This window comes from Aegilops tauschii, chromosome 6, assembly GCF_002575655.3.
Source record: "Aegilops tauschii subsp. strangulata cultivar AL8/78 chromosome 6, Aet v6.0, whole genome shotgun sequence".
Taxonomy (NCBI): domain Eukaryota; kingdom Viridiplantae; phylum Streptophyta; class Magnoliopsida; order Poales; family Poaceae; genus Aegilops; species Aegilops tauschii.
Window position 1 is genome coordinate 32,890,639 of NC_053040.3, and position 54,144 is coordinate 32,944,782.

General features: G+C 46.3%; 2 protein-coding genes and 1 long non-coding RNA gene across 3 annotated transcripts in view; 1 reads left to right on the forward strand and 2 right to left on the reverse strand.

Annotated features, from left to right (window-relative positions):
• Nucleotides 1–2,616, reverse strand: part of LOC109771075 (putative disease resistance protein RGA4) — a 3,673-nt gene extending 1,057 nt beyond the window's left edge. The window contains exons 1-3 of the mRNA XM_073500910.1: nucleotides 1,897–2,616; nucleotides 1,198–1,860; nucleotides 1–1,115 (exon numbers count right to left, since the gene is read on the reverse strand). The exon at nucleotides 1–1,115 is cut by the window's left edge and continues 1,057 nt beyond it. Of these exons, the coding sequence (XP_073357011.1) occupies nucleotides 1–1,115; nucleotides 1,198–1,860; nucleotides 1,897–2,223 (2,105 nt within the window). The 5' untranslated portion in view covers nucleotides 2,224–2,616. The remainder of the gene's footprint in view (nucleotides 1,116–1,197; nucleotides 1,861–1,896) is intronic.
• A 10,923-nt stretch (nucleotides 2,617–13,539) lies between these two features.
• Nucleotides 13,540–15,158, forward strand: LOC109771066 (uncharacterized). The gene is made up of 2 exons (XR_012186775.1): nucleotides 13,540–14,748; nucleotides 14,884–15,158. It is a non-coding gene; the product is annotated as an uncharacterized lncRNA (long non-coding RNA).
• Nucleotides 15,159–34,275: 19,117 nt separating this feature from the next.
• LOC109770062 (uncharacterized) lies at nucleotides 34,276–37,141 on the reverse strand. Its single transcript, XM_020328770.1, has 3 exons — nucleotides 36,201–37,141; nucleotides 36,040–36,106; nucleotides 34,276–34,323 (listed from the first exon to the last, which is right to left on the reverse strand). The coding sequence occupies exons 1-3, from the start codon at nucleotides 37,139–37,141 to the stop codon at nucleotides 34,276–34,278; spliced, it is 1,056 nt and encodes a 351-aa protein (XP_020184359.1).
• Nucleotides 37,142–54,144: the final 17,003 nt, after the last annotated feature.

The window sequence follows — 54,144 nt, forward strand, 5'->3', positions numbered from 1 at the left end:
CCATGCCTTTCAACATTCTCAAGGTTGCACAGTCGTAGCTTGCAAAGGCTTGTTAAATTCATCAATGAACTTATTCGGTAACCTTCCTGTGACTGAATACTGAAGTTATACAATTCTTGAAGTGAAGTTAATCTGCCAACAGGACACTGACCAAATCCATTAGTACCATAGGACACATACCGCAGGTGAAACAGGTTTTCCATATTCTCCACTTGTTCTGATGCTGTACCTATTCTTTTCGCTGCAATAAGTACTTGTAAATGATAGAGCTTAGAAAGTCCATGTATTTTCTCAATCGTAGAGAAAGAGATATAACGAAGGTGCTTATTAGCAACTTCTTTTGGGAAACAGAACTTGGTTACCCCTTTTAAGCTCAATAACCGTAAGCACTTAAGTTTTTCTATAACTTCCTCCAGTGCATATACATGACCAGTGCTGACATGATAAGAATCTTCCATGACGAGTGTACGCAAACTCTTAAAGCAGGAAATGGCCTTGATCTCCTCACATGATAACTTCCTGAAGTTTGCTATCCATAAGTGTCTAACTGTACACTTATGATGCAGAAAACCACCGGATTCAAGTCTTAGGCATTCACCGGTAGAGACATTACGTGCCAACTCATGCAATAAATCATGCATGACGTAGTACTCTGTGCTGTATGTCTGGTAAGGATTTACTGTTGGCACAAAAGTAAAGAATGACTTTCTTGCCAACTGCACAAAGTATCTTCCTCCCATGTCTTCTGGCCTTTCAGTTCCACCTTCTGTTTGTAGGATCAGTCCTGAACCCATCCACATTTTCACTATGTCTTCCTTCTTAAACTTGTGATTTTTTGGAAATATACTACAGTATCTAAAACAAAGCTGCAAGTGCTCAGGTAGATGATGGTAGCTCGATCGAAGAACAGTTGTGATGATAACATCAGTGCTTCCTTCTAAATGTTCTAATTGTCTGTGCAAGTCTTCCCAATGCTGATCACTTATGTTGTTCTGTAGATGGCCACCTGCAATCTTTGTTACCAAAGGACAGCCATGAAACTTTTTTGCTATTTTTTCAGCAATTGGCAAGAGATGTGCATAATCTTCTGAATTCAAACCATCAAATGCATACTTCTTGAAGAGCATAAAAATTTTCATCTTCATTTAATCCATTTAAATGCAAATAATCCTTTCTACTTCTCATGACACGTGTAACCATATCTGCCACAGATCTCATTCGGGTTGTCAGCAGAATCTTGCTTCCTCTCTGGATACTCCGCAAAGGAGCCATTAATGTTTCCCATTCAATCATTTTGCTATCTTCCCAAACATCATCCAGAATAAGCAGAACTTTATTAAGGCCAAGTTTGTCCTTGAGAATCTGTTGCAATGCTTCCAAAGTATCAGCATTAGGCTTCTCTTTTGTAACTGCCTCCAAGATCTTCTTCATTATCCTTGTTGAACTGAAAACATTATCAGAAACATGTACCCACAAAATACAGTCAAAGTGTGCTGAATCTTTCAACTCTTCGCAGACAATCTGAGCAAGGGTTGTCTTTCCTATACCTCCAATTCCGATTATTGCAAAAACCGGTACCTGAGTAACAGTATCTGGATCATCATGTACATTATCAGTCAACCACCTTATCACCTGGTTCTTCTCACTGTCACGACCAAATATCTCAATAGGCACCAAAGTGGAGCTAGTCTGGTATACACTTCTTTCAGCACGATCTTGCAGGACAAGATTATCAACACGGCATAAAAGCTGAAGGAAACCACCCAAATCTTTAGCAACACTTTCTAACCTCTCTATGGCCTCCCTCAGCTTCTCTACCATGTTTCCCTCAGGAGTCATCCTTGCAGCCTTGCCAACAATCTGTTCTTTGAAAAACTATGTGAACGGATTACGCACCTGTCCTAGGCTGTGGGCTTCTGCCTCTTCTTTAAGCTTGTGGTAGTCCATCTCATCAAGTGCATCCTCAGCCTCCTCGACTGCATCGCGGAATCGCCAGAGCCACTCAGCCAGTCCATTGGTCTGCTCACTGATCTCCTGATGATCAACAACATCGTACACCGCTTGGATGTCCGTGAGCTTTTCTGACAGATTATTCTTGAGCTCCTCTAGATCGTTAGGCTTGTACCACTCACTGAGATAACCGAATGCCTTGTTCACGATGAATGAGATGGCTGGGGTTGCAACCGACTTCCCTGCAAAGACTAGTGCAGCAGTAGCAGCCATTGTTGTGGACAGGAGGTTTGGATCTCGCTCTCTGGACAGGAAGCAGGAAGGACAAGGAGGAGTCAGGACTAACACAACTAAAGAAAGATCTTTGCAGGCGACTTGTAGTCCTTGATACCACAATATAAACCTTCATTGACTTTAAGCATCGATTTTATAAAATGATATAGTTTTAAAATGCTTAATAGAGCATATTATTTTCGGTGGAACATGGAGCTGGAGCGCAATCAAAAGCCATTATTTTGACGTGGAGATTCCTTTACCCAAAAAGGCTTTCGCCCCGCTTTATATATAAAGCACCGACCGAGCACAACTCAGATACAAACGCACGCCAGCACAACACACGCACGCACCCAAGGCAGGAACAAAGGCGCTGAGCGCAGCAACACTACCCCTAGTTGATGTAGGGTGGAACCCTAGATGGCCGATCTTTCACGAAAGGAGCGGATCCCAACTAAGAACACGAAGAACATGAGGGGAAACACGAGGGGAAACACAAGAGAATCACTCAAACCAACAAGATTCGATTACACATGCGCTAGATCCAAGAATACAAAGGGAGATACACGATCCACGATCAACAAAGGACGATACAAAGGGTAACCGGTTCTTCTCCGTGAGGAGGTCTTGATGGGGGCCACCCAAGAGGGGGTCTTGAATCCAACGTGGATCGTCTCCGAAGAGGGGCCGCAGTCTCTCTCAAGGAGGTGATCCGTATGGATGAGCAATGCTCTATCTCACATATGAGCTAAACCAATGCTAACCCTAGAAAGATGGAGGAGAAGGAGTATATATAGTCTAGGGGGTCGAAGGGGTACACGGGCCTCGGCCCTTACTGTGCGCAGACAGGGGTGGCCGGATGTCCGGGCGACGGGCCGGATGTCCGGGCTGGAGGGCAAAACTTCTGGATGTTCTGTAGCGTGGCGTCGGATGTCCGGGCTTTTGGCCGGATTTCCGGGCTGGGGCCGGATGTCCGGGCTGGACGCCGGATGTCCGGGCCCTGTAGGCTTGGGCGTCTGGGCTGCTGCTGCTTTGGTTGCTCCAGGGGCCGGATGTCCGGGGCCTGGAAGGTGAACTTGCCCGTTTCCGTTGGTTCTCTTCATCCGTGAACTTGGCGGCTTGTCCGTCTTCATGTGCATCCTCGGGAGGCTCCTCTTGACACCTAATCATGCATAGCATATCGGACTTAGGTAGTAGCCATGTCTCGAGTGGATCATATGTGATATCACTATGGAATGAAGTCACCTCGTTCTCGAGAGCTCTAGCTCGTGCTCGTGTCATAGGTCCTCTTGGCTCTTGATGAGACGTTGGTAGGTCCATGGGGATGACCGTAGGATGCTCCGCATCATCTCCCCTCCCTTGGGAAAGATCCGACCTCGGATCGAAATCCTCATCATCATGGTACGGGGATAGATCTTTGATGTTAAAGATGTCGCTCACGGAGTACTTGTCGCGTGGGATGTCGATCTTGTATGCGTTGTTGTTGTAGCATGCAAGCACCTTGAAGGGTCCATCCGCTCGGGGTAGTAGCTTAGACTTGTGTTCCTTGGGGAAGCGATCCTTGCGAAGGTGTAGCCACACAAGATCTCCAACATTGAACATCATGGGTTGCTTGTTGACGTTGAGCTTGGTCGCGAGTCGTTGTACTTGGCGCTCGATGGTGTTTCTTGTATCTTCGTGTATCTTCTTGAGGAAGTTGACTCGGGCACTCGCGTCCATGTTTGTGCGCTCTTGTAGCGGTAGAGGTAGAATGTCCAATGGAGACAATGGGTTGAAGCCATAGACGACCTCGAAGGGGGACTTGCCGGTAGTCGAATGTCTTGCACGATTGTAGGCGTACTCGGCGATGGGTAGGCACTCCTCCCACTCCTTGATGTTCTTCTTTATCAACACGCGTAGTAGAGTGGAGAGCGTGCGGTTGGTCACCTCCGTTTGGCCGTCGGTTTGTGGATGGTATGCCGAAGAGAACAAAAGCTTGATTCCAAGCTTGGCGCACAATGTCTTCCAAAAGTAACTCAAGAACTTGACGTCGCGGTCCGAGACAATCGTCTTTGGCACTCCATGAAGGCGCAAGATTTCCCTACAAAACAAATTTGCAACATGTGAAGCATCGTCTATCTTGTTGCAAGGAATGAAATGTGCCATTTTGGAGAATCGGTCCACAACAACAAAAACGGAATCCTTGCCATTTCGAGTTCTAGGCAAACCAAGCACAAAGTCCATGCTAATGTCTTCCCATGGGTGATATGGAATTGGAAGTGGCATATAGAGGCCATGAGATTGAGCTTTGGACTTAGCTTTGCGACATGTAGAGCATCGGTTGGTGAAGCGATTGACGTCGCGGAACATCTTGGGCCAAAAGTAGTTCTTGGAGAGCGTAGCAAATGTCTTGTCGCGTCCAAAGTGTCCCATGAATCCGCCTCCATGAGATTCCTGCAAAAGCAACAAGCGAAGAGAGGACTCGGGGATGCAAAGTTTGTTAGCTCTCATAAGATATCCATCTTTGATGTAGTATCGATCCCAAGAAGTATGCGTCAAACACTTGGCATAAGGAATAGAAAATGTAGGATCATGCTCATACAAGTCTTTTATATGCTCAAAGCCAATGACATTTAACTCAAGTTGATTAACAAGCATGCATATACGGGAAAGTGCATCCGCCACAACATTTTCCTTACCTTTAATATACTTGATGACATAAGGAAACGACTCAATGAACTCACTCCATTTAGCATGACGCTTGTTTAACTTAGTTTGACCCTTAAGGTATTTAAGCGTTTCATGTCGGTATGGATGATGAACTCATGAGGGCGTAGGTAATGTTCCCATTCATGCAAAACTCGCACCAAAGCATATAGCTCTTTGTCATAGATAGGGTAATTGAGTTGCGCTCCGGAGAGTTTCTCACTAAAATAAGCAATTGGGCGCTTCTCTTGCGTTAACACACCTCCTATGCCATTACCACTAGCATCGCAATGAATTTCGAAAGGTTTGTCAAAGTTGGGTAATGCAAGCACGGGAGCATGAGTAAGCAAATTCTTAAGCTCATTGAAAGCGATATCTTGAGATGTTCCCCAAACAAACGGTGCATTTTTCTTACTCAAAGCATGCAAAGGTGAAGCAATGGTGCTAAAATCCTTCACAAATCTGCGATAGAAACCGGCTAAACCAAGAAAACTACGCACTTGTTGCAAATTGGTTGGTTGGGGCCAAGTTTTCATAGCATTGATCTTAGATTCATCAACATGAACACCCTTAGAAGATACTACGAAACCCAAGAAAACAAGCTTATCAACACCAAATAGGCATTTTTCCATATTAGCATAAAGTTGCTCTTTTCACGGTGCGAAGGTGGGTGACATGCTCTTTGAGATATTTGCTAAACACAAGGATATCATCAAAGTAGACAACAACAAATTCACCAATGTAAGGGCGAAACACGTAATGCATAAGACGCATGAAAGTACCGGGTGCTTCCGATAAACCCATAGGCATGACTAACCACTCATATAGACCAAACTTTGTTTTGAAAGCGGTTTTCCATTCATCACCCTCTTGTATGCGGATTTGATAGTAACCACTTTTAAGATCAATTTTAGAAAAGATAGTGGCACCGCAAAGTTCATCAAGCATATCATCAAGGCGTGGAATGGGATACCTATAACGAACGGCGATAGCATTGATAGGTCTACAATCGGAACACATGCGAAAGCTACCGTCTCGTTTTGGCACAAGAATGACCGGTACGGCACAAGGACTCAAACTTTCACGCACATGTCCATGGTCTATGAGATGCTTTACTTGCCTTTGAATTTCTTTGGTTTCTTCGGGGTTGACGCAGTAGGGCGCTTTGTTTGGAAGCGGCGCTCCGGGGATGAGATCAATTCGGTGCTCAATGCCTCGTAGTGGAGGTAGACCCGGAGGTAGCTCATCGGGGAAAACATCTTGGAATTCCTGCAATAAAGAAGATAACACCAAAGGTAGATTGTGAGAGTTGTTAGTTTTTGGTGCCTCATCCTTGCACAATAGGACATAGTGTAGGACACTTGATGGGTTCTCACACACTTCTCTCATCTCACGTTTGGTGGCAAATAGGACTAAGTTTTTCTTGTCGCTCATCGTGGAGGCACTCAATTTGGGCTTGTGGCGCTCACTCTCTTTTTGGTGGTTCACTCTCTCACTATTCTCTCCATGATGGGTGTTTTGCTTGTCGGCGAGCACTTGGCTTGGAGACATAGGACGTAGCACAAACTCTTTCCCTTTCATCTTGAAGCTATAGTGATTTGTACGCCCATTGTGAATGATACCTCGGTCAAATTGCCATGGCCGTCCAAGAAGGAGGTGGCACACGGTCATCGGAAGGACATCACACTCCAAAGTGTCTTCATAGGCGCCGATCTTGAAAGAGACTTGTACTCTCTGCTCGACTTGTATGGTGCCGGTGTCGCTTAGCCATTGAACCTTGTAGGGGTGCGGGTGCTTCATCTTGACCAATTGGAGTTTGGAGCATAGTTCTTCACTTGCCAAGTTATGGCAACTCCCTCCATCGATGATGACCTTGACGGACAGTCAATTGATGCCGACCTTTGTGTGGAAGATATGGCATCTTTGATCTTCGTCTTGTTGATGTTGAAGAGCCAAGACCTTGGAGACAACAAGAGCGGGACTTGAGTCTTCGTCACAAAAGATGTGATCATCTTCTTCTTCATTGTTCACTTGTCGGTGCATGGCCACTTGCTCAAGAGCTTCCATTTCTCCTTCATTCATGGAGTTGTAGGTGCCGTCGTCGTTGAGGATCATGGTGCGCTTGTTTGTGCACTCGAAAGACTTGTGGCCTCGGCCTCCGCATGTGAAACATTTGATGGAACTTGTCTTCATGGTCTCATCGGTTGGAGTAGATGATGATGAAGCTTTCGGCTTGAAGTTGCTTGTAGTAGGAGGACGACTTGAGCTTGTCGAAGCTTTCTTGTAACTTGATTTGTCGCCATTGCTCGTGGTGGGAGTCGTCGAAGCTTGATTGTTGGAGAGGCCATAGGACTTGGATGAGAACTTGGCATACTTGAAGTCGTCTTGTACTTGCCGTTCCGCTTTGGTAGCTTGATGCACTAGCTCGATGAGGTTCGAGTATGGTTGGAAGTCGGCAATCTTCTTGATAGGGTGATTGAGTCCATTCAAGAAACGTGCCATAGTTTGCTCATCATCTTCTTTGACATTGGCTCGTATCATGGCAATCTCCATTTCCTTGTAGTACTCTTCAATGCTCTTGGTTCCTTGCTTGAGTTGCTGGAGTTTCTTGAAGAGGTCGCGGTTGTAGTAGTTTGGCACGAATCGTGCTCTCATGACATCCTTCATTTGTGCCCAAGTGGTGATGGGTGGTTCACCTCTTGCCGCATGGCACTCAATGACTTGTTCCCACCAAATGAGGACGTAGTCTTGGAATTCGAGGGATGCCATTGCGATCTTCTTCTCTTCTTCGTAGTTGTGCAAGCAGAAGATTTTGTCAACCTTCAATGCCCATGATATGTACTCTTCGGGGTCATTGCTTCCGGTAAACTTGGGCATGGTGAACTTTAGCTTGCCATATCGTTGCTCTTCATTGTGTTGGGGTCGGGGATGATGACGCCCATGTCGTTGAGGATTGACAATCTCATGTTGTGCTTGGCGAGGAGGGTTGTCTTCCTCATGTTGCTCTTGGCGAGGAGGGTTGTCGATCTCATGTTGCTCTTGGCGAGGAGGGGGTCCATTGTCTTCTTGCTCTCGATGGACTTGACGTTCTTGTCTCGCTTGAGGAGAAACTTGTCTATCTTGACGAGGAGCTTGTCGATCTTGACGAGGGGCTTGACGATGCACACATGCTTGGTAAATCCTTTCTTGAGCTTCGTCGCGAAGTGCTTCTTGATGTAGTCGAGCTTGTCGGCCTCGATTGGCTACGGCACGACTTGAGTCTTGAAGAGCACGTTGCGCCTCAAGTGCTTGAGCTTCACGTAGTTGTCGTTCTTGACGTTGCGCCTCGGTGTCTTGTGCATCTTGATGTTGTCGCGCTCGCTCCTCTTGTTCTTGTTGTCATTGGCGTTGCCGTTCTTGTGCTTGTGCGAAAGCAGCTTGTTTGTGACGATGTCGATGCTCTTGAGAGTCGGTGTCGTGTAGAGGATTGCGGTTAGCTTGACGGTCTTGACGCGCGGCACGACGAAGAGTGTTCGATGTCGGTGTACTTCAACCGGAGATGGTGTCGTCGTAGTATCGACTTGAGCGGCTCCGTCTTGACGAGGACGAAGTTGTAGAAGAGCGGACCATCATGGTTCGGATATCTTCTTTGAGGGAACTCATGGATGTGTCGAAGTAGTCTCTTGTACGTTGCTCAGATTGTCGTAGATCGGTGGCGAGGTTGTCGATGCGATCGCCCAAAGCAAGTTGTTCTTTATGCAAAGCTCGGTGTGCACCAAATAGTTGAGTCTTGGTGACGTAGGATGACATGTCGTCGTCTTGCTCCAAGAAGAGTGGATTGGTAGAAGTACTTGGCCTATCCATCATTCCAAACAAAGATATGTGAGTGGGAGAAGAGAAGAACCAATACCAAATGTACCTTGACCGATGTTGAAAATGGATCAAAGATCACTCCAATGTGTAGCAAGGAAATAGCACAATTGGTACCAATTCTTGTCGGTTCTCGCACCTACACAAGTAAAAGCTTATGGTGGAGCTTGGTTAGGATGGTGGCATAAAGTTTGATGCAATTGTAAGTGAGACTCAATAATGTTGGAAAAGATTCACAAATTTGCAAATGCGACAAGTAGACCAATAGCAAGATATGGTACACGGAAACACACACGCAAATAGATAAGTGGGGTTGGGCAACCAAAGGTGAGCCAAAATGTGGAATCCACCAAGATGCTCTTGTTGCACAACACTAGAGAGACGCTAGCACGATTGCACAATAGGCGGATACGAACTTGTGCACAACCTACTAAGCAAAAATGCAACGACTTCTATCCCAAGTATGCTATATGTATGATGTTTCTATGCTTTGATCCAAGATGATCGAGTATGACAATCTTAATGTTGTATGATGCTATGGTTCTTGCTTAAGCTCTTTGCTTATCTTTCTCCTTTTTGCTTAAAAGCTTGTTTGGCTCCTTGTTGTTTGAGCTCTTTTCTTATGCAATGCTTCACGAACCAAGATAGCAATTGTGTATGCGAAGACAACTTTGTGACACAAGAGATGATACCAAGATATGCAACACGATGATGGTATGTATGCTATGGGAAGTATGAACACTAATGTGCACAAGTCATGTTGCCGGCAATACTCAAAGGCTAGTCTCGATGGGTAAGCTACGCAAAAGTAAGGCCATGGGTTTATCAATGCAAATGCAAGAGAGTATGATGATATCGCTATACCAAGATGATATGAAGGTGAAGGTGATACCAATGTAGCCGTTCGTAGTAGTCCTTGGCGAAGATGAGCAGTGGTGATGTTGTTGCCGAACTGTACCTAGATAGCCGAAACACAATAGGATACGGAAACCACAACTCAAATTCTCAAAACAAAATGGGTCAAAATTGTCGGAGTTGGTAGCGGGAAAGGCTATGGTGGTGCTATGCGGAAATGGTGGTGGTATGCGGAAATGGTGGTGGTATGCGGAAGTGTATGTGGGCTCCGGAACAAAATTGGACGAAAGTTAGGCGGTAAACAGAGTGGAGGATGGAGTTGATGCTGTCAGGGGCTGGATGTCCGGGCTGATGGCCGGATGTCCGGGCCGGGCCGGATGTCCGGGCTCGGGATCCGTGGATGAACACCGCGTGGAGTGGTCAAATCCGGGGCAAAATTCGGAAAATTTTGTGGATGGAAATTGGGGAAAAGCTAGATCGACCTGCAACACACAAAATCTGCGGATCAAATCCAACAAAACTTCATCACACCAACAAATCACAAAAAAAAATTGGGGCTATTTTTGTGGGGCAATTTTCGGGTTAGGACAAAAACAACCAAAATCAAGCTAGAAAACAAAGAAAGGGGGCTCCGAAATCGTGATCAACGTGGCTCATGATACCAAGATGATGTAGGGTGGAACCCTAGATGGCCGATCTTTCACGAAAGGAGCGGATCCCAACTAAGAACACGAAGAACACGAGGGGAAACACAAGAGAATCACTCAAACCAACAAGATTCGATTACACATGCGCTAGATCCAAGAATACAAAGGGAGATACACGATCCACGATCAACAAAGGACGATACAAAGGGTAACCGGTTCTTCTCCGTGAGGAGGTCTTGATGGGGGCCACCCAAGAGGGGGTCTTGAATCCAACGTGGATCGTCTCCGAAGAGGGGCCGCAGTCTCTCTCAAGGAGGAGACCCGTATGGATGAGCAATGCTCTATCTCACATATGAGCTAAACCAATGCTAACCCTAGAAAGATGGAGGAGAAGGAGTATGTATAGTCTAGGGGGTCGAAGGGGTACACGGGCCTCGGCCCTTACTGTGCGCAGACAGGGGTGGCCGGATGTCCGGGCGACGGGCCGGATGTCCGGGGCTTTAGGAGGGGCCGGATGTCCGGGCTGGGGGGCCGGATGTCCGGGCTAGAGGGCAAAACTTCTGGATGTTCTGTAGCGTGGTGCCGGATGTCCGGGCTTTTGGCCGGATTTCCGGGCTGGGGCCGGATGTCCGGGCCCTGTAGGCTTGGGCGTCTGGGCTGCTGCTACTATGGTTGCTCCAGGGGCCGGATGTCCGGGGCCTGGAAGGTGAACTTGCCCGTTTCCGTTGGTTCTCTTCATCCGTGAACTTGGCGGCTTGTCCGTCTTCACGTGCATCCTCGGGAGGCTCCTCTTGACACCTAATCATGCATAGCATATCGGACTTAGGTAGTAGCCATGTCTCGAGTGGATCATATGTGATATCACTAAGGAAGGAAGTCACCTCGTTCTCGAGAGCTCTAGCTCGTGCACGTGTCATAGGTCCTCTTGGCTCTTGATGAGACGATGGTAGGTCTATGGGGATGACCGTAGAATGCTCCGCATCACTAGTACTACAAGAGAACCCGGAGTCCTCAACCGTGAGCATGCCACCGCGAAGAGATGAAGCCGCCTATGACAAACCATGTGCTCCAAGGCGGCGCCTTCAGAAAGGTTATGACACCAGAGCGCCGCCACCACCCGACCCGAGGATCAGAGTTTCCCCTGGAGCAACACGACGGGCAATGAGAGCCGCGACGACGCCTTCAAGAAGGGAACGAGCTTTGCCGCCGCCGGTCCATCCGCGGATAGATCAGGTTTTCACCTCGGCCAACACTCACCACCACCGGACACCACACCCCAGCGACCACGTCGCCCACACGACCATGGCCACCGGGCAGCACCTAACCACGGGCTCTGCCCATGAGCACCGCGGAACCACCACCAGGGCCGCCACCCCGGCATCCCAGACCTTGACACCACCTCGCTCGAGACCCACCGCAACCCCAACCAAAGATACGGGCGGAAAGGGCCGCCTTTCGCACCCCTGAGCTGCCCCCAACGCCGAAACCCAATAGGTCGGCCAAAACTGGCCTCCATCGACTCGTCCGGGGCATCGGGCGCGAGACGAGCTCGGTCCTGCTGCCGGGCGCGAGACGAGCATAGTTCTGCCGCCGGGCGCGAGACGAGGCCGGTCCTGCTGCCGGGCGCGAGAAGAGGTCGGTCCTGCTGCCGGGCGCGAGACGAGGTCGGTCCTGCTGCCGGGCGCGAGACGAGCGATGGATCATTGTCGGGGGAGGGCCGAACCTTCGACGAAGGTAGCAACTAGACGACGAGGAGAGGACCGAAGGTCGAAACGGGCCGCCTACAAACAAGCCGACGCCGGAAAGCCAGCCGCCGTCCCAGCCGGCCCACCGAGCTGCCATGATGCAGACACGACGAATGGCAGCCTCCACACCAAGAGAGCCGACCCACCACGCCGCCGCCGCCCACAGCCAAAGCAACAACCACGCCGGGCCGCTGCCCCAACCCGCGCCGCCCGCTCAAAAGACGTCGGCAAAGCGGACACGCACCACCACCACCACAGCACCAGCGCCACCGCGCCCTGGCAAGGTCCAGCCGGAGCCCCCCACCCCACCGGAGTAGACGGACCCCAGCTGCAGCGCCACCACCTAAATACGGCCGCCGGCCACCACTGCCACCGCCAACCACCACATCGACCTGATCTGGGCCGGGGGCCAGATCCGCCACCAGCACGATCCAGGGCGCCGGAACCCCACGGGCTGCGCCGGAGAGGAAGGAGGCGGCGCCGCCGGCCACCAGAACGCCAGGGGAGGGGAGGGAGCAGGGGCAGGGCCGGCCCGACGGCCGCCACCACCAAGCAAAGGAGGGACACCCCGCGACGGCCCCCACCTGCGCGCGGGAGGGAGCAGCCCCGCCGCCGCCAGCGCCACGCGGCCTTAGGCCGGCGACGCCCCCGGCGGCGGCGAGGGAGGAGGGCGGGGCGAGGGGGGCGGGGGGAGGCGGCGCTAGGGTTCCTCCCGGGGGCGCCCGCGGGAGCGCCTCGGGGAGGGAGGGAGGGAGGGGGGAGGAGCTCTCCGTCTGTTTGACTTTGGAATCGTTTACCGAAATCATTAATTTCCATGGAGGCACGTATTGTACTTGTTTAAGCCAAACCACAAGTTCCGTGCAAGCACGTCATATATTAATAATAGTGACAAGAAACTTGATAACTTTTATTAGTTTAGTTAAGTGAACATCGTGGATGCGCCTAATGCCAGTGGGAAGTGGACATGTTTAATCGTGCAACTACAGCTATTTACTATTGATCAATCACTCACATGATCTGGTTCCAACGTAGGGTCAACCGGTTCTGGCTACTGGTTTATGGCCCTTCCGCAGTTCTGCATCTAGTGCACATGGAACAACTGAAACCTGAATGCCTGAGTCTTTAGTTGTACCAAATTTCATCTCTTCCTCACCTTGTTTGTTAGTTAAATCTTAGTCTTTTAGAGACATGTGAGTATTAACTGTGTTAGATATTACATTAGGACATAAATGGTTACAACACGTTCTTAATGTCGTCGAGCCGTAGATGCCTCTTTTTTGCCAAAAGATAAACTGTAAAGTCTCCTTTTGGAACACCGAAATAAGGGACGTCGCACAGTATAGAATCTTGCAGAATTTCAAACATAGGAATAGTAGACATTTTGCGTACCTCAAATTAAGAGCCACGCTGTGTCAGGAGTGAATGGTGCACATTTGTTCCTGATGCGAGGCTGTACAAGTTGGAAATTAAAAAAAAACTTGTGTGCTTGCAGCAACGGAAAGGAGGCGAAGAGCCCTGATCAGGTGCGTGTTGAATTGTGGAAATGCAGGGGAGGGGAAGCACAGTCGATTGCTGAAGCAATTTACCCAGGAGAGAAGATGGGGGCATGAATCAAAACAGAAGTACTTTTTGCTCAAGCAAAAAGTGGCGGCACAATAGGAGCACAGAGCACTGGATGTTGATCAGCTAACAGGTGGCGGATGCTTTCGAGGCAGAGGTGTAAGATTCAGTGACAAGTAAGACCTGATTCTAGTGTTCCACTTAAAATACTAAGCTGCATTAGTTTTAATATATAGCCATTTTGTTCTACATAGGTGAAAGTAAATCCTCTTCTTCCTTTCAAGACAAAATTTCATCTAATCTGAAACAAATGTTAACCCTACAATATTTTCATGTTTGGTTGATACAAATTTTAGTTTTGTTGGAATCATCTTTTGGCTGTTGTCGAAAACATTGGACATGAACGATCGAAACAATTTCAGTATGTTGCAATGGAAACATATCTGTCACAAATATGGCCGAACCAATTTCCAGTTGTCATCAATGCAAATTCTTGAATTGGCTGGTTGATCAACTTCTTCTGCGTTAGAAACAAAATAATCGTTTATAGTAATTTCCCATATAAACAGCATTGCATGAAACTGCTTTCAGTTATCTTTCTACATCAGTTCATGGAGCTTGTCTGGGGCAAAAGAAAGATGTGGGCAGCATGCATTCAGTTATCGTTCACAAAATCGGGTACAGGACACTGAACCTGAAATTGTGGCGCATTTAGTTTGCTGTAGAATACTGAAATACTTTGCTCGGCTACAATACAAATTATCCGTGTGAAATGTCGAGATTGCCCCCATTGAGATGAACAGTCACACAGTAGTTCTCCGATATATAAGAGCTCACACTGGCTGAACGAGCAGTCACCACTCAGCAGTCACCACAGTAGTTCTTTTTCTCTTCTCTTCTCACTGCCTGCACGAGGAGGGAGATGGTGGTGAAGAAGAGAGCGGCGGTGATCGCCGCCCTGTGCATGCTCCTGCTCCTCATGCTGCCAAGGCCATCCCGTCAGCAGTTCTTCGATCACTCCTGCGACTGCTACCGAAAGTGCTACTTAGAGTGCAAGAACGCCTTCCCGATGCTCTGCAAGGTCGTGTGCGGCGGCAGCTGCAATGACAACAAGGACCCTGTCGTCACCTGCATGGTCGCCTGCTGCACCGACTCTATCTGCGGCCTGTCACCAGCGCCGTCCGGTAAGAGGAGTAGAGGACCTACCACCCTACTTTGTGGGTCTGTCCGTAGAGGCACATTGATGAAATATGTGTGCTCCTTTTGCTGTTATTTGGTTCTCATGATCTTGTGCTTGCACTGCCATTTTGCATATGCAGCTTGCGCTCCGGATTGTATCCATGCATGCGAGAAGATGTGGGGTGGCCATGGTCCCGCCAAGGAACCTTGAAGATCAGGATCGCTCGATCATCGGATCATATGATGCACCAATGCAATAAAATATATCTCACTTCGGTGCACTACTTGTGAGAAAATTTGTGAATGTTATAATAAAGCCAGTTATAACGCCTTTGGCAAATAGCTGCTAGTTTTGATGTGTCTTTCATTTTATCTTCCCCTGTCCAGATTGCAAGAGCAAAATTGTCTTATCTTCTTTTTGTGAGGTGGAAGTGACATATGAGGTTCACATAACAAGTAAAAGAATTCAAACATGAGCAAAGTCTTCCAAGCCTTGTGTAAATCCCAACAAAGGCAAGATAATTTGAAATTCATCAGTCAGAATAGAACTAGACAAATTCATCGGTCAAACACACAAAATGGGACATAAGCAGATATTCGACACAGGATTTCCCCTCTTCATACAACATGGGACTCAACAACAACAAGTTGGGGTAGCTGCATCTCCATAAGAATGACTGAGTTTTGATGTTGGCTCGCCAAGCCTATCACAGCCCTCCTCCTTTGCCCGCTTGAGACCAGCTATGTTGAGACAACATAGGCAGAGTCCTCATAAACATGGGACTCAATCAAAAGAAATCAGTGAAAATGAGCACACGTGAAATACGAGAAACACAACATGTCGCTGCATTGTACATAGACTTTTAACAAGGACAACAATCACACACACCCAACACACTGAAACACACATGCCCGTATATGAAAGAATTCACGTTCAAACATTAGGCAACTCATCGAAGCCTTCACCATATCCACTATTCAAGAACTTGTCCGATTAATCAGTTAATGGCCCAGTTAATCGCTACTCGTAGGTTGGTTGAATCGAATAGCACTTCATCATTGTGTTAAATTGTGAGGGTGATTAATTGGCCTGTCAGACCGATTAATCCGTTGTTAGGCCGATTAATCGTTGCTGACCCATTAACTTGTGGGCAAACAGATCCCAAAATTTTGCCCGATAACCCCTCCCATCCCCCTCTCGCTCCTCAGTAGCTAGGATTCGACCAAACATTGACACATTTTGGTATATTACATAGCTGAGAACATGAGAGTATTGTATAATAGATAAAAAAACTCGATACATGTTGGCAAGTTCCTATTAATCTACCGATTAATGATGTACCAACTAATCCAGTTAATAGGCTGATTCCTCGATTAACCGTTACTCCCAAGCCGACCGAGCAGCTACCAGTTACCAATTTCCTAAACAATGACCATATCTCAAAAAAAGTAAAACTACCCCAGTAGCATTACTACTGAATATATGCAAATTTTGTTAATAAAAGTGAATAGTTGCAAACAAGACATAAGAATGTCTTTCCATGCAGATACTTCACATCTCCAGGCACTTAAAATTGCAATTTGTCCCTTACTAGTACTAAACAGCAGGTAATTAACCATATACACAATAGTTTTTACTGGTATGCGTGCCATCCCATAAAACAGTATTGTATGAAAGCTGCATTCGGTTTTCTTTCTACATCAGCACAGGCAGCTTCATAAGGGGTTGTCTGGGCAAAAGAAAGATGATGAGCATCATGCAATTGTCTAATCAGGTTATTTTTCTGGCATGAACTATTCCATTGGAGCTACATTCGCAAATACCAAGCTGTATAGAGGTGATTAAATATACCATAACTTGCACACTAGTATGTAAATCAGAACTGCATTCTGTTTTCTTTCTCGATGAGTGCTACAATGTGTGGGGCGCCCCTGGTCCCGATCCAGACAAGGAACATTGAAAAGCTAAGGGCTGGTCGATCATGCTATCATATGATGTCGAGCAGCTGTGATTGCTGCATCAATCAATAAGATGTGTTTTACTTCCTTGCAACGCTTGGGAGAAAATTTGCGAATCTTAATATAAAGACGGTTATCGATTCATGTGGAAAATCCCTGCTAATTTTGATTTTACCTTCCTCTGTACAGATGACAACATCAAAATTCTTTATCTTCTTTTTGCGAGGATTAAGGAACATAAGACTTAACATGCAAAAATAATTCAAATATTAGCAAACTAATCCAAGCATTGCATGAATCTCAACGAAAGCAAAATTATCCAAAATTCACCAGTCAGAACCAGATAAATATTCACCAAAAACAAACACACAAAATGGGACATAAGTAGAAATCTGACACAGAATACTCCCCACATAGTACAACAGGAACACAAAAGAAAACGGTGAAAAGAGGAACACATGCATAATGCAAGCAAGAGATCAATTGAATGGTACTAACTAATTGAAGCAAGCTATCAAGGCACATCTGCATCTCGGGAAACCAGAACGTAACTGTAGATACCTGCAGGGAAATCACATGGCGTCAGTCAAAGCAATTTGTACAAGGCATTCATGGAAAACCGTTGACATTATATCTGAAGACATTGTATGGCTCAAACAGTAAGCACTAAGCACTAGCTAAACCATCTTGTAAATTGTGTGAAAAGCTCCGGCGTGAGATCACCTCAGAATTATATTAGAGAAAACCAACATTAGAAAAAGATTCGTGACCTGTGCTGATGTAGAAAGAAAACAGGTCACTTCACAAGGAAAATAGAAAGATGAGCAGCATGTGCTTGTCTAAGTCGTGTAAGATCCAAGGTTATTTTCAGATATAATGTCAACGGAAATTAATTCGTGTCCTGCTAGTAAGTGGCAGTAGGCACCATCTCGTTCAGGAAATTAATACATTGGAAAATTGGCTACAGGGCACTCCAACCTGAATTTGTGGGTCATTTGATTTGCTGGAAAATACTGGAATACTTTGTTACGTTACACTACAAATTATCCAGGTCAAACGTTGATATTGCCCTCCGAACTCCAATATAAGAGACCACACATCTGACTGACTAAGAGAGCCACCAGTCACCTGAAAACTCCCACATTCCCTTCCTATTCTCTTGTCATAGCTCGTGCGAGGAAGGAGAGGAGATGGAGGTGAAGAAGAGGGCGCCCACCATTGCCACGCTGTGCATCATGCTCCACATCATGTCAGTGCCATCCAAGCAACAGGTGGCCGCCATGTCCTTCTGCAACTGTTACCAGCAGTGCCACGACGGGTGCAGGCACAGCGTCCCTTGGTGGCTTTGCAACGTCGACTGCGCCGGCAACTGTGACGGCGTTGACAAGAAGGACGCCCTCGCCACATGCATCATGGTCTGCAGCACGGACTCCATCTGTGACCAGTCGGTGGCACCAATCTCTAAGACCAACAGAACACCTTACTTGCATTCCATTTGCTCCGTTCCGTTTATAGATGAATTCTCCTGAACATCGATGCAATACATGCTCTCTTTTTTTCTATTGATACAAAGAAGAATCACCATCTGGTCTGAGGATCTTGTGCTCGTCTTGGCCATTTTTGCAGATACACAAGGTGTTGCAGATTGTATAGCTGAGTGCAACAAGAGGTGGGGGAGTGGGGCAGCAATGAATGCCAAGTAACCTTCAAAATAAAGAGTTGAATAGCCTCTGGATCATTGGATCGTGATGTTGAACGGCTGTGATTGGTGAACCAATCAATAATCAATAAAATGTATTCTGCGCGTCCCCACAACAGTTGTGAAATTTTGCAAATCTCAGAGTGTGACATGTTTACATCATACTCCAAACCTTAGCAATCCCATCCACTTAAACATTAGCAATCTCACCGAAGCCCTCCCTGAATCTCAGGGAAAGCAAAACAACTCAACATTCACTAGTCAGAACCAGGTAAATACAAATACGCTAAATGGGCATAAGCAGAAATTCTACACATAATTCGTCCTTGCCTGATACAACATGGAACACAATCAAAAGAAAACAGTGAATATGAACACACACAAAATGCAAGCAAGATCAGCTGAAAGGTTCATACTAATTAATTGTAGCAAGCCAGTTGGTCAATTGACTACAGAAAGTAGATAACAAGCCAGGTTGATCAAAATAAGCAATTAATTCCTATAAGCTGACTTCACGCCTTACTAGTGGATCCTACATAGAGGGTGAATTTTCCTCACGGGTCGCAGCAAACAAGCCCCTTCTGCATCTCAGCCACCAGATTGTAACTCTAGATACCTGCAGGGCAATCACAGCATCTGTCAAACCAAATGTGTGCCATTCATTCATGAAAATGCCATTAAAGTTTTATCAGATGATTTTGTATGACTCAAATAGTAAACATTAGCTTCACCATTGTGGAGATCTCCAAAGACGAATCATCTCAGCATTACAAAACCAACATTAGAAACACAGAATAGGTAATTTATAGTGTAGTGACCCTTGGCTTCTATTATTAATTACTTTATTGGCAATCTTTGGCTGTATCTGGTCCTAATAGAGGATAAAAGATCAGTGGGCATACAAGGGGTTCATGGAGTAGGAAATCAGAAATTTCAAAGTTTTGTTTCTAGCTCATTGTCGTTCTTCTTTTTAAATGCAGAAGCAGCTAGTTAGTCGCTAATGGATGAATTTAATCAAATTCATGATGTAGAAGCCTGAACTAGGGATCATGCATCGCCTTATTAACAGACAGAAGACTTACTTCGGTCAAGAATAGATGTCTTTTTCTCACTCGGCACAACATTTGACCACTACTTCCAATGATAATATTCGTCGTGCCATCTTGATGATATGTTTAATATAAAGTGTTAAACATCAACCCTGATCAATTTTAAGAAATTAAACTACCACAAAGCATATATACATATAGTTTGCAGCAGACAACGGCCAATTGAATATGCAACTAACAATGAGAGGTGCCGAGACAATATTTAAGAAAACTGCCTAAAACTAGAATAACCTTCCAGAAATCTGCAATACTTAACTGCAAGTGGAACGACAAACAGTAGTACGGCATGGCACGATGGCATGCTCTCTTCAGAATTTGTTACAATAATTAGTTCACTGGGTATCAGAATGATCCAAAATAAGCAGCAATGTGAAATGGCATGGGTATAAAGCCCATATAAGTGAAGGAAGTATAGACCAAATGATCAGGTTAATTTTAGTTGTCAGTCCCTTACACAGACAGATATATATAAATCACTAGAACCTGATAGACCCATAACAACAAAAAACTAATTAAAGGCAATGTAGCATGTGTAAAATTAAAATGAAACTATGAACCATAAAAAAGGATGTATTTCATTCTGCTACCACTTAACATGACACCATCATAATCTATGACCGAGTAGGAACAAAATTTTGCACAAAAGGGGGAAGGGTATCAAGTCATCAATAATCCGAGGAGCTAGAAGGGAGAAAAACCAGCACTACTAGAGGGGACTTGGATAGTACTAAGGAGGAGGTAAACTAAAAGCAAGGCAGCCAGAGTGCGCTTTGCTTTCACCGGATCTACCTTCTCCTCCGGAGGTGGATGTTTATTTGCTTTCACCCCTTCAAAGAAGTTTGTCACTTCGGCTCGCACGATCTTCCTGGTTTCCTCCTCGGTCCTCTCGTATGGTAACTTCTCTGGAGTCTTCAGAGAAGGACCGAATCTGTATTGCCTCCCGCCTCTGGCAGCTGTACTGCTAGACGCCGACAGAGCAGACGGAGCGGCTGCGGCTGTCTTCTTTCCTTGCTTACGAGGCGGAGGAGAAGGACTACGACGCGCCGGAGCAGCCGCAGCGGCGGCGGGTCTCTTCCGCCCTTGCTGACGAGGCGGAGAAGGAGGAGGCTGGCTGCTCTGGCGCGCCGGCGCAGGCGGAGAAGGAGGCGGAGTGCCGCCACGCGCCGGAGAAGGAGGCTGAGTGCCCTGATCACTCGCCGGAGGAGGAGGCGGAGGAGGAGGCGGAGTGCCCTTACTCGCCGGAGCCATCCAGTTCGGAAGCTTGATGAGCTCCTTCCGCCATAGGCATGGAGTCTTCAGAGCAGAACCCAGCCGAGTCTCCCCTTCACCGGTAGGGTGGTCAAGCTGGAGCTCCTCAAATCCCTCCGTTATTTCATCCACCATCACCCTAGCATATCCTTCTGGAATCGGCCGGCAGTGGTAGGTTGCGCCGGGTTCAGGAGGTAAAACAGAGCCAACAGCGGCCTTGACTTTGAAGTTCTGCCATTCCGCCATAAGGTGGCAATGTTGAGACTCCGTGATAGCATCCACGGGGTAGCTAGCAGGAGCCGCATGCTCCAGCTGAAGCAGCTCGGTGGAAGCCACGTTGCTTCTCCGCTGAGATGGCGGTGTAGCTTCGGGGGTAGTTTCGGCATGTCGATTGCCGTCTCGTTCCTCTAGCGCTTGAACCCTTTCGTGTAGCTTTTGAATTTGGATCTGCTCCACTTTTTTCCTCCTCTCCTGGCTTTTGTAACCGCCCGCGTCCGGAAAACCAGCCTTCCACGAAACGGAGCCTGGCGTGCCTCGTGTCCGTCCAGGGTGCTCAGGATTCCCGAGGGCCATTGTGAGCTCGTCGTTCTCTCTGTCTGGAACGAACGTCCCTTCCTGCACTGCATCGATATATTGCTGAATCTTCTTGACTGGTATTCTCAAAAGCTCGTTCGTCCAAACGCACCTCCCTGATACAGGGTCCAAGGTTCCGCCAGCCCCGAAGAACCAAGTCCGGCAACGGTCTGTCCAGTTCATTGTCTATGGTTCGATCCCTTTTTCAAGCAGATCATTCTCAGCCTTGGCCCACTTAGGTCGGGCTTTGAGGTAGCCACCTGACCCCGTGCGATGGTGAAGCTTCTTCTTCGCAGCATTCTTCTTGTTTGTCGCTGACATCTTCTTACTCTTTTCCGATGTCTTGTGGGCCACAAATGCGGGCCAGTGATCTCTGATCTTCTCATACCGGCCGATGAATTCTGGCGTCTCTTCTTTGTCGACAAACGTTTTCAGCTCATTCTTCCACCTCCTGAATAGGTCTGCCATCTTCTTAAGAGCATGAGACTTGATTAATTGCTCTTTAACTGGCTTCTCCGGATCCTCCTCTGGCGGTAGGGTGAAATTTGCCTTTAGCTCAGTCCAAAGATCATCTTTCTGCATATCATTGACATAAGACACCTCAGGGTCTTCCTTCTTAGGCTTATACCATTGGTGGATGCTGATCGGGATCTTGTCCCTAACTAGAACCCCGCACTGAGCAGCAAATGCATCCTTTGTCCGGAGGGGTTCAATCGGTTGGCCGTCGCGCGCGATTGCTGTGATCTCAAATCTTTCATCCAAGCGCAACTTTCTCTTCGGGCCTCGTCTCTTTACCGCAGTTGTGCTCGATCCGGAGGGCTAGAAAAAAGAAGAAAGACGAGTGTTAATTAATATGTGTACATACCAAAACAATGAATGCATCAATTAGCTAGTCAGCACAGGCTTAACTAATATATTTACCTGTCCGGACTCTGTTCGGTCACCGGAGCCGTCACCACGGGCTCCTTCTTGCACCAGCATTGGGTCACCGGAGCCATCATAATCATGTCTTTCCTCCTCCACTCTTCGATCACCATAGCCTGCTTCTTCACCCTGTTCTTCCAGACCATCATTGTCGTTAAGATACGACAAGATATCACCTCCGGCTAAGATTATGTCCCCCAACACCTCTTCTGCTTGCTCGTCTCGTCCGTGCTTCATTGTTTCTGCAAATATTACAACATGACAATTATTACACAAACATGACAGCAGGTGGATATATTAGTGCAAACGTAGACCTAGCTTATTCCGGGTTTGGGGTGGCCTCGGCAACGCTTCAAGGGTAGGGGCGCGGCGGGAGGGGGTAGGAGACCGACATCGTTTTTTTCTAGGGTTTGGGTGTCCTCGAGAGTTTTGGTCGAGCGAGAGGGCCGGGGGGGGGGGGGGGTGCTCCCGTGGTATAAGTTATCACGATCGAGAGGGGGTATAAATATCGACCGTCCATCTGTCGAAGTTATCTGGGAGGGAGTTATATATATCGACAACGACGACATACATACATGGGAAAATAATGTTATCGGGGAGGGGGTATATTGACCCCCCCACGTGTTGAAGTTATCGGGAGGGGGTTATATCGACAACGACGACATACGTACATGGGAAAATAATATTATCGGGGAGGGGGTATATCGACCCCCCCTCATGTTGAAGTTATCGGGAGAGGGGTATATCGACGACGACAGACCCGATAAAACATAAGAAAACGAAGAAGAAATAGAAAGAGGAGAAGAAGAAAAGGAATAGAGGAGAAGATCGAAGAAAAAAAAGAGGAGAAGAAGAAAAAATAGTAGAATTTTTTCTATTTTTTCTTCTTCTCTTCTATTCCTTTCTTCTTCTCCTCTTCTTTTTCTTCTTTTTTCCTCTTCTTATTTATTTCTCCTCTTCTTCCTCTCCTCTTCTTCTCCTTTCTTCCTCTTCTTATTTTCCTTTTTCCTCTCATTCATAAAAAAATGTTCAAATAGAAAATTTCGAAAAACAGTAAAGGTTTTGCCTAATGCATTGTTCATATGAATATACAAACATTTGCATATTCTACAATAATTAATATCACCAAAAAAATCTATGAACAGAAAAAATCCTAACTTCTCTATAAATCTATCTTTTGCATATATACATGAACATATATATACATAGAGAACATATATACATACATATACTCATACATGAACATATCATCATATATATGAACATACATTTTCTTTGCATATGCATATGAACATACATTTTCTTTGCATATGCATATGAACATACATACATACATTTTTCTTTCATATGAACATACATACATACATTTTCTTTGCATATGACCATACATACATTTTTCTTTGCATATGACCATTCATACATTTTCTTTGCATATGCTTTGCACATAAACATACATACATATGAACATACATACATACATACATATAAACATAACATACATACACAAAAAATTCTAAAAATCTGCCTAAAAAAATTATATGAAAAAAGCATACATCATCCATCCATCCATATAATGAACATATACATCATCCATCCATCCATATAATCAACATATGCATATGAAAAAAAATTATATGAAAAAAAACCATATGAAAAAATTATATGAAGAGGATCGAGGGGACAGGGAGGAAAGGGGGTCGCCGGAGCCGGACCGAACGGGGAGGAGGGGCGGCGTCGAGGCAGGGGCGGCAGTGGGGGCGGGCGCCGGCGACGACGACAATGGTGGGGGCGGGCCGGGCCGCAGGGGCGCGGCCGTGCGTGCTCGGGGACGGGGCAGGGGCACGGGGCGGCGGCTGGCGTGGGCTCGGGCGCGGGGCAGGGGCATGGGGAGACGGGGATGGTGGCCGGCGGCGGCGACGGCGACGAGGAGCGCGCGAGCGATTTGGGCAGCCTGGCGGCGGGGGCAACTGGCGAGGGAGGCGAGGGTGATGTGAAATTTTCACAAGTCTTGGTTATATAGCAAGGGCATTGGTCCCGGTTCGTGGCACCAACCGGGACCAATGCCACCCTTTAGTCCCGGTTGGTGCCACCAACCGGGACCAAAGGTCCCTTTTCAGCAGCGCAAAGGGCGGGAAGCGGCGGCCTTTGGTCCCGGTTGGTGGCACCAACCGGGACTAAAGGGGGGCCATTGGTCCCGGTTGGTGCCACGAACCGGTACCAATGCACCCCTTTAGTCCCGGTTGGTGCCACCAACCGGGACCAAAGGCTCTTGCTGCCCGCGTCGCGGCCAAAAGTTCAGTCCCACCTCGCTAGCCGAGGGGCGCCCGCACCAGTTTAGAAGCCGCGGCGCGGCTGCTGTTTCGAGCTCCTCTCTATAGCAGGCTTCTGGGCCTAACTTTGGCGCGCTGCCCGTTTAGCCTCCTAGCCCTTCTGGGCCTGTATTTGCAAACCTGAGGGTTGGAAGGCCAAGCGGGCAGCGCCCCAACAATTTTTTTGCTGTATTTAGTTTTTTTGTTTTCTTTTTTGCTTTATTTATTTTGTTTTGTTTCTACTTGCAACAAAAAACTTATTTATTTTATTTTATTTTGTTTCTAATTATTTATTTATTTTACTTTATGATAATTCTTTTTGCTATTAAAGTTTCTATCAAAAAAAGTTCTTTATGAAAATTCTTTTTGCTGTATTTAGTTTTTTGTTTTCTTTTTTGCTTTATTTATTTTGTTTTGTTTCTACTTACAACAAAAAACTTATTTATTTTATTTTATTTTGTTTCTAATTACTTATTTAGTTTACTTTATGATAATTCTTTTTGCTATTAAAGTTTCTATCAAAAAAAGTTCTTTATGAAAATTCTTTTTGCTTTTACTGATTTTGAACAGAAAATACTTCGATAATTTTAGTTGCATCAATTTTATATGATTTTAGTTTCAATAATAATAGAGGTTTCTTATAATGTTTTGAACAGAAAATACTTTGTTAATTTTAGTTTCATAAATTTTATTAAAGTTTATTTTATTTTGTCGGAACACAAGAAGTCCGGAGTTGTAATAAGTTATTAAAAATAAAAAAGAGGCGCAATGCTCGTTGATTTGCTTCAAGCCTTTCGGAATAGTGTAGACTGCACTGCACATAGCTCCATGCAGTCTACCTTATTCCTCAAGGCTTGAAGCTAAGCAACGTGAGCATTGCGCCTCTTCTTCATCATCTCTGCACTGAGTGCTTATAAACCGCTCCTAGTGCCTCTCAGCTAGCGAGGTGGGACTAAAAAACTGCTTAGTAAGAAACTCTAGTACCGGTTCGTGCCACGAACCGGTACTAAAGGTGCTCGTGGGGCCACAGCCTCATTAGTACTGGGCGGCGACCCGTCGAGGCAAGGGCGCGGGGCGACGGCGACGAGTAGCGGGCGGCGACGGCGAGCACGGGCAGCCTGGCGGCGTCGGGGGCAACTGGCGAGGTATCTGAAAATTTCCCAAGTGTTGGCTTATATAGGCACACCTTTGGTCCCGGTTGGTGGCACCAACCGGGACCAATGCCACCCTTTAGTCCCGGTTGGTGGCACCAACCGGGACCAAAGGTCCCTTTTCAGCAGCCCAAAGGGCGGGAAGCGGCGGCCTTTGGTCCCGGTTGGTCGCACCAACCGGGACTAAAGGGGGGGCATTGGTCCCGGTTGGTGCCATCAACCGGGACCAAAGGCCTTGCGCTGCCCGCGGCCAAAAGTTTAGTCCCACCTTGCTAGTTGAGAGGGGCTCGGAGTGGTTTATAAGCCCCACTGCGGCTGCCCTCTCGAGCTCCTCTCAAATGCAGGCTTACGGGCCTAATGTCACACTGTGCTGTCTGTGGGCCTATTGGTCCTTCTGCGGGCCTGAATCCTGGCCCAGGTTGGGTTTCTAGTCGTATTCAGGCCGTGGTGGCCCAATAGGTGGTAGTTTTTTAAAAAAAATTCCAGTTTTTTGGTTCTGTTTTTTGCATTATTTATTTTCTTTTGTTTTTTGCTTTATTTTTTAATTCATTTTGCTTTTAGGTCAGCAAAATTATAAACTGTCTGTTAGTGCCATTAGTTTTAGAAAAAATATAAACTTTCTATTAGTGCCATTAGTTCTTTATGAAAATTCTTTTTGCTGTATTTAGTTTTTTTGTTTTCTTTTTTGCTATATTTATTTTGTTTTGTTTCTACTTACAACAAAAAACTTATTTATTTTATTTCTAATTACTTATTTATTTTACTTTATGATAATTCTTTCTGCTATTAAAGTTTCTATAAAAAAAAAGTTCTTTATGAAAATTCTTTTTGCTTTTAATGATTAAAAATAAAAAAGAGGCGCAATGCGCGTTGATTTGCTTCAAGCCTTTCGGAATAGTGTAGACTGCACTGCACATAGCTCGATGCAGTCTACCTTATTCCTCAAGGCTTGAAGCTAAGCAACGTGAGCATTGCGCCTCTTCTTCATCGTCTCTGCACTCAGGGCTTATAAACCGCTCCTAGTGCCTCTCAGCTAGCGAGGTGGGACTAAAAAACTGCTTAGCTATTAAGAAACTCTAGTACCGGTTCGTGCCACGAACAGGTACTAAAGGTGCTCGTGGGGCCACAGCCTCATTAGTACCGGTTCGTGGCACCAACAGGGACCAAAGGGTGGAATTGGTCCCGGTTCGTGCCACCAACCGGGACCAATGGCCTTGCACAGCGGCGTGGTGGTGAGTTTAGTCCCACCTCGCTAGCTAAGAGAGAGCCGCACCTGTTTATAAGGTGCAGTGCGCCTGAGCTGTCGAGCTCCTCTCTAAAGCAGGCTTACGTGCCTAACCTCTCTGTACATGCCTGTGGGCCTACTGGGCCTTCTGCGGGCCTGAATCCTGGCCCATGAATGGGTTTGTAATCGTATTCAGGCCGTGGTGGCCCAGTAGGTGGCATAATTTTTAATTTTTGGCCTGTTATTTTTCATGCATTTACTAATTATTTTGAGCTATAAGACCCTAAAATTGAAAAGCATTTCAAATGAACTCTAAAAAGGTTGAAAGTTGGCATGGTATCATCATTTCATCCACATAGCATGTGCAAGAAAGTTGAGAGGGTTACGGCAAAAACTAGATGCACTTCTTGTACAAAACGGATAATGGTATCATACTCGTCTATTACAAAGTTGGCATGGTATCATCATAATAGTTGTGGGAGAAAGTCTTCACTTTTTCTTCGCTTGTGTCATTTGCTTATTGCGCCGTAACCATGGATAATCTTCATCGTTTATCAGGATGCTTGGGTCAGCCTTGACTTTGAAGGGAGGAATTTCGTGAAACTTTTCATAATCTTCAGACATGTCTGTCTTGCCCTCCACTCCCACAATGTCCCTTTTTCCTGAAAGAACTATGTGCCGCTTTGGCTCATCGTATGATGTATTCGCTTCCTTATCTTTTCTTTTCCTCGGTCTGGTAGACATGTCCTTCACATAGATAACCTGTGCCACATCATTGGCTAGGACGAACGGTTCGTCAGTGTACCCAAGATTGTTCAGATCCACTGTTGTCATTCCGTACTGTGGGTCTACCTGTACCCCGCCTCCTGACAGATTGACCCATTTGCACTTAAACAAAGGGACCTTAAAATCATGTCTGTAGTCAAGTTCCCATATGTCCATTATGTAACCATAATATGTGTCCTTTCCCCTCTCGGTTGCTGCATCAAAGCGGACACCGCTGTTTTGGTTGGTGCTCTTTTGATCTTGGGCGATCGTGTAAAATGTATTCCCATTTATCTCGTATCCTTTGTAAGTCAATACAGTCGAAGATGGTCCCCTGGACAACGAGTACAACTCATCACAAACAGTGGTGTCACCTCTGAGACGTGTTTCCAACCAACTGCTGAAAGTCCTGATGTGTTCACATGTAATCCAGTCGTCACACTGCTCCGGGTGTTTGGAGCGTAGACTGTTCTTGTGTTCATCGACATACGGGGTCACCAAGGTAGAGTTCTGTAGAACTGTGTAGTGTGCTTGAGACCAAGAATATCCGTCCCTGCATATTATTGAGTCCCCCCCTCCAAGCGTGCCTTTTCCAGTCAGTCTCCCCTCATACCGCGATTTAGGGAGACCTATCTTCTTAAGGCCAGGAATGAAGTCAACACAAAACCCAATGACATCCTCTGTTTGATGGCCCATGGAGATGCTTCCTTCTGGCCTAGCGCGGTTACGACATATTTCTTTAGGACTCCCATGAACCTCTCAAAGGGGAACATATTGTGTAGAAATATGGGCCCCAGAATGACAATCTCATCGACTAGATGAACTAGGACGTGCGTCATGATATTGAAGAAGGATGGTGGGAACACCAGCTCGAAACTGACAAGACATTGCGCCACATCACTCCTTAGCCTTGGTATGATTTCTGGATCGATCACCTTCTGAGAGATTGCATTGAGGAATGCACATAGCTTCACAATGGCTAATCGGACGTTTTCCGGTAGAAGCCCCCTCAATGCAACCGGAAGCAGTTGCGTCATAATCACATGGCAGTCATGAGACTTTAGGTTCTGGAACTTTTTCTCTGGCATATTTATTATTCCCTTTATATTCGACGAGAAGCCAGTCGGGACCTTCATACTGAGCAGGCATTCAAAGAAGATATCTTTCTCTTCTTTCGTAAGAGCGTAGCTAGCAGGACCTTCATACTGCTTCGGAGGCATGCCGTCTTTTTCGTGCAAACATTGCAGGTCCTCCCGTGCCTCAGGTGTATCTTTTGTCTTCCCATACACGCCCATGAAGCCTAGCAGGTTCACGCAAAGGTTCTTCGTCACGTGCATCACGTCGATTGAAGGGCGGACCTCTAGCTCTTTCCAGTAGGGTAGGTCCCAAAATATAGATTTCTTCTTCCACATGGGTGCGTGTCCCTCAGCGTCATTCGGAACAGCTAGCCCGCCGGGACCCTTTCCAAAGATTACGTGTAAATCATTGACCATAGCAAGTACGTGATCACCGGTACGCATGGCGGGCTTCTTCCGGTGATCTGCCTCGCCTTTGAAATGCTTGCCTTTCTTTCGACATTGATGGTTGGTCGGAAGAAATCGACGATGGCCCAGGTACACATTCTTCCTGCTTTTGTCCAGGTATATACTTTCAGTGTCATCTAAACAGTGCGTGCATGCGTGGTATCCCTTGTTTGTCTGTCCTGAAAGGTTACTGAGAGCGGGCCAATCGTTGATGGTTACAAACAGCAATGCGTGCAGGTTAAATTCCTCCTGTTTGTGCTCATCCCACGTACGTACACTGTTTTCATTCCACAGCTGTAAAAGTTCTTCAACTAATGGCCTTAGGTACACATCAATGTCGTTGCCGGGTTGCTTAGGGCCTTGGATGAGAACTGGCATCATAATGAACTTCCGCTTCATGCACATCCAAGGAGGAAGGTTATACATACATAGAGTCACAGGCCAGGTGCTGTGATTGCTGCTCTGCTTCCCGAAAGGATTAATGCCATCCGCGCTTAAACCAAACCATACGTTCCTTGGGTCAGCTGCAAACTCAGCCCAGTACTTTCTCTCGATTTTTCTCCACTGCGACCCGTCAGCGGGTGCTCTCAACTTCCCGTCTTTCTTACGGTCCTCACTGTGCCATCGCATAAACTTGGCATGCTCTTCGTTTCTGAACAGACGTTTCAACCATGGTATTATAGGAGCATACCACATCACCTTCGTAGGAACCCTCTTCCTGGGGGGCTCGCCGTCAACATCACCAGGGTCATCTCGTCTGATCTTATACCGCAATGCACCGCATACCGGGCATGCGTTCAGATCCTTGTACGCACCGCGGTAGAGGATGCAGTCATTAGGGCATGCATGTATCTTCTGCACCTCCAATCCTAGAGGGCATACGACCTTCTTTGCTGCGTATGTACTGTCGGGCAATTCGTTATCCTTTGGAAGCTTCTTCTTCAATATTTTCAATAGCTTCTCAAATCCTTTGTCAGGCACAGCATTCTCTGCCTTCCACTACAGCAATTCCAGTACGGTACCGAGCTTTGTGTTGCCATCTTCGCAATTGGGGTACAACCCTTTTTTGTGATCCTCTAACATGCGATCGAACTTCAGCTTCTCCTTTTGACTTTCGCATTGCGTCCTTGCATCGACTATGACCCGGCGGAGATCATCATCATCGGGCACTGGTTCCTCTTGATCTTCAGCAGCTTCCCCCCTTGCAGCATCATTGGGCACATCGTCTGGTTCCTCTTGATCTTCAGCAGCTTCCCCCGTTGCAGCATCACCGTATTCAGGGGGCACATAGTTGTCATCGTCCTCTTCTTCTTCGCCGTCTTCCATCATAACCCCTATTTCTCTGTGCCTCGTCCAAACATTATAGTGTGGCATGAAACCCTTGTAAAGCAGGTGGGTGTGAAGGATTTTCCGGACAGAGTAAGACTTCGTATTCCCACATATAGGGCATGGACAACACATAAAACCATTCTGCTTTTTTGCCTCAGCCACTTCGAGAAAATCATGCACGCCCTTAATGTACTCGGAGATGTGTCTGTCACCGTACATCCATTGCCGGTTCATCTGCGTGCATTATATATAATTAAGTGTGTCAAAAACCATTACAGAACATCATGAATAGATAATTAAGTGACCAAATTAATAGAAGTTCATCATCACATTAAAACCAAAGTACATACATAGTTCTCATCTAACAACATATATATAGCTCTCCAGAGCATCTAATTAATTAAACCATACATTGAAACTATGTAAAACATTTCAATGCGAAAACAAATGCGATCATAATCGCAACCAAGGTAACAATTGATCCAACGGCATAATGATACCAAGCCTCGGTATGAATGGCATATTTTCTAATCTGTCTAATCTTCAAGCGCATTGCATCCATCTTGATCTTGTGATCATCGACGACATCCGCAACATGCAACTCCAATATCATCTTCTCCTCCTCAATTTTTTTTATTTTTTCCTTCAAGTAATTGTTTTCTTCTTCAACTAAATTTAACCTCTCGACAATAGGGTCGGTTAGAATTTCCGGTTCAACCACCTCCTAGATAAATAAAATCTATGTCACGTTAGTCGGTATATTTGTCATAAACAATAAATGAACCAAATAGTTATAAAAAGATAATATATACCACATCCGAATCATAGACAGGACGAGGGCCGACGGGGGCGGATACCAAAACCATCGCACTATGTAATAAGAAGGAATAATAAAAGTAACAAAATTAGACAAGTAACTATATAAAGTAAGAATTTTTTCCTTTCAGAAAGAAGATAAGAACAAGAGGCTCACCACGGTGGTGCTGGCGACGAGATCGGCGCGGGCGATCGACGGCGGTGAAGACGGGGACGGGACGTGACGGACCGCTAAACCTAGACAAATCTCGCGGAAAATGGAGCTCGGAGGTCGAGTTTCGAGAGGAGGAAGATTAACTAGTGTGGCTCAGACATTTCATCGAACACCTCATGTGCATAGGAGGTGAGCTAGAGCACCCAAATGCCCTCCCCTCGCCGGCCAGAAAAAATAGAGCACTCTGGAGTGCTCTGCTGTGGCGATGGGGTATATATAGGGAACTCATTGGTCCCGGTTCGTGGCACCAACCGGGACTAAAGGCCTTTGGTCCCGGTTGGTGCCACGAACCGGGACCAATGCCCCCTTTAGTCCCGGTTGGTGGCACCAACCGGGACCAAAGGCCTTGTGCTGCCCCGCGTCAAAAGTTTAGTCCCACCTCGCTAGTTGAGAGAGCTCGAGAGTGGTTTATAAGCGCTGCTGCGCCCATCCTCTCGAATTCCTCTCAACTGCAGGCTTTCGGGCCTAACCGTTCTCTTTGCCTGTGGGGCCTACTGGGCCTTCTGCCGGCCTGAATCCTGGCCCATGGATGGGTTTCTAGTCGCATTCGGGCCGTGGTGGCCCAGTAGGTGGCATAATTTTTTTCCTCTGTTTTTTTCTCTTTTGCTTTATTTGTTTTGTTTTGTTTCTACTTACAACAAAAAACTTATTTATTTTATTTCTAATTACTTATGTATTTTACTTTAATTATTTTATTTTTATTTATTTTACTGCTGCTATTTTTATTTATTTTACTGCTGCTATTTTTACTTAATTTATTAAGGTTTATTTATTTTAGTTACTATAGTTTATTTTATTTTATTTTATTAAGGTTTATTTATTTTTATTTATTTTATTAAGGTTTATTTATTTTATAAATATAAAAAAATGAACATAGATGCGCTTATAGAGGAAATTCAACATAAATTCATAATAAATTTCTATGAAATTTACTGTGAATTTAGGTCAAATTTCCTGTATAAGGGCATCTATTTTCACTTTAAGAGGAGGTCAACAATGCAGAGAGGGACGGGCTTATAAACTGGTGTGAGCGCCCTTCGGTTGGCGAAGTGGGACTAAACACTGGGCGCAACTAGGACCAGCCGTTTAGTCCCGGTTTGTGATAGGAACCGGGACTAAAGGGTGGTGGGCCAGGAGCGTGGCCCATTGGTCCCGGTTTGTCCAACCAATTGGGACCAAAGGGTCCGGACGAACCGGGACCAATGCCCCACGAGGCCCGGCAGGCCCCTGGCCGCACGAACCGGGACCAATGCTCACATTAGTCCCGGTTCGTGACTGAACCGGGACTAATGTGAATATTGCCCTGTGACCAAAGCCCAGTTTTCTACTAGTGTTACTTTATTGGCAATCTTTGGCTATATCTGGTCCTAATAGAGGATAAAAGATCAGTGGGCATACAAGGGGTTCATGGAGTAGGAAATCAGAAATTTCAAAGTTTTGTTTCTAGCTCATTGTCGTTGTTCTTTTTAAATGCAGAAGCAGCTAGTTAGTCACTAATGGATGAATTTAATCAAATTCATGATGTAGAAGCCTGAACTAGGGATCATGCATCGCCTTATTAACAGACAGAAGACTTACTTCGGTCAAGAATAGATGTCTTTTTCTCACTCGGCACAACATTTGACCACTACTTCCAATGATAATATTCGTCGTGCCATCTTGATGATATGTTTAATATAAAGTGTTAAACATCAACCCTGATCAATTTTAAGAAATTAAACTACCACAAAGCATATATACATATAGTTTGCAGCAGACAACGGCCAATTGAATATGCAACTAACAATGAGAGGTGTCGAGACAATATTTAAGAAAACTGCCTAAAACTAGAATAACCTTCCAGAAATCTGCAATACTTAACTGCAAGTGGAACGATAAACAGTAGTACGGCATGGCACGATGGCATGCTCTCTTCAGAATTTGTTACAATAATTAGTTCACTGGGTATCAGAATGATCCAAAATAAGCAGCAATGTGAAATGGCATGGGTATAAAGCCCATATAAGTGAAGGAAGTATAGACCAAATGATCAGGTTAATTTTAGTTGTCAGTCCCTTACACAGACAGATATATATAAATCACTAGAACCTGATAGACCCATAACAACAAAAAACTAATTAAAGGCAATGTAGCATGTGTAAAATTAAAACGAAACTATGAACCATAAAAAAGGATGTATTTCATTCTGCTACCACTTAACATCACACCATCATAATCTATGACCGAGTAGGAACAAAATTTTGCACAAAAGGGGGAAGGGTATCAAGTCATCAGTAATCCGAGGAGCTAGAAGGGAGAAAAATCAGCACTACTAGAGGGGACTTGGGTAGTACTAAGGAGGAGGTAAACTGAAAGCAAGGCAGCTGGATGGAAGGGAGAGGCAAGCGAAGAGCATATCTAGTAGAGGAGCTTAAAACATCAGCAAATAAAAGAGAATGTAAGTGGGTGAAGGCATGAGGAAGAGAATGGAGAGCTGCCGAGGAAGGGATGATGAGAAGTGGCCAGGTGGGAAACAGTTAAGCAAAAGATTGTAGAGAAAAACATACAACCCTCCCTTGCAATTTAGTACTTGAGAATGGCAGTAAAAAGGAAAAAAATACATGTTTTTGAAAGAACAGTTCAGAACTTCAGATACCTCAACATACATTCAGAAGATAAGCTTTCCTGCTCAACCAGTATATCATTGATTCAGCATATCTTGATCAGCTCCATCATGTCCACCACCAATGCCTGTTTCTGCAATCATAAGAAGTCAAATAACCTAATGGAAAGCTAAAGAGATACAAGGAGGCATCAACGCAGTATTTACATAACTCACAAATGTAATCTGGAAAAAAATAATAACTGGGATCTGATACAACATTACAAGGATAAACAAAACCATACAGCCTGTCAAATTGAAAGAATATTCCGATGCAGTTGTTTTCAACATGAGAAAGACCTGCGCCACAGAACTAACACTACCAACACACAATTCTTATATATGTCAAAAGGCAAACAGTGAAATTTAGTTCAACTGTTTTTTTGACGGAACCTCATCAGAGGGCGGGGAGCTCCCGCATTACATTAAGAAGAAGAGAATTGGTCCAGTTAATAAGGAAAACCGGACCCAAAAACCATACATGGCACGGTTACGTAAGGGAAACCGGCGAAGACCACATAGCCCGGGCTAGCACTCAAGGGACGTCGTCCGATCCAGATACAAGGATGCCTAAGCCCAAGACCACCAGGAACACAACATACCCAACCAAGTCAACCTCTGCTACCTCAAGAACACACCTACAACTAGCTGTGTACTTGCGCCTAACCTTCTGAAAAAAGAGATCAAACATTGATTTTCACCAAGGCACGAATTGCCTGGACCGCCGTTGGCGTAAGCGGTTTCTGATACATATGTAGATAAGGCTTCATCTTCTCTTGCACATCCTCCCCGGTGGCTTTCTTAGATGTCATTCCCTTCGGTAGTTCCCCATAAGCCTCCGCCAACCGATATTCAGCGCGTTTGGCAGTAGGAATGTTGCAGTTTTTGTTGTTCTTATCCAAACGGTCACTACGCCTTTCGGAACAAGTAGATGCCCCTTCAATCTGCAAATGAATCGGTTCTACGAGCAAGGACCGTGGCGTTGTGCAACTGAAACTGCTTAGGAGCTCATCCAACAAGGTGGTTGAAGGTGCTCCAATGTCACCAAGTAGCTCCTCCGACCCGGAACACATCATACTAGTATTGCCCTCTGAAGCAGTCATCCCTGTAGAGGAGATCAAGGAAGGCACCTCTCCAACCAAACCAACAGGCAAGGCCACCTCAATCCACTCCACATCATCGGTCGCTCTGACTTTCTCAGCAACCTTAGCTTGCGCCTCCTCACCTTGAGTCACCATCTTGTGCAAAGCTAGATCCAAAGGAGGAGGAACATCTGCCACAGTAGCCACTACCTCAGACGAGCAACCGGCCACACCCGCATCACTGATATCCTTACCACATCCCGGTGTTCATTGTTTTATTCAATAGATATTCATATAATAAAATGATAAAGACAGTTTGCTATGTCTGACTTGAAGCACATAGTTCAACGAATAACAGTATGTGATAACGTAAGAAATTCATCCCTACATATTTGTTGGCAAACCAGATAGAATACAACGATGAACTGGTGACATAAAAGGCATAAAGGACACTATCAGACTAGCTACAAGTAACAGATGTGAGTCCAGATCATAACCATCAAATAAAGCTCTCACACAAGCATCAGAACAGAAAGATTACTGAACAAATTCTCTATATATATGTTGAAGAGGTCAATCAAGCAGCAAAAGAAACAGGTAATATGATTATGTGACACTACTTAAAATGGTTAGCTTAACACAAAAGAATGTGAACAGCATATTCCATCAAATAATTATCGAAAATGAACATGGATTTGTTATAACCCGAATCTGATGACATGCTATTACCTGCAGCATAGATGCTTTCAAATGGATAACAGATAAAACAGTTGTTGTTTTCGGGGATTTTACTGAACTGCAATGACTCAAGCTGGATCATGAAGATACTGCCAAATGTCCACAAGAAAGCCACATTATTTTCCTCAGCATAAGCTACTATCGGTGCGTGCCTTATCTTCTCTGGATTCAAGGGAAGTAGGTTGTCCAGTTCAAAAGTTCGTCCCAGCACCCATGAAGCAACACCATCACAGTCGGTATTCCTCTTCCATAACTCGGCGGTGCATCCTGTCAGGGAGAGTACGCCCAGCCCGCCACCCTCCGCTCGCATAACAATCAGGTATTGATCTTTGGCAAAGGTATCCATTGGCAAACCTAACACAGCTAGGCTCTGGCTATCCACATCAACCTCCAGAATTACACTTGGACTATCCCCAGTTGAATCCCCGGGGAGCAAGATGTAAAGAGAATACCCAACCAGCACAGGGGGCATAGCTTCATATTGCATGTTCCCACGTCGAACCGGTATTTGGATGAGATTACTCCATACACCGGTCTCCGACGAGTAAATGGTGGCGATCACTCGTGCATATTTCTTTTTGTAGTTTACCAATACCACCTGGAAGTGCTGGGCGTCGGCAGCAGCGCGAAGCACCTGCGCATCCATCGGGGTAGTGGCCATGTCGATCCCTTGGGGAGCAGCAAGGCGGTGCTGGTCGCCGGTGACGGGGTCCCACACCAGGACATAGTTCCACGTCGAGTAGAAGATGAGCACGAGGCCATGGCGGCAGCTGAGGATACTGTACCTGTCATTGAGATGCAAGGAAAAGCGACTCACGGGGACACGATTGGGGGCCTCCATGGTAGGCGTGTAGGTGATGTTTGGATGGTCGTCGCGGAAGAAACCGAGGAGTGGAGGGCTGCGGCGGTGGTGTTGGCGGTAGCGGCGGAGGAAGCCGCGGTCGGAGACGAGGCGGCGCCAAAGCTTGCACACGGCGGAGGCGCGGGGGAGGGAGGACGGCTGCGGCGGGAGGCGGAGGAGGATCTCGGAGAGAAGATCCTCGTCTTCCAGAGGCGAGCGGGAACGGGGGCGGCGGTGGAGGGCGGCCGCCATGGCGCTCATGGTCACAGGGGAGGCGGCGGCGGCAGGTGCCACAGGTTGGGGGAAAATGACGCTGCGAGTGACGATTGAAGCCCAAAACCACTTTGTTTTTTTAGAAAAACAACAAAAATAAGTTGACGTGCCCTTTTTTAGAAGAAAAAAAAACCATATTTTTTAGAAAAGCAAAAAATAGTTCTAAACATTGGTTATCCTAAAGGAAAACGATCAAAAACAACCGGATGATTTCATCGCAGCGCGAGCCTTCAATGCTTGACACACGTCCCTGTGAGGGACCACCACCACTTGGCTCTTCACACGGGAGAAGCTCGTTTAGTCGTTTTCTCTCTTCTTCCCCGAGCGTTGCCTTATCCTTATCTCTAACGAGAACTCCAGCGACGTTCTCTTCCCCTCCCTCTCCATTCGCTCTTCTACAGCAACCAATTAACCGCAAGGCCGCGCACGATGGCAGCCCCTCCGACCACCGCGTGCATCAGTGCGACTGCTGTTGCAAGATCCGCCGCCACCACCCGCCTGCTGCGTCGTAGCATCTCGGTTGTCATCGCACTGCATCGCAGCCTCCATGGTCGTCGTCGCGCTGCGTCGCAGCCTCTACGGTCGTCATCGTGCTTCATCACAGCACCTCATCACCGTTGTGCTGCGTTGCACTGAAGCTTCGCCGGCGGCCATCAGGTGCTAGGTTGGAGCTTCGATGGGGCACCCGGTGATACAATGGACCACCGTCGGTGGTGGTCGTGGTGCAGTGAAGCTTCACCGGCGGCATCAGGGTGCTGCGGTGGAGCACCGCCGTGCCAGCGTTAGCCCACTAACGGAACATCATTGGGGTTGCAATGAAGCGTTGTCGGAGCTGTAGTGAAGCGTCATAGTGGTCATTGAAGCGCCATCAGGGTTACAATGAAGCACCGCCGGAGCTGCAGTAAAGCGTTGTGGGGGTAGTCGGAGCTCCTGTAGGGGTTGCATGAAGTGCTGTCGGTGTTGCGCGGTGCTACCATGGGAGCTACTGCCATGAGAGTGGTGCTTCCATGGGGGAGCTGCCTGATCCTACGGATGTGAAAAGTCTAATCAGACCGATGTGGAGGCGGCTTAATTTTGGACAAAATCATGGGGATGATTTGTAGCAGCCGCCATCCTAAAATATGCTAAACATAGGTAACTTTCAATTGTATGGGGTCGAGATGGGGTCGAGATGGTGCCCCGTCTAATTTCACGGGTGGGCTCGTCACCTTAATTAAATCCTAGTCAATCATCCTTAATCAGCTCGTAGATCATCTGTACCCCCAACATACTCATCTTCGAGATACCGAGGCAGCGCAATATCTTTGAATACGAGCACTAGTACTAAGTTTAGGACTTGAATCCTGTTTGCTAGTTGTACCACACGAAACCTAACCATCTGAACTACACTCACTTCACGGTTCTATTTCATTCTAAACTATTTTTCTTTATGATTACGATCACAGAGTCAAAACATTGCACTCTTGGTATACTTACAATACTAGTTTCCTAATGCGTTGCCATTGAACAACACTCTAAGATACATAGATATTGACGGAACATCATTGTTATTCACTACATCACACTTAGTTTACCAATGCATTCCGCTAAACGTGTTTTGTAGCCACTCCTCAATGCCTCATTTGCTATGCCTCCACTACTGATGAAGGAGGTCTCATTCTGGTTATCTCCTGTTGTTGATGATCATATTAACACGATAATAGTGACCTCCTGATTTTCCCTCTCCATCAGGCCCTCCTATGCAGTCATGTCTAGTGTCAGGCGATGTTTTTATCGCGTCTCTCGCTCACCCGACCGCAACCATAAGCTCAAACTGCTTGTATTCTCACTTCGCTGCTCTCGCGCTTTTCTGAGGCGCTCTATCGTGCCATGCTTCACGCTCACCGTCGGCACTCGGCAGCCCCTTTTGATAAAATCACGACAGACGTGCGGTGCCTATCGGAGAGGGGGTTTAGTGAAATCGCGCAAGGAAGTGTCAGAATCAACCCTTACTTTTACATGGGGTCCTAACATGGGTGCACAAGGGTGGTACGATGAGGAAAGGTAAATACACAATTTTGAAGGAGCACCACCTTCACAAACTAGAATATCCGGCAGGAAGATCCAGGGCTTCAGTGTGAACCTCCCACTTCCGATGCCATCTACCCAGCTCCTGCTATTAGGTCGCCTCTCTTTGGTTTTGTCATGATCTTGTGACCTGCTCAAAGACAAACAATGAGTAAAACTCACATGGGGTGAACTCTTCCGAAGTAAAGCTAGCTAGGGCTAGACGATGCATGGCTCGCAAGAGAGGGGATCATGCAAAATCACGGAAGAAATGTCATAACCAACCCCCTTTTGAATTTGATCCTAACATGGGTGCACAAGGTGGTGTTATGAGGAAAAGTTCAATACACAACTTTGACGGGGCACCTGCTTCACAAACCGGAACATCCCGCGAGAAGATCTAGGGCATCAGTATGCTCCCCCTTCTAGGGTCGCCGACCCAACTACTGCTAGGATGGGCCTCTCTTTGGGTTTTTTCATGATCCTATGACCTACTCAAACATAAAGACAGAGTGAAACTCACATGGGGGGCCCCTTCCAAAAAAAACTAGGGCTAGACGACTTGGGGCCTACCGGAGAGGGAGTGTCGGAACCAAACCCCTTTTGCATTGGGTACTAAAATGGCTCTACAAGGGTGGTTTCATGAGAAAAAGGTCAATACACAACTTTGAAGTGGCACCTCCTTCACAAACCGGAAAATCCCACAAGAATATCCAGCGCTTCAGTGCGAACCTCCCCCCTTATGGTGTTGCCAACCCAACTATCTTTGGGTTTGTCATGATCCTGTGACCTACACAAACACAAATAAGGAGTAATACTCATAAGGGGTCCCCTTCTGAAGAAAAGTAAGGGCTAGACGACGCGGGCCCTCCGTGTAGGGGATACATCAAATCACACGAGTAAGGATCGAAAACACTTATCCTTTTTCATGAGGTTCTAATATGGGTGCGGTAGCAAGGGGGTTTGAGTAGGGAATGGGTGACGAAGGATAGAAGGTGTGACGAAAAAATGACGGGAGGGAATGGGTGAGAAAGAGATGACCAAGAAATAAAATGTCATAAAGAAACACAAATGAAAATGAAAAGAAAAGAAAGACTATTTTGTGCAATAAGGAATGGATGAGATAAAAAGAATACAAGGCACTCGGCTTACACTTATCAACATTTTAAGGAAAATAAATCCAATATTGTAAGCCAAGATTCACATATCTCATGCTCAGCTTACACATTACCAGATTAAGAAAATAAGAAATGCAATTTTTTTGAGCAAGCTGTGTGTTCTATGAAAATATGGTTACAACCTCACACCTACACATGAACAAGACAAAGCAAGAAAGACATTTATCCCGGTACAAGTAAAGGTAGGACCCCCAAAAAAGAAAATATGCAATCAAGTCCTTGGAGTTCCCTCTGCGCAGAAGGGCAATTCTCCATCGCCAAGACCCAGCACCAATGAAATACCACGAGAAAGGAAGGATATGAAAGTCCATCATACCCAAACCAGAAGGGAGCACCATCGCGACAATAGCCGCACTGTGAGCCGACGCCGCGAATGACAAAACTATTTCCAATGTGTCACGTCGGTTGGGGCACATCCCCGTGCCACTCGCCAGACTTCAGCGTCGCCGTCTTCACTCGAGGAAGTCGAAGAAGACCAGTGAAGCTGCCTGCCGCAATCCGCGAACCCAACACCAGAACATCTATCCTCTCACACAGGGCGCCGTTGTCACCCTCGAAAGGAACTGCAACTGCAGGCCCCGACCTGGAAAACCTAGCCTCGCTGATCCAAATGAGCAATGAGGGACATGAGCAACCAACTCATCGGCACCGCCGTGGACAGCATCACCGAGATGAGGAAAGTCGAGGCAAATTTATTTGCCCGGGCCGCTGCCACTGCTATCAATGCCGCGCCGCCACAAGAAACTAATCCTAACCTATCTACAAGTAGGGGCTGAAGCACCAGGGATCTCCACACCTCCCGCTGCTGGGGCGGCAGACAGAACGAGGGAAATCCCACGGGCTGCCTGTCAGCGGTTGAAGGTGGGAAGTAGTTCTTCGCCCAGCCCGCTGGTATCGGGAGGGGAAGGAGAAACTGCAGTTGTGGTTGAAGCATAAGAAATGTAATATGGTTAGCCAAGTTTGATGTAGTGACCCTTGGCTTGCATGTAAGCGTAAAAAAAAGGAAATTCAGTATTATAAGTCGAGACCCATTTGCTTGACGCTCGATAAACAACTACTGCCGTCACGGGTCCGTTAAGAACGGTCGCAAGGGACACATGACCACGTCTTTGTCGAACACTCTCATTTTGCCAAGTTTTTCATTTAATTTTTGCTTCCTTTCCCGAGACTGTTTTGTATGTCGGGTCTTTGATAGGATGGTGTCGGCTTTGACAATGCGTTGCCAAACGCCCTTCTGTTGCCGAATTTTTTTGTCTTGTATGACGAGTCCTTGATTCTTTACATTCACCATACATTGATATACTAGGCATACAATGTTTTTCCTGTAGTGAATGTTGTTGGCTTGTGGAATTAGATGACGATTTTGTGGGGTTTCAAGGTCCTCTCCCCCACTTTTATGTCCACTGACAATGCCCATGCATTGAAACCGGATATAAATATTCTAGTAAGTTAGCTTATAATTTACCTGCCCATATTAATGTGATTGTGTAAATAAATGTTTATCAAATCCTGTTCGTGATTTACACAAATCCTGTTCATGATTTATCTTATATTTTGATGAGAAATTTGGTAAATAATTTAAAGTGGAATTGGTTTAGAAGGTAGATAAATTAAGGTGATTGATTATGATACAGTGAAGGTTGGGCGAAAGGGTGGTGGGAAGAAAAGTGAAACATGCAATCTTACATTCTTATTTAGTACTAGCTAATTGCCCGTGCGTTGCAACGGGGTCACAAAATTTTAAGAGTTCAATCTTAATAATGTCAACAATACATTTAGTATTACTGGCGACCTTTATTACCATGAAATCCCCACCTCCTCCTCACCCCCCCCCCCCCCCCCCCCCCCTACACAGACACACACATTCCCATATTATTAGCCGCTGGACCATAAGCCATATATGCTATTTCCTACCTTGTGAAACCAATTTCCCAAGACCCTTCAATTCCCTGCATCAATTAATATGATACCCAATTAACAAATACTAATTCCCAATTGTATTTAGGAAAAAATATACATACATGCCCATGCAGAATTTGCTATTTTGTGGATTGACAATGTCTGTTATTTGACATCCACCTTATCCACGCCAGTGTAATACCAATATGGATGATATGTATTATGTTTGCCACCAAAACTGAGGGAATTAATTTCATGTAAATTGGCCAGCAACAACTCTATGACAAACAATATATCTAAATTCTCAGCGTTATTTTTTTCGTAATAGGCATTATTTATACTATTCCTTGAATGTGTTCAAACTATTACTTGAACTTGCTATCATCAAATGATAGCAATTAGCCAATGACCTATATGTTTCGGTGTACCTTTGTAAAATTTAGAAACTGCTCGTGTGACAAAAAGAAGATACTGAGTGAACATATGAAACAAGGCCTTGTGTTGTGTGTAGTATAGAAATGAATTAGCAGAATCAGAAGACTACAATTAGTATATTTAATCTTGACCCCGCAAAACAGTAGTATATTTATTCTTCACATGAGCAAACTATGAAAAGAGATCATGGTTCCATCCAACCCGTTCTACCATGCATGTATGAACAAAATTTATACGAACTGTTTGATATACTCCCTCCATCCCAAAATAAGTGTCTTGATCTTAGTACAACTTTTATGTCCACTGACAATGCCCATGCGATTATTTTGGGACGGAGTGAGTAAAAGTTTCATCTTTATATAAATACAAAGACCTACCAAATATCGCAAGCATGCGACTGGATATTATAGGACCAACTTTTACCAATTACCGTACTATTACTTTTGATGTCCACGAAATGCAGTGAAGCAATTATGAGAAAATAAAAATGCTGAGTTGACCAAAAAAACTAACCACTATACTTGATGTAGAAGATGATGTAAGTATAAGCCTGCTGACGGCAATGCCAATTGAAGCTTAAAGAACACCACTTGTACAAGGATTAAAATCTACAACCATATAAACACAGCTTCAGCATGATGACATGTTGAATGTAGATTGTAGACCTTCACTTGCATGCCTTCTCAATCCTCGTTGTATCCTCTCTTGCCTTAATTTCCATCTCTAATCTACATCTTGCCCATGTGTTGCACCCCGTTCCAGAAAGAAATAAACATGAGCTACTGTGACTTGCAAGGACCATCAAACATGTACAGACAAAATTTCTTACTATTAGTTCATAGCAGAAACCAAAGAGTATCATAACAATGGTTCAATCTCCTTCGAGGCTTCAACAACCGATAAGAATGAGGTGCCTGTGTAGGAGAGACGGAGCCGTAGACGATATGACAGCCTAGCTACTTTGAGAGTGGAGAAAACCATAGACTGAGCCTCATCTTTGCACTCATCTTTCGCATGAGAGTGGACATGTGCGTCCCTCTCCCTCGCTCTGATCTCTACCGATACAAACCACACAAGTTAGTAATAGCCGTTTTCTGATGCACGATGAAGCTGGATGACCTCCCCAGTCTATTGTCGCGTGAGATCCTAGCGAACATACGCATCGCCGGCAACATCGCAGCCTCATGACCTTAGGGCTCAGACACATGCGTCATCTGGCGACCGCCTCCCCACCACCTTGGCACACCGATGTGTGCGCCGTCCCCTACAACATAAAGGCCCCATGACCTCAAGCAAGCGCATCTTTGACCATCACCGCCGCGCCAACTCAGCAAACCGGCGCACGCGCCGTGCTCCCTCGACGAGCCACTCTGCGTTCTTGCGTCGCTGCCTCCACATGCCATTCCAAGCATGGTTTTAGCCCGCTATAGCGTTTAAAAAAGATCTCGCGCGAAGGGTCTTTGGTCCAAACACATGAGCAAACATCTTAAATAGCTCGCTATAGCACCACTATAGCATTTAGAATAGGCCGCTGCTAAGAGGCTTAGCGCGCTATTTAAAACTTTGGTTCCAAGAGAGATGGCCGAGAGGAGAGAGATGACGTAGGCTTAGGAAGAGAGGATGAATGGGTACCTCACATCCGGCTTCTGATCCACCATAAACACGTCGTGGTTGCTACCCTGGCGCCCGTCGACCTGTGACCACCATAGGAGAATACACGAGATGAGGAAGGGAATAGGGTTTCTCTGGTTTGCTCGATGGATTGATTGCATTGAGTGGATCGGGAATTGAATCGGTTGATCATGCAAAATCGGCACTTAGGATGGCATGGTGTTTTGACATGATCCCAACACCACATCATAGGGATCTAGATCAACACCAGGTCACCTACGTGATGTGTCTGGTATGAATTTTGCCATTGGCGAGCGGTAAACAACGGTGATGTAGAGATTAATTGTCCTTGAGCTAAGCTGAGTTACTAAAGAAGAATCTGACCGCGATACGTGAATTAATTTTTGTTGCCTTGTATTGATTGGTTTTAGTATTTGAAGATTGATTATCGTCCGTTAGTTAACTTGGGTTACCAAAAAGAAATCAATCTCCATGTGTGAATCGAATGTGTTACCAAATAAAAGTTGGGTACTAATCTGCGCCGGCGCGCCGGCCCAACCGTTCGGCCGGTCAGCCCCTGGCCATCCAATTCAGCCGCGCGCAGCCATCCGACTGGGTTTGCGTTCTCTTCTTCCTTCCCCCACTCGTCTTCATCCTGGTTTAGCCCTCATCCGTCATCGCCCGACGGAATTTTCTGGCCCCCCATGGCCCCTCCTCGCCCTGGCCTCCTGCTTGCAGCTCCGCATGCCGGCTCGCCATCGCCGCTCGCAGCATCAGTAGCCGTAGATCTGGCATCTTTGACCTCTGTCGTCGTCTTCTTCACGACAGGATGTCGTCTCTTCCCCTCTCGTGTCTGGCTCCTGCGGGTCAGCCGCACCTTCTTCCCCCAAGCTCTGCATCCGTCTCTCCCGCACACATCTCGTCCTGCCTCCGGCCGCCTCGCCCCCCGTGACAACTGCTGGAATTTTTCTATTTTGGGCCTAGCCCAATAGCAGTTTCAGAAATTCCTAATAAATCCTAAAGGCCCACGTAGCCCATTCGTGCAAGGCAAGAGGTGGAACTAAAGTTTAGTCCCACATTGCTAGTTTAGAGGGAGTTGGATCTCTTTATAAGGGAGGCTCTTTCTCCACATATATGAGGATGAGAACAAGAGGGACATCCGCGCGTGCTCCTCCTCCGCCGCCCGCCTCGTCACGACCCGCCGCGCCGCGGGTTGCGGGAATGAGCCGATGTCTACTTTTCCACGCACGACGTGTATATGAAAGGTCACGCAGAAGCTGAAAAGGCGCACCTCTTCGCCTGCCGCCTGTTCATTTCGTCTCCCTCGTTCTCTTCAGCTCCCGGCGCAGCCTCTCGCCTCCTTCTCTTGTGCCTATAAAAGGGAGGTCGCTCCTCTCAGAGAGACGCACCAGGACCTCTTCTTCCTCTCACCACAAGTTCCTGACCACTGCGCTACTGCTACGTTCTTCCCCATCCCGGCTTGCGGCGTGCACTGCAGGCACAGTAGGCCTCCGGAACCGCACCTTTTGAGTCCTGTACGGGAGAAGGGTGATAAGGTTTTTGGGGAGCGCTCAGCGCGACTACTGACTTCTTCATCACGGACGCCCCAAACTCCGACGACTACTTCCCCGACGACGACTTCTTCCCCGACGTCGACAACCTCCTCGACGACATGGTTGGCGAGGACACCTACCCCAAGACCAGTGCATCTGCTCCCGTTCCGTACGTTCTCATACTCTTTCTGTTAGAAGTTTTGTCACAACTTCTTGCTCTAATGTCTGTTCTAGATGTGTTCGGTTCTAGTTCATATATACATATGCTATTTACCTTCTCTCTGTCGAATTGCATGACTTGTTTTATCTCTGCTATATTAGTCATGCTTTATCTAGTATTTCTGTCAATAATATCATTCCGAAAATTGCTCATATTTCCAACAATCCAAAAACCTTATTATAGGCAATTTACCCCAAGTGGTTTTGCTGCTTCCATTAGACCTCCTATGTTTGAGGGTATCCACTATAAGAGGTGGCGCGTGAGAGCAGTCTTATGGTTTCAAACCATGAGTTGCTATGACGCCACTCTCGGCAAACCTGAAGGAGAGCTTGATGCTCAACAAGCACAAGCTTTTCAGAAAATGGATACTCTGTTTAAGGCTGCTCTCTTGAGTGTTCTTGGTGAGAACATAGTTGATGCTTATGCGTCAATTGATAATGGAAAGATATGTCGGATGCACTCGAGACCAAGTTTGGGGTCTCGGATGCTGGCACTGAGTTGTACATCATGGAGCAATTCTATGATTACAGGATGACTGAAGAGCGCTCCGTGGTTGAGCAAGCTCATGAGATACAGTCATTTGCTAGAGAACTTGAGCACTTCAGTTGTATGCTACCGGACAAGTTTGTTGCCGGAGGTATCATCACTAAGCTTCCTCCTTCGTGGAGGAACTTTGCTACCTTACTGAAACATAAGAGACAGGAGTTTTCCGTTCGGATCTCATTGGCACTCTTGATGTGGAAGAAAATGCGAGAGCAAAGGACACACGTGCTCGAGGTATTGAGGGAGGATCTAGTGCCAATCTGGTACAGAAGAAGAACCTCCAGCCCCACAAGTTCAATAACAAGGGCAAGTTTGATGGTAAAGCAAAGTTTGATGGGAAGAACAAGGTTGTGCAACACACGAACTTCAAGAAGAAAGGTGTTTGTCATGTGTGTGGGGATCCTGATCATTAGGCTCCTAGTTGCCCTAATCGCTATGACAAGCGTCATCCTGGGAAAGGCGGCAAGACCGCTAATGTTGTCACTGGAGACACTGACATGAAGGATGCTGGGTATGGTATATTTCCCACTATTCTTTCAGTATGCCATTCTCCTGATTGGTTGATTGACACGGGTGCTAATGTGCATGTATGTGGTGATATTTCCATGTTTTCGTCTTATCATACCACAGGGACTTCAACCGTGCTGATGGGCAATGGTTCAAGTGCTTCTGTTCGTGGTTTTGGCACGGCCGACCTGAAGTTTACTTCGGGGTAGGTCGTGCGGCTGAAGAACGTGCATTATGTCCCCACCGTCAATAAAAATCTTGTTAGCGGATCTCTTCTGTGTAGAGATGGCTATAAGCTTGTCTTTGAGTCGAATAAATTTGTAATATCCAAGTATGGAACCTTTGTCGGTAAAGGCTATGAGTCAGGAGGCCTGTTTCATTTATCCTTATCAGACGTCTGCAATAAAGTTGTTAATCATGTTTGCAAAAATAGTGTATCAAATGTTTGGCATTCACGTCTTTGTCATGTTAACTTTGGTTGCATGTCACGACTAGCGAAGTTGAACTTAATCCCTAGTTTCACCACTGTCAAGGGATCTAAGTGTCAAGTTTGTGTGCAAGCTAAGCAACCTCGTAAGTCTCACACGACTGCGGAAACGAGAAATCTTGCACCACTAGAGCTCATACCTTCAGATTTATGTGAAATGAATGGTGTTTTGACAAAAGGTGGAAAGAAATATTTCATGACGTTAATTGATGACTCCACTAGATACTGCCGTGTGTATCTTCTGAAATCTAAGGATGAGGCTTTGAACTTTTTCAAGATCTATAAAGCTGAAGTGGGAAACCAACTTGATCGAAAAATCAAGAGGCTTAGGTCCGACCGTGGTGGAGAGTATTTTTCCAATGAATTTGATGTTTTTTGTGCGGAACATGGTATAATCCATGAGAGGTCGCCTCCCTATTCACCTCAGTCAAATGGGGTGGCCGAAAGAAAGAACCGTACTCTAACATATTTGGTTAACGCCATGTTAGACACATCGGGTCTCTCCAAGGCATGATGGGGGGAGGCGATATTGACTGCATGTCATGTCCTAAACCGAGTTCCCACAAAGAATAAAGAGATAACTCCATTCGAGGAATGGGAGAAGAAAAGATTAAAACTCTCTTATCTACGAACGTGGGGTTGTTTGGCGAAAGTCAATGTGCCAATTCTAAAGAAGCGCAAGCTTGGACCAAAGAGCGTGGATTGTGTTTTCCTGGGATATGCTTTTCATAGCATTGGTTATAGATTCTTGGTTGTAAAATCCGAGGTACCTGACATGCATGTCGGTACGATCATGGAGTCGAATGATGCGACTTTCTTTGAAGATATCTTTCCCATGAAGGATATGGCTACCTCATCTAATCAGGAGATGCCTAGTTCATCGAATCAGGAACCAGTTACAATTACCGAACCTGCCATTTCGATGGAACACTTTGAAAGTCCTGTGGAGGAGAACAATGAAGTTCCTACTAGGAGCAAGAGACAGAGGACTACAAAGTCCTTTGGTGATGATTTTCTTGTGTATCTCATAGATGACACTCCCAGTTCTATTTCAGAGGCCTATGCATCTGAAGATGCTGACTACTGGAAGGAAGCGGTTCGTAATGAGATGGATTCCATCATGGCGAATGAAAATTGGGAGATAACTGATCGTCCTTATGGGTGCAAACCTATAGGATGCAAATGGGTATTCAAGAAGAAGCTTAGGCCTGATGGTACTATTGAAAAGTACAAGGCTCGGCTCGTGGCTAAGGGTTATACCCAAAAGGAAGGTGAAGACTTCTTTCATACTTACTCACCTGTGGCTCGACTGACCACTATTCGAGTTCTACTTTCACTAGCTGCCTCACATGGTCTTCTCGTTCATCAAATGGATGTTAAGACTGCTTTCCTAAATGGAGAGTTGGACGAGGAAATTTATATGGAACAACTAGATGGGTTTGTAGTATATGGTCAGGAAGGAAAAGTGTGCAAGTTGCTGAAGTCTTTGTATGGACTCAAGCAAGCACCTAAACAGTGGCATGAGAAGTTTGAAAGAACTTTAACAGCTGCAGGCTTTGTTGTAAACGAAGCTGAGAAATGTGTGTACTATCGCCATGGTGGGGGCGAGGGAGTTATCCTTTGCTTGTATGTTGATGACATACTGATTTCCGGAACAAATCTGAATGTTATTAAGGAGGTCAAGGATTTCCTATCTCACTGTTTTGAGATGAAGGATTTAGGAGTGGCTGATGTCATTCTGAACATCAAGTTGTTGAGAGACGATGATGGTGGGATTACATTGCTTCAATCTCACTATGTGGAAAAGATCGATCTTGAGTCGCTTTGGCTATAGTGACTGCAAGCCCTCTCCAACACCATATGATGCGAGTGTGTTACTTCGAAAGAATCGAAGAATTGCTAGAGATCAATTGAAATATTACCAGATTATTAGCTCGCTTATGTACTTAGCCAGTGCTACAAGACCTGACATCTCTTTTGCTGTTAGCAAACTGAGTCGGTTTGTCTCAAAACCGGGAGATGTGCATTGGAAAGCTCTAGAGAGAGTTTTGCGTTATTTGAAAGGCACTGCGAATTATGGAATTCACTACACCGGGCACCCAAAGGTGCTTGAAGGGTATAGTGACTCAAACTGGATCTCAGATGCTGATGAGATAAAGGCCACGAGCGGTATGTATTCACTCATGGAGGTGGCACTGTTTCTTGGAAGTCTTGCAAGCAGACCATCTTAACGAGGTCAACAATGGAAGCAGAACTCACAGCACTAGATATAGCTACGGTCGAAGCAGATTGGCTTCGCCGGCTCTTGAATGACTTGCCGGTTGTTGAGAAACCTGTACCGGGTATCCTTATGAACTGCGACAATCAAACCGTGATCACGAAAGTGAGCAGCTCAAAGGATAACATGAAGTCATCAAGACACGTTCAGAGAAGGTTAAAGTCTGTCAGGAAAATGAGAAACTACGGAGTTATTGCATTGGATTATCTCCAAATGTCTAAAAATCTGGCAGATCCTTTTACTAAGGGTCTATCACGTAATGTGATAGGTAATGCATCGAGGGAGATGGGTATGAGACCCACAATATGAGTTGTTCACGGTGGTAACCTATTCTTTGTGATCGGAGATCCCGTGGATTAGATGTGGAAGACAAGTTGTTGATCAACTGAGAGGAGAGTATCCTTACTATTAACAATACCACTCCATGAAGATGCAATACTCTCCTAAAACTGCATGGCAGATTGATGTATATCTTAAATGTGTTCTAAGTGGCTCATTTAAGCAGAGATGTTGTCCTGCAGAACATCTTTTGAAGAACACACCTATATGAGTCTAATTGTTAAACGTCGCAATCTATGAGAGTAGGGTTCTCTCTAGTAAACTCATGAAAGGTCTCGGAGTATGACGCATAAGCTCCACCCGCGGGGAAGACCCACGGTAGCCACGTATCGGTCAAGGCTTTATGTGAAGCTAGATTCACAGAAAACTTGCAGTTCAAGGCCCAGTCCACTGTTCAAGTTGCTTACTAGTGTAGCATAGAGTTCTAGGTGGAAGTTCAACTTAACAGTCTCCACTGCAGTACCGGTATATAAAACAGTGTTTTGGAACAAAAGGCAAATTTTGTGTGCCTCTGGGATCTGGTGGGGGATTGCTGGAATTTTGTCTATTTTGGGCCTAGCCCAATAGCAGTTTCAGAAATTCCTAATAAATCCTGGAGGCCCACGCAGCCCATTCATGCAAGGCAAGTGGTGGAACTAAAGTTTAGTCCCACATTGTTATTTAGAGGGAGTTGGATATCTTTATAAGGGAGGCTCTTTCTCCACATGTATGAGGATGAGAACAAGAGGGACATCCACGCGCGCTCCTCCTCCGCCGCCCACCTCGCCACGCCACGCCTCGTCACGACGCGCCGCACGTTGCGGGAACGAGCCGATGTCTAAATTTTTGCCACGCACGACGGGTATACGAAAGGTCACGCGGAAGCTGAAACGTTTTTGCTGTAGTGGAGATTGAATACGAACACCGCGCCTCTTCGCCTGCCGCCTGTTCGTTTCGTCTCCCTCATTCTCTTCAGCTCCCGGCGCAGCCTCTCGCCTCCTTCTCTTGCGTCTATAAAAGGGAGGTCGCTCCTCTCAGAGAGACGCACCAGAACCTCTTCTTCCTCTCGCCAAAAGTTCCTGAGCACTACGCTACTGCTAAGTTCTTCCCCATCCCGGCTTGCGGCGTGCACCGCAGGTCGGGACAGTAGGCCTCCGAAACCGCACCTTTTGAGTCCTGTACGGGAGAAGGGTGATAACGTTTTTGGGGAGCGCTTAGCGCGACTACTGACTTCTTCGTCACGGACGCCCCGGACTCCGACGACTACTTCCCCGATGACGACTTCTTCCCCGACGTTGACAACCTCCTCGACGACATGGCTGGCGTGAACACCGACCCCAAGACCAGTGTATCTGCTGGACTGCTCCCGTACCGTACGTTCTCATACTCTTTCTGTTAGAAGTTCTGTCACAACTTCTTGCTGTAGTGTCTGTTCTAGATGTGTTCGGTTCTAGTTCATATATACAGATGATATTTACCTTCTCTCTGTCGAATTGCATGAATTATTTTATCTCTGCTATATTAGTCATGCTTTATCTAGTATTTCTGTCAATAAAATAATTTGGAAAATCGCTCATATTTCCAACAACAACCCCCACCAGCATCTCGCGCTGATCATCACCGTGTTTGAAGCATCGGTGTAGCAAATATGCATGGATGTAGCAAAAATCTTCGCCGGTGGTAGCAAAACCAAAGCACAGTTGCAGCGAACCGCCGTTGCGGCCATCACAGGTTGCAGCTAATCCACGAATGGATGAAGCAAACTCCAGCGGCGGTTGTAGCAAAAACGTCGCCGCCATCGTTGAACGTCACAGCTAAGTCGAGCATGTAGCAAACAACGACGCCGGTAGTAGCAAAAAAATCAACTGTTGCAGCTCCCGACTGAGGTCACAACTAATCCGTACATGGTTGTAGCAAAAAAAAATCACCGGTGGTAGCTCTACCATAGCCGGTTGTAGCACACATTGTCTTCATTCCAGGAAAAACATACAGCTTGTTGATCGCCGCCGTGGTCGCACGCCGCAGCTAAGCCGTGAAGTATGTAGCAAACAACGACGCCGATAGTAGCAAAAGCAACAACGGTTGCATCTTTTTTGGTATTGACAGTAGCCAGCCCTGACATATGTCGTCGTGATTGAAGCTTTTTGCGATGCCGGTCGAAGCTTTTTGCGACGCCGGTTGTAGCTTTTTGCGATGGCACTGAGCGGTCCCAGCATTTGGCGTCACGGGTTGAAGCTTTTTGCAGCGCCTGTGGTAGCTTCCTTGAACACCAGTTGTAACATGGGAGGTGTCGCTTAATGCTCGCAGCTCCGGTGAGATTCACCCAGCAGCAAATGCTCAACGGCGTAGCCCATAGCAGCTCGCAGTCTCCCCCGTCGTCGTCTGCCCCCAAGCTCATAAGCCATGGCGCCCATAGCAGCTCGTAGGAGCCCCCGTCGCAGTCTACCCCGAGCTCGCCAGCCATGGCCGCCCTGACCTTGAGCTCGCAGGCCATGGCCCATGGGAGCAGCACCCCATGGAGGAGGTGCAGCGTGAGGTGTGAAGGGAGGAGTGCTCGGAGCTGCCTGGTGCTATGTTGGAGGAGGCGAGGTGGAAAGCGATGGGGAAAGCGAGGTCACGGCCGTGAGGAAAGGATAAGGTACACGTGTTCCCTTCCTGATGGCTAGCGCCAGCATGGCGAAGTGACCGGCCCGAGCGTTCATCTGACTCACCGCGCGTAAACGTTTACCATAAAAGTTGGGTTCGTCCGGCCATATCGTTACCCAATAAAGGTTCGGTTTGTTTGGCCAAATGAGAAAACCAGTGAAAACCGGTGGAGAGAAGAGAAGAGAAGAGAAGATAGAGATAGAGATATAGAGATAAAGATAAAGACTAGAGATACAGACAGAGATTGCTCTGCATTTTCTTTTAGCAGCAAATCACCTGGTGATTTAATTTGCCACCATTGATACTTTGCCGATTTGGTGCTGTTTTTTCTTCAGAGAAGGTTGCTCAACTTTCCATCGGGCGGATCTACAGTTTTGGAAGTACGACCATCACTACCGGAATCGCACCCTACGCCGACGGCCAGGGCCGTCGGCATAGCCCTGATATGCCGTCGGGACAGGCCTATGTCGACGGCCCCCGTCGGCATAGGGCCGTCGGCAACATATCCGTCGGCGCAGCCCGGGAGGCCGTCGGCATAGGATCTATCCCGACGGTGTCCGTACATCTATGCCGACGGCCCTGGCCGTCGGCAACGTTCCCGTCTAACGGCGGCCGCCGTCAAGTGACGACTAACCGCTGCTCGCCACGTGGCTCATCTATGCCGATGGCCTAGCCGCCAGCTTAGTTTAAATCTGTGCCGACGGCCATAGGCTTACCCAAGGAGCGCCCAGTTGCTGACACGTGGCATCTATGCCGACGGCCTGGCCGTCGGCTTAGTTTAAATCTATGCCGACGGAGAGGCCGTCGGCATAGGCTTACTCAAGGAGCGCCCAGTTGCTGACGCGTGGCATCTATGCCGACGGCCTGGCCGTCGGCTTAGTTTAAATCTATGCCGACGGCCTAGCCGTCGGCATAGATGCCACGCGTCAGCAACTAGGCACTCAGGCCAGCACTATGCCGACGGCCTAGCCGTCGGCATAGTTTGTATTTGATTTTTTTTCTTTTTTCTGTTTGTTTTCAAATCAATTCAATTCAGATATATAGCACATATCAGCAGATATATATATGATGGAAATAGACATATAGAACACATCTAAGTATCATCCGTCACCATCACAACAATATATGCATAAGCATCATCATAATCAACATAAAGATAAGCATAAGCATATAAAGAAGCACGCAAGTCATCTAAAGGACCATCAAAGACCACAAGTTTATCATCATCACCACACATAAGTCATCTAAAGATACATAAGCA

Bases quoted from the DNA above. Each gene is read 5' to 3' on its own strand.
- LOC109770062 (XM_020328770.1), bottom strand. From the start codon at position 37,141: ATGGCGGCCGCCCTCCACCGCCGCCCCCGTTCCCGCTCGCCTCTGGAA. The intron at 36,107-36,200 runs GCACGCACCGAT...GAGTCATTGCAG, and splicing joins TTGAATCCAGAGAAGATAAG to TTCAGTAAAATCCCCGAAAA. The intron at 34,324-36,039 runs GTAATAGCATGT...TTATGATTGCAG, and splicing joins TGAAAGCATCTATGCTGCAG to AAACAGGCATTGGTGGTGGA.